Below are 72,089 nucleotides of genomic sequence, written 5' to 3'. Positions count from 1 at the left end.
AACGAAGCAGCGTGACATGATAGGTCAACCCACCGCACATTGTCTCCGCCGGTCAGGCACACCGCACACAGTGGACTGTGCTGCGGTGGTAAGTGGCTGAGTGCGGAGGAAGGTGCTGGGGGCAGAGGAAGGGGTGGGCGCTGAGGAAGATGAAGGGGGTTGAAGGCTGGGGAAGGTGAAGGGGGCTGAAGGCTGGGGCAGAGGAAGGGGGTGAGGGCTGGGGAAGGTGAAGGGGGCTGAAGGCTGGGGAAGGTGATGGGACTACGGGCTGAGGAAGGTGAAGGGGGTTGTGGGCTAAGAAAGGTGATGGTGGTCTGAGGCTGGCTACAGACGACATCCCCCTACCCCAGAGGCATCCACAGCACTGTGATCAAGAAGACCTGCCTGCAGCATCAGTGACAGCGTGGTAAGCCATAGTGTATTTTACTTTATTAAAAGGATTGCATATCTTTCAGTTAACATTATCAATCTTCACATATCATACATGCAGGGGCGTTATGTGTGGGTGCAAGGTCGGGGCTGGTGGTGAGAAGGTGGGGCCCCGGCCCCCCAGAGATATCAGTGTACTGGGCCCCGAGATTTCTGTTGCCGGCCCTGTTCCTTGCCCACCCTCATGGAGATACCTGGTAATCATCCATGCACTTATCTATGGTGTGATATTTAATTGTAAGACACCATAAAGGTTCCAGAGTGTGACAGAAAAGGGAAGAGATAGAACAGACAAGTAGCATATATAAAAACTGATACAGACAATTACACATCTTCATATAAATGAATGTGCAGCAACCATATTTATGTATAGAAAACAAAGCAGAGAGGGCATGCTCTCAAGAGCTTACAATATAAAGGAAGGCTGAATTAAATATAAAAATTTTAGTTCTACTTTGTGCTGAATTGTGCATACAATAATTGGAGGGAAACCGGCAAAGCTGGTAGATTATGCAGGATTGATACAGGCAAGTATGATGTGCTATATAACTGCTGGAAGGTTGACAACTGCCTCTAGATTGTGGTTTAGTAGTAGATCTGTGGGAAGTGGGTAGATAAAGAGGTCTAGTTACAGTGTAAAAAAACACCTATTATGGTGTTAACTTTTTTTTTTTAATCTTGCGGCACAATGGTCCACGTGTTACATACATGCAGTTTATATCACTGTCACTAGTTGTGCATATTTCTGCATTGCGAATGGTCCTGTGTCCAACTATAAATCATACTCTACAGGGCTGGTGCAGGGTTGGCAGTAAAACGAGTTAAACTTTCATTAAACAAAGCAAGGGCAAAAGTGGCATATTTTTCACACGTATGCAAATCTCTGAGATATGAACAATTCTACCTGGGCAAAATACAGAATGTGACACATTTATGCCAACTAAAAAACAGGAAATCTGCACATATACAGAGCTGCACATACAGCCACAAAGCAGTATTTGTAGCATATACAAGACTTTCCCGACAGATGTGTTTCCATCCCTGCTAAATCTAGGAGCAAATAAGCTCATATCCCCACTTATGCTTACACATTAGTATTAAACATTTTACATGAATACAGGGTTTATGGTGTATTCACACTTCCCCAGTACTATATTATGAGGTGATTAAACAACTTCATCTGCTTACTTTGGAAAACCCAATTATTAATGTTTTAAAATCAACATCTATACCTTAATCCTCTGTAACCACAAATATGGAAGCATTATTATCTATGAACACTACAGTAGTAGAATATGTGAAACTAATATGCTTAGATTTGTTTTATAAATACAGTGATAAAAAAATATATAATACGTGATTATTATATTACATCATACTTTCCTACTCTCCCGGAAGTTGCGGGAGGCTCAAGTTTTTTCAGGTAGTCCCCCGAACTCCCGGAAGAGTAGGCGAATCTCCCACATCCCACCCACTTCCTAGTGAAGTGGGCGGGGTCAGGCGATTATACAGGCACCTGTAAGAAGCAAAACATGACCATATTTTTTTTTTCATTTGAATATAATCAAATGCTATCTATCAGCAAAGTTTTAGATACTGGATGATGTTGCTCAGACTTCTGAGTGCAGGACTAGGAGGTAGACTCTCTGACAGTGTCTGTGGTAGAAATAATTAGAGCATATCATTCCAGCATTCATCATTATATAACAATAATATATCAGAGAATTACACACTATACATACCATTTCACAAAATGAGGATTACTTGATGGCCATGGCTTCTTTGTCACTTTTTTTTAAGTGTGCCATATGAGCCCAATTTTGCAACATGAACTTGTCTGTAAGCAAATACTTAAACACTGCATGAAGTCATATTCAACATAACTTGCCTTGCCCAACATGGTGTTACAAGTTGCCGGCACGACTTGCTACCCTCCAGCACTTCGCTGGTTACTCCTTCTACTTCCGCCTGTTGTACAGGAACTCCACCATCTGTTGCTATGCGATCTGGACGCTGGACAACATCACTTGTTACTGGGAACACAGAATGATCTTCCGTTGCTTTGATTGGTTCTTCATCTTTTAAATATGTGGCAGCGTCTTCACGGCCTTGCCGGCTATAGCGTCTCTGTACGTGCCCCTCCGGTTCCTGTAGCTAGACTCCATCATAGCATTGTTCCTTATCTCACCTCAGTCTCCAGACCGCATCTATTGTCGCTCCAAGGTTAACTAGCTGTATCTCGGTCTCCAGACCGCATTAATTCCTCCAGCTGCTATTGCCGCTCCACGGCTTACCAAGCCGTATCTCGGCCTCCAGGCCGCATCAATTCCTTCGGCTGCCATAGCCGCTCCACGGTGAACCAAGCCGCACCTTGGCATCCAGGCCACATCAGTTCCTCCACCTGCCATAGCCGTTCCATAGCGTACCAGGCTACACCTCAGCCTCCAGGCCACATCAATTCCTCCGGCTGCCATAGCCGCTCCACGGCATACCAAGCCGCACCTTGGCCTCCAGGCCACATCAGTTTCTCCTGCTGCAACAGCCGCTCTACTGCGTACCAGGCTGCATTAGTTCTCCTGTTGCAATAGCCGCTCCATGGCGTAACAAGCCGCACCTCGGCCCCCAGGCCGCACCAATTCCTCCGCTGCAATAGCCATTCCACGGCGTACCAAGCCGCACATCAACCTTCAGGTCGCATCAGCTACTCCGGCTTCAATAGCCGTTCCACAGCTAATTCAGCCACACCACAGTCTCCATATGCCGCATAAACTCCTTCAGCTAACCAGTTGCATCAATACACCGGCTGCATAGGCCACATCAATTTCTCATCAGCTATACCAGATGTATCAATACACCGGCTGCACGAGCCACATCAACTCTTTCAACTATACCAGCTGCATCAATACACCGGCTACACAAGCCGCATCAACTCCTTCAGCTATCCCAGCTGCATCTAATATCACCGGCTGTTCAACTCCTATTGTGTCACATAAAACTCTGGTCTTTCTAGATTGTCTGTGTTAACCCCTACTACTCCGAGATTAAGTCCAGGCGGCCACCTAAGTACCGGTGAACGTAAGTAGTTCTAAGGGAACAGCGGGTGGATGTTATTGGCAGAAGACCTTGCCATGTTTGAGTTCTAGGGGGTTTACGCAGTAAGGTCTAGGAAACCGTAACACATGGACTCATCTAAGCATTATAGTATTATCACTAAAGTAAAACAAGGACAGGAATAATAATAAGAGAAAATTACATATTTATTTACCTCCAGCAACATCTAAGAAATCTCCAGCATGTCCCACAGTGGCTCTTTGTCTGATGGGTTAGATTCCTCCTCCTCCTATTCCTCTTAGTCCTGTCTGCCCTATGCTCCTGTGAAATACACAGATGAGTAATTGTCGGCTTTGTTTTACTGCAAAACAAATATCGCCACAGCCATAAGCCAAAATGGTGTCCAAGGTTCCAAATTTTTTTTTTTTTACGTATACTATATGTGCGAGAGATCAATCTAACATCAGCACTGTTTAGTAAAAAAAAAATGTTATCCGCAATCCTCAACTAATTGAATCGACCCCATAAGAAAAAAAGTCTAATGGGTATATTTACTAAAGTGTGGGTTTTTTAGAAGTTGAGATGTTTCCTATGGCAACCAATCAGATTCTACTTAACATTTATATAGCACTTTCTTGAAGATAATAGCTAAAATCTGATTAGATGCTATGGGCATCATCTCAACTTCTAAAAAGCTGGATTTTAGTAAATATACCCCTTAGAATCCTATGATTCTCCATGTCCTGCCTCACCATAGTAATCCTCTTAGCCAGCAGCCTTGATCCTATTCCAAAAGTACCTCACTGCTAATACTGATGTTATGGAAAATGGCATGGTTATAATGGGTTAGCCAAAGTCTAAGAGCCAATTCCCAGAGTCGTCCCCTATAGGAAGCCCTGGAGCTGAAGTGACTATAATGATGAGGTAGACATCATTGATGATTCCAAAGACGCTGAGCTGGAGTAACCACCACGCCTCCTGCTAAGGTCATTTACAACTCCTGTCCCATCTGACAAGATTTGAAAAAGGACCATTAGATGGGTGGATTCTGTCCAAAGCTAAGAAAAATGACAGGTGATGAGAGTGCCACATGTGATGGCAAATGGGATGTGATGGGGATAAAAGAGACTAAACATCCTGGGGACAAAGGACTTATACCATTGGCTGCAAGCTTAAAAAGACATTCATTTTTTATAAGAAACCTTTACTTTTGCAGTATGATGTGAATTTTCAAAGTGGGATTGACCTTTGAATTTTCAAAGTGGGATGTCAAAGTGGGATTGAGGTGCTTATGTAAAGCTGCTGTCCAAAATCTCAGAGCATTGTGGATCAGTTCCATAAGTCATGTAACACCATCATGATTGATCCTGCTTGGTACAAAAATCCCAAAACTGGAGAGTATGATGGGAAGAAGACAGATGCAGAGGAAATCTTACTTCACCTTCAAGAAAACCCATCTCTGCACAATTTAGAACCTGGAATAAGCACAGTTTAGTAGATCATGGTCAGGTTAGTTCTGTGAGCTTCAATCATTCTCCTGGCAATCAGTCATCTGTACAAACTAGGTCTCACCGTGCTGGGCTTTGTGCTGACTCCTGATTGCTGTAGCTGGGGTTAAAGCCTTGCTTGGACCTTAGACTGGTGCTGATTGGATGTTCAGCCTTATAGGGAGCCTCCATGGGCATTCTGTTGAGGGTTGTAATCAGTCTGATTCTGTCTTGTCCTGATGTATACATAAATTCCTGCTCTGAGCTGCTCAGTGGAGTTAATTTGCCTGTGCCATTTGGAAAGCCTGTTACCTGCTGATATTTATCTATTGCTGGATTCTTCTAAAGATCTGCTAAGTATCTTCCTACAGTGCAAATTATTTGTGCCCATTGAAAAGAGCTGTTTAGCATTTTGTTACAGCGGAACTAAGCTGGAGTACTCTGAAGATCTACTCAGTAGCTTGCTGCTATGCAAAGTAATTGTTTTTTTCAGAAATCCATTATCTGTTAGCAGTTCACTGTGGAAAATACTCGCTATTTGAAAGAGCTGTTCAGTATTTCTCTACAAGACAATTACCTGTGCATTCAGGACACCTGTTAGTTGCCATCAATTTTCTACTGTGAAAAAGACTTGTGCTATTTGACAGAATTGTTCAGTATTGCTCTATAATGCATTTACCTGTGCATTAAAAAACCTGTTATTTACCATCATTTCACTACTGGGCAAAATACTTGTGCTATTGGAAAGAACTATGCATATTCTGAAAACCAATTTGTAATTAATTTTCTATTGTGAAAAAAACTGCTATATGAAAGAATTGTCCAGCAAAACATTTACTGGATGTTTGCAATTTGAAAACTGTCGAGCATACTCTTCAATGCAACATGCTAGTGGTATACTGAAAATCTGGCTTGCTGTTTTCTACATATAGTTTTAGTATTGTCACAGTGCGCCGGACATCGGCTACCACTTACTGGGTCCAGCAGCACTGGAATCTGCGGCGGGCAGTGGGCGGGGAGTTCCCGGCGCCTGCTGCCATAACATCTACTCCAGGTCCCCCGCATGCCGGCTGGAAGTGCAGGCAGCCGAGGCTCTCCTAGGAGTGTGCGCGCCGTCCTGCAAAGAAATTTAAAGGGACAGGCGCGCCAAATGTGAAGTCACGTTTGGCGTGAGATTTGAACTTCCTCTATAAGAAGAAGTCTCTGGCACCAGACAGGTGCCAGTGTATAGGCTCAATACCATACTTCAGCATTCCTAGTACTTACCTGTTATCCTGATCTTGACCTTGGCTTGTGACTCCGAATTCATCTGACCCCTTGTACTGCTCCTGATATCTGGTTCTGACCTCGGCTGCTCCCTGTGACCTGTTTATGTCTGCTCCCTGGTACCGTCTCATCTGTTTGGTTCTGACCCGGCCTGTCGGCTACATTTATTCTTTTGCACCTCATCCAGTGTCCACCAGTACCTGTATAGGGGAACCTAACCTGAGGGCCATGACCTCTGTGTCAGACGCAGCCAAGTCCATACCTTCTTGCGAGGATCCCTGGTGAATACTGCCGGCATATTAGACTCCGTACCTCAGGCATAGGTCTAGCCAATTCCCCAAATATGGGCCGCATCCACAATACATCCGAGAATTGTGACAGAATACTCTGGCCAACAACATGGATGCTACTGGTAATCCATCACCATGAGACCTGCTCGAGCACTTACTTGCTAGAGTCAAGAAGCAAGAACAAGACCAGGCTCAGATTATGCAGTGTTTGCAAACACTGATGCAGCAAGTCGGTGTCGCTCAAGCACCTCCGGTACAACCAGGTCCATCTACTATGGCACCAGCCACAGGGGTTTCCGCACCAATACGGAATCCGAATCCAACAAAATATGTTGGGGATCTGACAGGCTGTCGTGGATTCCTGAACCAGTGCTCAATCCAGTTCAAGGACCAGGCAGCAAGTTTCCCTTCAGACAGGAAATAAGTGGCTTATATAATCTCGCTATTTTCAGGTCAAGCATTGGCTTGGGCCTCTCCATTGTGGGAAAGGAATGATCCGCTTGTCAACAACAGTGCAGAGTTTCTGAGAGCCTTTTGGAAGGTCTTTGATGAGCCTGGGCAAGTATCCTCCTCAGGGTCGGCCATCTTGCAGCTGAAACAGGGGAACCAATCTGCGGGACAGTATGCTGTGCAGTTCCGAACCCTTGCTTCAGAATTGGGGTGCAACAATAAAGCCTTGCTTGCCGCATTTATGCAGGGACTGTCGGATCAAATTAAAGATGTCCTTGCACACAGGGAATTCCCAACTTCCTTGGACGACTTGATCTTGTGTATCTGAATAGACCTTCACCACAGAAAGAGAGCACGAGAAAAGGACCAGTCTCATCTCTTCACTTTTAAGATGGCACCACGATTCACGGCACCTACTGATTCTCCAGTAGAACCCATGCAGATTTGGAAATCTCGCCTTCCTGCCACAGATTGAGAAAGGAGGGTCAAAAATAAACTTTGTTTGTGCTGTGGCGAATCAGGCCACCTCCTCTCCGGCTGTCCAAAGCATCCGGGAAATGTGAAGGCCTAAATGATCGAGGGGTGGTCAGTTTAGGTGCGTTGAAATACACCCCAAAAAAACAAGTTACTTCCCAGTTTTCCATCAATGTAACCCTGGTCATGGGAAATTCCTTTGAAGAAGTTAAAGCCTTCTTAGATTCAGGTGCCGATGGCAATTTCATCACGGCTAAAAAGGTCCAAGAGTTAGGTATTCCTAGCATGCTGTTGCAAAAACCCCTTGGCATCATTGGCGGGGATGGAAATAAACTTTCCATGGCGCTACCATTCACTCATGGATGACAGAAATCACCATGCAAATAGGGGCTCTTCATCGGGAATCAATAACATTCTATATCCTCCCGTCAGCCGAAAGTCCTGTTATCCTGGGTCTTCCTTGGCTTCGCAAGCATGCCCCGTTCTGAACTGGAGAGAGCCTCAAATCCTGTCATGGGGTTCTCAATGCCGAGGGTCTTGTTTATTGTCTGTCAAACCACCTCATCACATCATTTGGACCTCCATTGTCTCTTCAGAAGATATGTTCAGCAAAAAGGCCGCAGAGACGGTTCCTGCCCATCAGGAGTGGGATTGCGCTATAGATTTATTGCCTGGTCCCACCTCGTGCGAGAATTTTTCCCCTCTCACTTCCTGAATCCCAGGCAGTTACTGAATACATTACAGAGAACCTGGAACATGGATTTATCAGAGAGTCTAAATCACCTGCTGGAGCTGGTCTCTTTTTTGTTAAAAAGAAGGATGGGGGTTTGAGAACATGCATCGATTACCGAGCCTGAATGCAATTACCATCAAGGATCGGTTCCCTCTACCTCTGATTTCAGAACTCTTTGATCGGATTAAGGGGGCAAAGATTTTTACTAAGCTAGATCTTCGCTGGGCCTACAATTTAATCAGAATCCGATCTAGAGACGAGTGGAAAACGGCCTTTAACACTCGAGATGGCCACTACGAATAGTTATGCCTTTCGGATTAAGCAACACCCCAGCTGTGTTTTAAAAATACATGAATCATATTTTCCGGGATCTGTTGTATAAATACGTAGTGGTGTATTTGGACGATATCCTAATATTTTCTGAAGATATAGCAAGTCATCGCCAATATGTATGTGAGGTGCTTTCTCGACTCCGAGCTAATCGGCTTTTCTGCAAACTTGAGAAATGCTCTTTTGAACAAAATGAACTGATGTTTCTGGGGTACATCATTTTGGTTTCCTGCCTTTGAATCGACCCAGAGAAGCTTGCCACTATTGTCAACTGGTCCCGCCCAGTTGGATTGAAAGCAATGCAACACTTCCTGGGTTTTTGCAACTTCTGCCGCCAATTCATCAGGAACTACTCTTCCATCGCTACTCCCATCACTGCTCTTACCACAAAGGGTCAGGACACTCGTGAGTGGTCAACTGAGGCAGAGGAAGCCTTTGTCCATTTAAAACAGCACTTCCTTTCAGCACCCATCCTGAGACAACCTAATTGTGACAAACCATTTTTTCTGGAGGTGGACGCTTCCACGGTTGGGGTTAGGGCAGTCGTGTCACAGAGAGACAAAGGAAATAAGTGGTACTCCTGTGGGTTCTTCTCCCGAAAGTTCTCTATATCAGAGAGGAATTTATGCTGTTGGTGATAAGGAACTACTTGCCATCAATCTGGCTCTACACGAATGGTGATACTTGTTAGAAGGAGCTAAATTCCCCGTAACAGTCTACACCGATTATAAGAATTTGACGTACCACAGGACAGCTCACTGTTTAAATTATCATCAGTCCAGATGGTCATTATTCTTCGATCGATTTAATCTAGTGATTACTTACCGGCCGGGTAATAAGAACATCAAGGCCGATGCCCTGTCTTGAGCATCTAGTTCTGCTGAAATGGAAGAAGTAAGGGAGGATAAGGCCATTCTAAACTCTGTCTGTTTCTTAACAGCCACCAAGAGGGTCAAGAATCCACTGGGCAAAACATTCATAGCCTCAGAACTTTGGGCTAAACTACTTCAGTGGGTGCATTCATCACGTTTCAGTGGGCATGCAGGTGTCAAAAAAACCTTGGAACTGATCCTCAGGTGGTACTGGTGGCCAACGATCCATCAGGATGTAAAGGACTTCGTGGCAGCCTGTCATATTTGTGCTCACCACAAGATCCCACCGCACTCTCCATCGGGTTCCCTGTTGTCACTACCAGTGCCTGATTGCCCTTGGACTCACATTTCCATGTACTTTGTGACTGATCTGCCTTCATGCCAAGGGTTCAACACAATTCTGGTGGTGGTGGTGGATAGGTTCTCCAAGGCCGCTCACATTATTCCTTTGAAAGGTCAATCCTCAGCACCATAGTTGGCAGAGATTTTTGTAAGAGAAATCTTTAGGTTACACGGGTTTTCTAAGGACATTGCTTTCGACAGAGGGGTACAGTTTACCTCTAAGTTCTGGAGAGCATTATGCAGGTGCTTTGGCATCAATCTGAGCTTTTCTTCGGCCTATCATCCCCAGAGTAATGGCCAGACTGAACTAGTAAACCAAGAATTGGAAAAATTCATTAGGATGTATGTTTCAGCCAATCAAGATAACTGGGTCTCTCTGCTACCTTGGGCTGAATTTGCCCACAATAACCTGTACCATGAGGCATCGGGACATTCTCCATTCTTTGTTCAGTATGGTCTGCATCCAGTGCTACCCGAGTTACCAGGCCTTCAGCCAGTATCACTCCCAGCCATACGTGGTACAGTGAATCGATTCTTTAGGGTCTGGAAGATGGTAAAGAGGAATTTGTGTAGAACTTCTTCAAGGTACAAGCTGTTTGCAGATAGGAGAAGGAGGAGGGGTCTGGTGCTGGCTCCTGGTGATAAAGTCTAGCTGTCAACCAAACATCTGAGATTAAGGGTTCCGACAATGAAATTCACTCCCAGATTCATTGGTCCTTTTCAGATCTTACAGGTGATCAACCCAGTGGCTTATCGTTTGAAACTTCCAAACACTCTAAGAATACCCAATGTGTTTCACGTTTCTCTTCTCAAGCCCTTGGTGCTCAATTGTTTCTCAACTCATTGCTGCCCTCCTCCTGCGATTCCGGTAGACCATCAATAGGAATATGAAGTGAAACAGATTCTGGACTCTAGGGTTTCTAGAGAAGCTGTTCAGTTTCTAGTAGATTGGAGGGGCTATGGTCCTGAGGTCAAGGCTTTTGACATTCATGTGCCCCAGCTTCTTCAGAAATTCCACCGGAAGTTTCCCAACAAACCATTTGTGGGGTGTTCGGTGCCCACCCCTAGAAGGGGGGGTAACTTTACAGTGCGCCGGACACTGGCTACCACTTATCGGGTCCGGCAGCACTGGAATCTGCGGCGGGCAGCGGGCGGGGAGTCCCCGGCACCTGCTGCCATGATGCATGCTCTGAGTCCCCCGCATGCCGGCTGGAAGTACAGGCGGCCATTGCTCTCCTAGGAGCGCACGCGCCAGCCTGCAAAGAAATTTAAAGGGACAGGCGCACCAAAATGTGAAGTCATGTTTAGAGCGAGATTTGACCTCCTCTATATGAGGAAGTCTCTGGCACCAGAGAGGTGCCAGAGTATAGGCCCCATACAATACTCCAGCATTCCTAGTACTTACCTGTTATCCTGGTCTTGACCTTGGCTTGTTGTGACTCCGAATTCGCCTGACCCCTTGTACTGCTCCTGATATCTGGTTCTGACCATGGCTGCTTCCTGTGACCTGTTTACGTCTGCTCCCTGGTACCGTCACGTCTGTTTGGTTCTGACCCGGCCTGTCGACTACGTTTATTCTTCTACACCTCAACCAGTGTCCACCAGTACCTGTATAGGGGAACCTAACCTGAGGGCCGCGACCTGTGTGTCGGACGCAGCCAAGTCCATACCTTCTTGCGAGGGTCCCTGGTGAATACCGCTGACACATTAGACTCCATGCCTCAGGCGTAGGTGTAGCCAATTCTCTAAATACGGGCCGCATCCACAATATGTCCGAGAGTTGTGACAAGTATTCTCTGATGTGTCCTGTTCCCTTTAAATTTATTTGTCTGTGATCTTGAGCTTACACTACTTAGAGTTGAAGTCCTGGTAGCCGCCGAGTACCAGTAAACTATGGTAGTTCTGGGAAAGGGGGCTGTTACGAGCAAAGCACTCGGCAAGTGGGTTCTGTAAGCTCAAGATCACGGCAGGCACTCATAACAGCATGCTAGCCTAACATATTGACACTCTGATTGACCAAACTGGTGAAAAGCTGAAACTTGCTTGAAGATGTAAACCCAACTGTCAACCTACTCAAAAAGATTGTGAACCCTGGGGAAAACAAGCCAGGAGACTGGGATGAGAGAATTCCAGATCTTGATGAAACAGATGAGTAGGAAGAGGATGCACCAGCTAAGATCCCAGATGAAAATGTAGTGAAAGACACTTTCTGCCTGGATGATCAACCAGAGTACAGTGCTAAGCCTGATACCAAAAGCCTGAAGACTAAGATGACGATATGGATGGAGGGGTGCATTGCATTAAGCCTGTACTTTGATCAATGGAAATGTTTTTTATTCCTGAAAATAACAAATATTTTTTCAGTGATGTCAGGGCAATATGGTTATCCCTATGAAGTGTGGAAATCCAATAATATGTTGAATATGCTGCTTCCAATGGCAGATGAATAAAATGTAAAATGGTTCATACAGGAATGCCCACTTGAGTGATCACTTGAAAGGGGGATGTAGCTAGCAGACTGGCGAACGGCATGCCGACGGTCTGAATCATGGCGCTGGAAGTCCGACACGGGACTTAAGATAGATGATGAAATACCGATGCCTCTCTTAATCCTGACGCCGGAACACAGACACCAGCACAAACCAGGTAAGTTGTGGGCATTTTAGCTTTTTAGCTGCTAGCCGCAGGGGGAGGAGGGTTAGGTTTAGGTACCATAGCGGGGTTAGTGTTAGTTTTTTGGGGGGGAGATTAGGCACCCTTAGGGGGGGGTTAGGTACCACTGGGGGGGGGATAGGGTTAGGCACCCATAGGATGCCGCTGTTGGTATTTTGACAGGCATCCCGACAGCCGGCATTATATACCGATTCCCTTGAAAGTGGTCTAAGACATTACTGCTGCAACACAGTCACTATGTCCTGGAAAACTTCAGATGCACAAAAATGTAACACAGTCAACAGTGGTAGTATTACTGTGCAGATGCCAATCAATGGCTCTAGGTCATTCTTCACAATGCACAGAGGGCCTGATTCAGAGATGAACGCAATGGCGAATACAGACACAGAACGAGCGATTGTTTGCCAGTGCACATGCATATAAGTTGCACTGCGCGTGAGCAGTAGTCGTATTGCAATTACGGATGCACAGAGGATCCACTCGCAAAGTGTGACAGGTAGTCAGCATTTGGGGCTGGTAACGAGGGGGTGGTCAGAAAAATTCAGGCGTGTCTGACCGTTTAAACGCTGTTTCACGGGCGTGCATAAATTAGCATTTGTGATCTCCTATGCAGCATGAAAGCTCTCTGTGTGTCAGGAAAGCTGTGAAGTCTGCGGCTGGTCAGACCTGCCACAAGGACAAAATGGCGGCTTGATGTGCATTGATGTTACCAATATTTACGCAGGTAAACGACGCTGCACACATCTGAGAAGGCAGCAGTGGATGTCCTTATGCTCGGGTGATTTTTGGAACCATTGCCAATTTTTTGCAGCTGCGTTGCATATGAAATCGCAGCTGCAATGGCATTAGCGTCCTTCTCAGAATCAAGCCCAGAGTGTCCATGATGAAATGAGATGTCAGGTGAAAAAGCCATACAACCTTTACATTTGTCATCCCAAAGAAGGCTATACATGACCTATAGATACACTTCTGGAGCTGGCTGTTAGTTATTGTAGATGCTGGTGTTGGAGGTGACAAAGTCTTTGCCTGATTCCTATGCACACATCTGGTCCTTTAAGTAAATATAATAAAATAAATAAGACAGTTTATAAAAAATTGTCAAATAAAAAGATGTTTTTACAAACACCTGCAAAATAGTGTGTTGTGACAAACATATGATTAGAATTATGACACATACGCAGAGCCGTAACTAGACTTTTTGGTGTCCTGTGCCAGAAAGAGCATTGGCGCCCCCCTCAATTTTCAAAGGGACATAATGCACCCAAAAAAGGGCCATGGCCTCATGGGGAAGGGCCAGGTAAGAGATAGGAGAGGCCAGGAGATGCTGGGGATATAATACGAGGAAGCTACAAGTGAGAATGATAATAAACAGAAATTTGACAGGCCCAAACAGTGCCCCCTGACCTGTGGTGCCCTGTGCGATGGCACCGGCCGTACTACCCTAGCTACGGCCCTGCACATACGTGTTAGGTAATACTCCAGCTATAAGACAAACTATGCTTTTTAAACAAACTCTGTTAAGTCTGATTATATTTATTTGAAAAAGGGACAATAAATGATTTAGCAAATATGACCTACAAAAGATCAATATCGTAAAATGAGAATAAAATTGGTTAAACATTACTGTTTGCAGACAATAATACCGCTTTTACACCGAAATTCCGGGTCTGACCTGGAGTAGGAACAGAGTTATATTCCTGAGTTAGGGCCGTTCACACCGGAGCCGGGTCTGCATTCACCAGGCTTTTCCGACGTTGAAGTGGATGCTTGGAGATTACGTCATTTCCAAGCGCCACTGAAGCCGGACCAATCAGCCGGCATACCGCGCGCTCCAGGTCATCGTGACCCAGAGTGCGCCATTCACACTGCAGGGTTAAACTGGTTATTCCCGTGTTAAACCCTGCAATTTACCTGGGTTGAATTGCCGGGTCAATCGACCCGGCAATCCAACCCTTTACCGTTTTAGACCAAGGAGCTACCCAAGTTAACCCTGCAATAACCCGGGTTTTAGCTCTGGTGTAAAAGGGGTATTACTCAGCTAGAAATACACATGTATAGGCGAATGTATGAAAAGAAAGGAAAAACAATGATTAGCTTACCTGCCTAAAAGCTGTCTTTGTTCTGTTAAATGCTACATACTTGGGTTCAGTTAATCAGCTGATTTAGGTGTGCTTAATGAAAGCACTGTTGTGAGCTGTGCCAGTGATTCGGCAACATCAATGAGAATCGGTGAGGTCATATTGCCACGTTTCATCATCATCTCTCTGTATTTGCACCTGCCCTAGGGCTGATTGCATATACACCTGCAAAAATGATGAACAGCATGGACCTCATAAGCCTGTGCATGCTCTTACTATACTGTACCTATTTGAGAACATCCTTTTGCACAGATTGGGTACAGTATCCCGACGGTCTGGATGCCGATGGTCGGAATACCGACAGTCAGTATCCCGACAGATTTCTGTATTATAACCCTAACACTCCCCTCCCACAGCCTAACCTTTCCGTCCCACATCTTAAACCTAACCCTCCCCCTAGTGGCTAACCCTACCCCCCTAACCCTTATACTAACCTCCGCAATCAGTCAGTATTCTGACAGTTGGGATGCCGCTATCAGTATTGTGACTGCCGGCATGCTGACTACATCCACTTTGCACACCCACTCTGTTCATTTGGACTGAAACATGTATAATACATTTGACTCTTCAATACAAAAATTGTATGTACAGTATTCATTTACTGGACATGTGCATTGTGAAAATTTGCAAAATTCAATATACTGTACAAACTGGTGTAGTGGTCAGTCTGCATCACCCCCTATATGTGCATTTCAAGCTAATTGTGTGGGTGATAACTTTCTATTTACAACTTAAAGTACCTGTTCAATTTATAGCATCAGACAAAAAGATGACATCAGTTTTGTTTTGTATATACATTGGGTAGAGGCACATAATGGCATACATTTTAAATACCCATTACAGTCTGCTTACGTATAGCAGCAGTGTCTTAAGTTAAATCACTGACTGTACACTCACTCATGCTGGCCATACACGCTACAATTATCGGGACGATCCGCCCGATATCGGAGGATCGCCGCGATAATTGTAGCAAGGGGGGGGGGGCGACCGAGGGTTAAATATTGCTCAGTCGGGCATGCTGGATTGTCCAGCATGCCCGTCCGATGCGATATTTAGCGGGTAAACTGTCGGCCGCATCGGGCAGTGTATGCCCAGCGCAGCCGACAGACAGACATTTCCTGTGTTCCTTCCTACGGAAGGAACAGGGAAATGTCTCCGCCCCTGGGGGCGGAGCGCGGATGTCGGGCTATACACTGTGAGATTTCTCTCACAGTGTATGCCGGCGACTTCTGCGGCTGACAGGCTGCCAGATAAAATGTCTGTCGGTCTGACAGGCATTTTATCTGGTAGTGTATGCCCAGCATTAGAAAGGAATGTATGCAATCTCAGCTTGCCAAGCAGGGACTCATTGTGCAAGATTAGCAATTAGTAACATAAATGTTATGTTCTTTTGATGATGTCTTAAAGGAAAATGGCATTAGTTATCGTCAAAAACCTATGCTTTCACAACTTGCTAAATAGAGTCAGGCCTCCGCCTCAATATGTCAGGCCATGTATAAGGGCAATCATATTTTTGTCTGTTTAGACTGTTCACTGTTGTGCATTGTATTTATAAGGTGTACTTTAGGGGTTTTTATGTTACCTCGTGGACGGCACATCATACTCCTTATGGTGCCTAACAAATGATAATAAAAAAGTTGGAATTAACAGTAGGGCTACATTATAAAAGGAAAATCTGTGATGTTTTGGTGCGTACACACGGTACGATAAAAATGAACGATAACGATATCGTTCATATTGTTATCGTTCAGGTCGTTCATTTTTTTGTGCCTTCCAACTGGGGGCAACTCGCAACCATCACTTTTAACTGAATTGCCACCATAAAGCAATACAATTGTAGGCAAGTACAGTAACAGTCTATCAAAATGATCACGATTGAGACTGCAACATTGTATTGCAGTAACATTTGATTATTCATACTGTATTCTACAAAAATAGAATGTCTGGAAGGTCTAACCACACCCCTTAAGATGGCACAGCCATCCTACATTTCCCAGCAGTGCATAGCTAATTCATATGGCATCTGATAGGGGGTGACTGCGCTCTACAGGAATGAGTCCACTCGATTTCTCAGTGACCTCGATTATATGTATTTTTAACATCAACTCCACAGCAGTCCTAGGTTTTGGAAATGTTTGTCCCAGGCTATTATTCAACAAAAAATAAAATCAATATTTGTTTGCATCTTAGGTGTCCTACCATCCATTTCTATCTCTTCTAGGTTTTATAACTATTTAATAACAAACAGTATGTATAATACAAAAATATATATAATAAAATAAAGATTTCATGATATGATGGGGATTGTAGTATTCCAATGCCTACTGAACAGTTTTATGTGTGACAAGCAAATTGAAAATAGTTCAGGAAAAGAAGAGTATAATATTATTAGAGGTCATGTCCACAGGTTTTACATTACTTGAAGCTTCCAGTATATATAAGGAAGTTGGTAACATATGCCAATTTCATGTGTTTACAGATTTACCTGCAGAAATCCTATTACCCATATTTATTTCCGACAACTCTGAAATGACTGCTTTAGTCATATGTCACCACCTTTAATTTAATGACCGTCACAAAATACATTGAAGAGTATTAGGTAGGTTGAATCACTAGAAAAGCTGGAATCCATCCAGAAGCCTTGCCCTGAGACTGAATGTGTGTACAATGCAGCCGCGCACAGCCGCAGCCTCTCCTGAACTGACTCTGCCTGACACTGGCTGCTGCCGCTGCTAAGTATATATAGGGCTATATTTAAACTGCGTCCTGATTGGCTCACTGCCCCAGTGTCGTCATTTGTGCTTTGACGGCGAAGTCCAAGGTTCGGATACGGAATGCCGGTGTGATGATGTGTACGTGAGTGTAGTGTGAGACGGTGGCTCATGACGTATTGTACTGAATGTTACGTGGATGAGAGATACTATGTAAATTAGACGTACTGTAGCTGCAGCTTAGTACACTACACTCTTCATCGTCCATTCACATTTCCTGAGCCAAAAAACTTACCTGACAAAAGTTAAATACATGAAATGAAAGTTGGTCCGGTTTTCACTAATCCCTTTCTAGAAGTGTATGCCAGATGTGGGCATTACGGAGCAGTTCATCTTTTGGTCTTGTGGGCATTTTTCTCATCAGCAATGTATTTCAGGTGTGTGGTTATAGATTGGAATCAGTGTTGCTGATGAATGAAGGCATGGCATAGGATGGCGACAGCACATTATTTCACATTTTGGGCGGAATTCAATTGTTTGCAGCCACCTACATGCCCGACGGAGCTATTCAATTGTCACTCCTGTCGGGCACGATCAGCTGCCTGCGCCGACATTTCAGCTCTGAAATGCGAGAAAAGTGACCAAATAGTACTTTCCACAATCGCCCCCAGCACTTTGGTCGGGTGTAGCCATTTTACATTGCTATACCCGACCTCATTAGGCGCGGTTGGCGCTATATTCTAATCAATTGAATCTCGCCGCACAATCTCACTTTAGACGGGAGATGGAGCGAGAGAAAACAATTGAATTCCGCCCTTTGAATGTATTATATTGTGTTAATTAAAATTTGGATCCTTATTGCTAAATAATCAGTTTCATAGACTTGGATGCTTGTATTTTCGAAACTGTTGTTCATAGTGAATACTATCCCCCAATGCCCGGTTTACCCGCACCTATGTTGTCTCGGATGTTTTGCAAGTGAAAAATAAACTCAAGTGTTTTTGAACTTAAAATAAATATATAAGTAGGAATTTAATTCTGTGTCAATGATTATATGCATTAATTATTATACACTAAAAATTTAAATTAACCATTCTCTCTTAAGCTGGGTACACACTAAATGACGTGTGTACCCAGCGATGCGACCGACGACTCTTCTGCCGACGGGCCGACATATGGAGCTGCTGGCATGCACAAGACGATCTGGTGCCTGTCCGCCCGATTTGTCGACCCCTGCCGCATTCCGCTGCATGGGGTCATAGGACCGACCTGATGATGCGGCTGATGATGGCCCCACGGGAGCGCGTACCATACAACATAGTGGGTACACACTAGACGATTTTGAGGATTTGTTGTTGGAATTGGACATATCGCTCAAAAAATCATCTAGTGTGTACTCAGCTTAACTTTTTAGGGAAATGACTTAGCTCGTCTCCTGGCAAGAGCATAATAGTAAACTCACGAGAAAATGTTCTTTTTCACAACGCAAATTTAGTAAAAAAATATATATTATTTTTAAGAGCCTGTCCCAGCGAATATCCGGAAGCAGAGTGATAGCGTACAACCTAACCCCCCCAAAACCTAACCGTAACCCCGTTATGCTCCCTAAACCTAACCCTTCCCCCGTGGCTAATGCTAAGGGCGCCCCCGGACTTACCTCGTTCAGGCTGGCATCCTTTAGGCTTTCCGGCGTCGTGATTAAAATAGGCGTGGGTATTTCGACGCCTATCTTAAGTCCCTTGTCGGGATTCAGCTGACGATATTGAGACTGGCGGCATCGCGGCCACCGGTGTCATAACTACATCCCGTGCAGCACACACCCATGCTGAATACAAGCCTGTGTTTAGAAGCCCTTAGGCGGACATTTTAGAACATCTATATTACAGGGACTGGACTTACAAACAGATAAAAGGACACCTTGAATTGGCGAATTGGTGGAGACATTAGTATACTTTTTATTAAAAAAACCTTCCCTACTGCCCACTTATTATTATTAGTTTTAATATTATTATATTAATATAATATATTATTTTTACATTATTTTTGGGGAATAAATAAAATGGCCGCCTAAGGGCTTCTCCACCCAGGTTTGTATTCATCATGAGAGAGAGAGAGAGAGAGAGAGAGAGAGAGAGATGGACGGACGGACAGGGAGAGATGGACGGACACCCCCTCTCTGTCATCCTGGCTCCTCTCTCCCAGAGGTAACCCACGGGTATATACAACTGTTCTCTCTTGGTGTAGCCCCGGTGTCACGACCCTGTCTAGTTGTCACCTTTTGCCTTGAGACTTACCCCTGTCAGCTGTATCATGGATCTGTGTTTGTAGTTCTCCTGGGGGATCTGCTCTGACTTCTCTATGCATTCCTGTCACAGTAATTACTGCACCTGGTCTCTCCTGTCTGTGAGCACTGCTAGCCCTGATTGGAGTCGCAGGTGTGGTTCTGATTCTCTGAGCTGCAGAGATGAATACTCCCTCTGCATGTTGTGCCTTCCACCACACCATGCTACTGCCAGACCACCTGTCCATATCCACCAATTGCTGCCAGACCCAGGGTATATGTTTCCTCCCCTGATAGCATTCTGGGCCTGAACATCTCGTCTTCCCGTGGTGTATGGTTCATGCTGTTTCTGCATTTCAAGTGTATCCCTGAAACCTGCTACAGCAACCCCCGGTGCTTCCAGAAAACCTGCTACAGTAATACCTGGCATCCAGTCATCCTGTTACAGCAATACCTGGCCTGTGGTCTGCTGCTAGTCCTACTCCTGGTTAGTCCCTGGCACTCTGTAAACCTGCATCGTGTCACCCTGCCTTGATTCCTGCTGTGGATCAACTCCTGCTCCTTTTACCTACCTACTCCCTCCCTGAACCTAAAATTCCCAAACCTACCCATGCCTTCCTGAAACCTGTTATTCCCAATTGTCCAATCCAGCCTGCACCTGAGTTCCAACCTTGTCAAAGCATTTCTGGATCACCCATTATTCCAGTCCAGAGTCAAGTACCAAGCTCATCAGTTCTATCCACGTAGCCACCCAGCTACCAGCGTCTACCCACAGATATCCAGCAGCTCCACGTAGCTACCCAGCTACCAACGTCTACCCTCGGCTATCCAGCCGCTCCACGTAGCCACCCAGCTACCAGCGTCTACCCACGGCTAACTGGCCGCTCCACGTAGCCACCCAGATACCAGCGTCCACCCACGGCTATCCTGCCGCTCCACGTAGCTACCCAGATACCAGCGTTTACCCACGGCTATCCAGCCGCTCCACGTAGCCACCCAGCTGCCAACGTCTACCCACGGCTTCCCAAGCCACAACAAGTAGCTTCCACACTACCAGCCGTCTGCAAGCCCATCTACTAGTAACCCGACCAGCTCAGTCAGCCTACCTGCCGGTCCCAGTCCGGTCCCTCCAAGTTCCTTCTGGTCACATTCCAACGTCTCAAGTTTCCAGTTCCAGTCACTCATCACCAAAGGCAGTTCTCACTGCTACCCACTTCTTATAATAAAAGAGCTATTCATCTACATCATCTGTGGTTCCAGTCATGCCGGCCTCCGTTGAAACCCGATCACCACCTGAGACAGGTAACTCGCAGACACCAATTGTGACACCCGGCACATATACTGCAGCTCTCTCCTGGTGCTACACAGGCGCATATACTACTGTTCTCTCCTGGTGTAACCCAGGCACATATACTACTGTTCTCTCCTGGTGTAACCCAGGCACATATACTACTGTTCTCTCCTGGTGTAACCCAAGCACATATACTACTGTTCTCTCCTGGTGTAGCCCAGACACATACTGTATACTACTGTTCTCTAATGGTGTAACCCAGGCACATATACTACTGTTCTCTCCTGGTATAACCCAGGCACATATACTACTGTTCTCTCCTGGTATAACCCAGGCACATATACTACTGTTCTTTCCTGGTGTAACCCAGGCACATATACTACTGTTCTCTCCTAGTGTAACCCAGGCACATATACTACTGTTCTCTCCTGGTGTAACCCAGGCACATATACTACTGTTCTCTCCTGGTGTAACCCAGGCACATATACTACTGTTCTCTCCTGGTGTAACCCAGGCACATATACTACTGTTCTCTCCTGGTGTAACCCAGGCACATATACTACTGTTCTCTCCTGGTGTAACCCAGGCACATATACTACTGTTCTCTCTTGGTGTAACCCAGGCACATATACTACTGTTCTCTCCTGGTGTAACCCAAGCACATATACTACTGTTCTCTCCTGGTGTAACCCAGGCACATATACTACTGTTCTTTCCTGGTGTAACCCAGGCACATATACGACTATTCTCTCCTGGTGTAACCCAGGCACATATACGACTATTCTCTCCTGGTGTAACCCAGGAACATATACTACTGTTCTCCCTTGGTGTAACCTTAGACACATACAGTATACTACTGTTCTCTCCTGGTGTTACCTAATCCAGGCGCATATAGTATTATTCTGTCCTGGTGTAATCCAGGTACATACACTACTTATACTTTACAGCTTTACTATATTGTTTGGAGCTTGAAGTAGAAAGCAGAAAATTTAACTTTAAAAATTTGCGAGGCAGAGCTACACTATTCTGGCCGCCATCTTAAATTCCCAAAGCCACACTGCTGCCCCATATAATCTTCTTTTAAAGTATATCTAAACATAGATAGTATTTATTATTATTTGCCTTATGACACAAGGTACTAAGGGCCCTGTTCATCAAGAGAAAATGTTGCCTTGTTATATTTAAGGATCGAACTACGAGTTCAATCCAAGTATTGGAGGCATTCATCATGCCTCCTATACTTAATTATCACAAGGGCATTTTTCTCACATTGCCTGCACTCTTCGCAGCCTGTCTTGAAGCTGCACATGTGCAGCTTCAAGACAGGGGAGAAGCCGGAGGAGTCCAACCAAATAGGTCAGTCCACTATGTAAATTACAGAAAGATTTGGCATATTTCATAAAGACAATCTGCTAGTGTGTACGGAGTAAAATATAAATTGGCCAATGTCCTCACAACAGATATACCTTTAGGGGGTATTCAATTAGGCAGCGAAAAGTCGGAATCAGTGATAATTTATCGCCAATGACGTAATTTTCGCCTATTTTAATTATCCCCGTATTCAATTTCAAAGACTTTTCGCAGGTTCGAAAAGTCTTTGAAAAAAAAACGGGGATAACTTTTCACCACTGAAATAGGTGGCGAAAAAAAGTGCAGAATTGGGGTTTAGGGGTGAAAAAAAAATAGCCTGCACCCCTGGGAATATCATTTAAAAATAAACTGTGTCAAAAAAAGTAAAAAAACAAACAAATTGGGATACCCCAAAAAATGTACTTTAATTTTGGGGGTAAAGAGTAAATAAATAGGGAACACACTTCAAAAATAGCCAAATTAAATTCAGAGGGGCTCCCAAGTATGCGGCAGGTGTTTTCTTCATTGCGGGTGGTAGTGGAAGGTGCATTTTTGCAGAATTTTTTAAAATAACTTTAGGGAATTCAAAATATGCTTACCCCTATTTCCATGTACCCCAAATTTGATAGATTTTTTTTTTTTTAAATAACTAGTCCTAAGTGCTATTCTTCACTACTTCTTTATAGCCGCAAATATGCACCTGCCGCGGCTATTACAAACCCTGACTTCCTTCAGCAGGCAAAAATGCTGGACATCTTTAGGGGGGTCACAGGCACATTTCCCATAAATTCACGTTTTTTTTCCGTAGATCCAAATTCGGCGCGTCCCGTTTGTGCTCATTTTAAATTGATTACGGGGATAAGCGGGCGCGCGCCCGTTACTTTATCCCCAGAAAGGCTCTGAAAAGCACGGACTTTTTGCTCCGTAATTGAATATGGCCCTTAGATGGCATCCTTTAGGCTTTGACGGTTGGTCAGTGTGTATGAATAATCATCATCTGCAGATATATCTTTCAGGTTTGTACCCAGTTTAAGAAGCTCAGAAAATTCAAGTGCTTTTTAGTCTTTTTAGTCTAAACAGACTAAAAAGACTGTGGGCCTGATTCAGAGGCACTCGCTGTTTGCGAGCACTCGCTCTGAATCAGGGCATTTTTTTTTCTTTTGTTTCAGCCTCCAGGCCGCTCGCAAAGCTGTGGGTGAGCACCCACAGCTAGTGCGAGTGGCCTGACAATGGTCTCGGCTCCTGCAAGCCCGAGTGGACTTCCTGCTCTAATAGAGCAGGACGTCCACTACTGACATCATGAGTGATGTCAGCATGGCCGCCCACAAACGGCAAGTGTTCCTAAGGGAACGCCTGTGTTTGTGCAGCCACCCCCTCCCTCCCCGCCTACAAAACGGGGCGAGCTGTCAATCAACATTGACAGCCACCCCATCTTGTAGTGAGTCCTGGAACGACGGAGCTGCCGTTGCTTGCTGGAGCTCACGCATGCGCACTCCGAAGGCGGCGCGTGCACAGTGGGGGAACATCGACCCGCTTGCGAGCGCTGGGCACTCGTGAGCCGGTCTGAATCAGGCCTAGTATCCACACTGTATCCAGAAGCCTCAATCCCCAGACGTGGAGATGAATTCAAAGATAACAATTCCTGGTTACTGTCTGCAGATCAACATCAGACAAAGGCTGATGAATTTGTTCTGTCTTGAACTCATATACTAGCCTGCCATTGAGCTCCAGACACCACTTACAAATATGGGTATAATAAATCTGTTTCAAACTACACTATTGGTTAAATACTGATAAGAAAGCTTTAACAAAGAAACGCATGCGTGGATAATAAAGACAATGTCTAGGTATTATATGCATACTTGCCAACTCTCCCTGATTGTCAGGGAGACTCCCTGAAATAGTAGCAATCTCCCTGACTACCTGAAGAGTCTAGAAATCTCCCTGATTGCACCTTATGCCCATTATATAGCTGTTATTTATATAAAAAATAACAGAGAAATATTAATTCAAATGAGATCATTAGTATCATTCCCTATATTGTTATAAGGCACAATGATCCCTATGGCTACATTAGTTTTCTAAAAAGTATCAGCGTGTTTTCATTAACAAATAGATCTTACTAACTGCTTTGGGGCTCGTTTACATTTGGATGTAAATTGGTGTATGACACACCTCTCAGATATAGCACTACACATCCACTTTACCGCCACGCTCATAGGTGGTGCTTTCACAATCTCCCTGAAATGCTTTTTCAAAAGTAGCAAGTGTGGTTATATGACATGTCTACTTTTCACATTCTTTTGTACCACGTTGTGCCTGACCACTTAATGCCTGATACATTCAGAAAAACACAGAATAAAACATGGCTTCTCTGCACCCTTCAGTTTAATGAACCACAACATGGGTGTAGCTCCTGTATCTATACTTTGCATTGACATGATTATGCAGCTTCAGTGCTCTGTGAGACTGTGCTGGAGACACTCTGTTTGCATGTGTCTAATGCATACTTGCCGACTATCTGGCTGCTCGGCAGGTCAGGGGGCGTGGCCGGCAAAAGGGGGCATGGTCGGGCGGGCAGATGTCATTTGGGGATGTGACAGGGGGTGGGACCATGCAATTGCATCATTTTGGCCCCGCCCCCACAACACAATGCCGATAAAACAGGCATTGTGAAGCAGGGGGCGAGGCCAAAATGACGCGATTCAGCGTGAATCACGTCACCGCCCCCCCCCCCCGCTGTGGAGGTTTAACAGATATTCGCGTTGGAGGGGGGGTGGGAGGGATCGGCGGCAGTCGGGAGGCTTGCCTGCCTTTCCGGGGGGCTAGGAGCTGCATCCGTTTATCGGGAGGCTCCCGGCCGAATCGGAGGGGAAGGCAACCCTGGTCTAATGGCATCTGTGTGCTGCTGGGGATTCTAATTGCTTGGGAACTGTAATACTGGAGCTCGTGTGCTTTGGGTCCATAACTTGTTGAAAAATCTGTGTGTACTGTTCAGTGGCGTAACTAGGGTATTTGGAGCCCAGGGCAAATTTGAAAAGGGAGGCCCACCCCCCGATGTGCGCGCGCCGATGGGCAAAAGAGTGGGCGTGGTCACTTAAAAATGGGGCATGTCAACAAGACATTCCCTTTTATTTTCACGTTGAACATTCCTATCCATATGCACCTTAACCCCAGTAGTACCCCCTTATACAGTACCCCCAGTATGCAGTTGTGGTCCCTCTTATGCAGGCCCATAGTAGTGCCCCTTATACAGTATCCCCAGTAGTGGTCCCTCTTACACAGCCCCCAATTAGTTCGCCTTACTCAGTACCCCCAGCAGTGCCCCCCCAAATGCAGTGCCCCATGTAGTGTTCCCCCTTATGCAGTTCCCCCAGTAGCAGTCCCCACAAGGCAGTGCGCCCAGTAGCTGTATCCCCTTATGCAGTGCCCTTTATATAGTGCCCCCACTAGTAGTCCCCCCCTATGCAGTGCCCTTTATATAGTGCCCCCAGCAGTAGTCCCCCCCATGCAGTTTTACCAGTAGTGGTCCCCCTTATGCAGGCACCCAGTAGTGATCCCCTCTATCCAGTGCCCCCTGTAGTGGGCGTTCCTATTATTGTCCCCAGTAGTGGTCCCCCCAGTGCAGTGCCTCTAGTAGTAGGCCCCTTTTATAATGCCCCCAGTGGTAGTCCCCCCCCCCAAGTAGTAGTCCCCAGTAGAGGTTCCCCCTCCCGATTAAGTGCCCCCAGTAGTAGCCCCCCCCCCAGTAGAGGTCCTCCCAATAATGGTGCCCCCAGTAGTAGCCACCCCTCCCCCGTTGTGCCCCCACCCCCAGTAGAGGTCTACCCCAGTAGTAGCCACCCCCCTCCCCCATTGTGCCCCCAGTAGTGCAGACAGGTTTAAAAAAAAAATATATAAAAATATACTTACCTGAATCCACGCTGCTGCTCCGGACCGCGACACCGCTGCGGCCCGCCAGTCCTCCCGGGCTGGCGCGCTCAGCATTATGGGAGAGACGTCATGATGTCATGACATCTGTCCCATTACACACTGCAGGAGCCGGACGGAAGCCCGGCTCTTGCAGTGGGTGCTGCAGCAGTCAATGAGAGTCTATCTGACTCTCATTGGCTGCTGTTTAATACACGCATCGCCGCCAGCGCTGGTGGCGATGCGTGTGTTATGTACAGCCTGAACCCGCCTCCTAGCGCTATTAGGCAAGCACTCAGGGGGAGGGAACGGGCTCAGCTGTGCAGCACAGGACCGGCGCTGGAAGCCTAGCGCCAGTCCTGTGTAAATGTGTAGCGCTGACCACATTCACTGCGGTCAGCGCTACACTGGTAGCTAACTAGGGCGGGCCGGACCGTGACCGGTGGCGCCCCCCCACACCGCCGGTCCCACGGCGCCCAGGGCACGCACCCTGCCCGACCCCCCCTTGTTAGGCCACTGGTACTGTTGCAGATGTTATAGCAGAGTAAATGTTCATACCAGCGAAGCCCAGTACTTAACCAGTGGTGTGGTTTATTTAGTAACTTGAATGTACAGTTATACTCACAGTTATGTATGTAATAGACTCTCAGCATGGAGTGGAGCTTTAGTGGAGCATACAGACCACCAGCTGGTGAATGTATTTTGGAAGCTTTGTAGGATGCAAGTGGTGAACAATGCTGAGGATGCAGAATATTACACAGATGTCTGTTTTCCATTGCAGTGCTCTAACACAAGTTGGCATTGTTCATGCGCAAACATACAGACAGCAGTCATCTTGATTAGGGAATGATGCATCTATGATGCAGTTGTATTGAGCTTAGCAGCCATGTTAACAAGGAGAACTTGCACTGCCATAGGGCTTGCGCAGCCACCGATGGTGCATCCAATGGTACATCTTAATGGGCAGTGGCATATTAGCGCCACAGCCGGTGGGCATCTCTGTATGAATTCCATTGACTTTGGCATTAGAATGAAGATGCGTTGTAGCAAAATAAAGCAGACACGGTTGTAATAGCCTGCAAATCAGGCCCTCTTTCTTATAATAGAATGTGGAATCTATCTGTACCATATTCATGTTTTGGGTTTTCAGATCTGAGTCTGGACCCTTGGACTGGGCTGGCAAGTCATAGTGGAATTGTGGTTGTTGTATCAGGAGTCTACTCATGAGGGTGACTCATATTGTAAATGCCTGGTGCCTTAAGAGAGGTTAGTGAAACCTGAAAGGCTCCCATTCTGCCGCTGGAACCAATTGAGTGGAACTCAACCCTTCACCCTGAATACAGGAATAAGGGGCAGGAGACAGTGTTTGAAAAGTCAGGAGACAGAACAGCAAGTAATAAAGGTAATCGGTAGCCTGTCTGAAATATGCTAGCAGATGCTGCAAACTGATTACCATAGCTGGCTGAAGCCTACAGTCCCAGCAGTATGAGCAATGAAGCAGAAACTCAACACAAACCCTAACACTCAAAGAGATGACACTCTGAGCATCAACCATCTTCGATAATGGTACTGGTGGTATGGTGAGTGGAAGTTCCAAAACCAGGTTAGGAGCTGCGATGCTGAGAATGAGTAATACACCTGCTAAGCAGCAAAGTAATCTGAAGTGCAATACCTGTACAGGTAAATTCCATTTGAACCTGCAATAAGCAAGAGAGTTGTACTCAGGGGTTCACTGTAGGCAGAAGTTCTTGGCACTTGAAGCACTCAGGATAACTGAAACCAGAATGGAAGTCACAGTCAAAGTAATGCAGGCTGAACCAGATTGGGATCTGAGGTAACAGCGATAGAACCGGACAGGGATCAGAGGTCACACCAATAGAACTAGCCTGGAAACGGAGACTTGAACCAGATTGGGACTGGAGGTAACAGCAATAGAACCGGAATGGAACTGAAAGCTTGAACTGGATTGGGACCGGATGAGAGCAGCAGCTTGAATATTAAAGGTGCAGAGACTGGAAACTGGTCACAGTGGATTAGTGCAGAGTGCATGAGGCAGCAGCTGCTTGCAGAGATCCACCAGACAGCAGCACAGGTTCAGGCAGTGGATCTTAGGTAGCATATACACACTGGTGAGTGAGCACAAAGAGGAGTATTGAACCACATTGTTCTGACAATGTGCTAATGGCAGGTGCAGCCTTATATAGGGCGCTTTTGTAAGGGATAGGAGGAACCAGTCATGTGGGCACAGCAGACAGGTAGCGACTGGATACTAGCAGTCACCTGATCAGAATCAAAATGGCTGCGCCCACCTTAATAAAGCACGACCCAACAGGGTAAGTATGACTAAGTCCCAGTTTTGGACAACCATTAAGTAGTGATTTAGCATTGACCTTGCCTTCTGAGAGAATGACTGCACTCATACCATAGCAATAAGTTGTTTCTCCAGCACTAACTAGGGTATTTTAAAACCACAATAAAATTTTATACCACAAAGGCTGCGCAGGCCATGTTTTTATAAGAGGCGTATGAACCTGAACGCATTGGCCAATGGCGAGGTCACACAGATGTTCCTGCTGAACCGTAACAACATATTCCATCTGTATGACCAAGTTAAACTGGACCTAGACCCTGACACAACACGTTCCCACTCTGTCTCAGGCCTGCATAAGCTTCTGTCTGTGCTGCACTTTCTGGCTACTGGGAAATTTCAGTCTGTCGCTGGTAGAGTTCTCAGGAATGTCCTAGTCCACATTCTCCCACTACCTTACCCAGGTTTTGGTGGCATTTCAGCCACTAATGGATTCCTGCATCTGCTTCCCTAGCCAGGAGACACAGTGGCATGTAGGCATGGTAGCTTTTTATAGCATGACAGGCATGCCAAATGTCTTGGGTGCTATTGATTGCACACATTGAGCTGAGACCACCTAGGCAGGGCGCACATCTACCTTAATAGGCATCATGCCCATTCCTCAAATGTGCAGGGGGTTATGATGCAAAAATGAAAATCATGAGTGTTGTAGTCGGCTATCCTGGCTCATGCCATGATGCCTTTATCCTCAGTCACTCATCCCTTCACGAATGTTTTGAGGCCAGACAAATTCCGGAGGGATGGTTGCTGGGTAAGTATCTTTGACAGTGACACTTTACTCTGTATCTGAATACTTATATGTTTATACATTTTTTTACCTTGTTTTATGTTCAGGTGATGCCAGGTATGGGTGTCTTAGTTGGCTTCTGACTCCGTTGTCACTTCTGGACTCTCCTGCTGAGCATAATTATAATCGTGAACATAAGTCCACTTGATCTGTGATAGAGCGTATATTTGGCCTAGTAAAATCTTGGTTCCGATGTCTTGATAAATCGGGTGATCTTTTGCTATATTTTTGTTTCAAAGTGTCTGACATTGTGCTCAGCTGTTGTCTTTTGCATAATTTGTGTTTGCAGCAGCTGATCCCGGCTGATTATGCTTTAGACAGTGAGCAGGCAGGGGACTCTGTTGTATCTGGTGACAATTTGACAACAGAGAGTGGGCGGCAGATGAGGCTCATCAGTCAACATTTCACCAGTATCATCTCCTTTTCTATTTTTTTTTTAACCTAACCCAGTTTTTTTTCTCAAGAATGTAATATCACCTTGTATTTGTGTTTTAATAATTTGCAATAGTGTACAAATGAGTATTTGGACAAGTCATGCATCACAAATGTTATGCGTTCGCCATGTATGCCACATTATATTTGCCAACATATGCTTTTTTTGGTGTTGCTTGCTTGCCTAGGCCACCTGGAAATAAGAAAGTTTCACTAAAATAACAGCATTGTTAGACACTTCTGCTATGGGACAATAGGTAGGGCTACAAACATTTTGGTGTGTCTTTGAACAAGGTTTGTGTGCATTGAAATCTATGTAGATCAAGTACTATGCATTCTGGTCCCCAATATATCCCCCAAAAAATGTACTTGAGCCAAACCAAAACAACACTTTGGTCATTGTTCTTTATTGCAAATGTGTCTTTGTAAACTTTTTCATACAATAACCAAAAGTTCATTTTTAGTCAAGTGCTGCAAATGTTAAAGGACCTATATGGCGAAAGATTCTGACATTATTGGCAATATTGATCACTACCTTATTGGCCCCCTAGTGAGACTGTGGAGTACTTGGACTGAATAAATCATCAATATTTCAGCCTGCCACAATTAAGCGCTGTGTACCTCTCATTCCTGTATTCAGGTGTCACCTGCAATTAAAACCTTTTAATTGGATGTGACTACAGGCACCATTATAATATACAAGTTTCATTCAGTGACTGGTCATTTCACAATCAATTGAAGTTGTGGAGTCCCAAAAGTGCTCCCCGATTATTTGTCCACTCACACTGCAGACCTGAGTGGATCACAAATATACATAGAAGACTCTCCGAATTGTTGTGCCTAAAAAATCCCCAGCTAAAACCATATGAAGAAATCAGCAACTTTGTTTCTAATTTGTTCTAATTTGTTTCAGTTCTACATATATTGTGACATTAGGTGATATAGATTTGCCATTTTGTTGAACAGTCTGATTATTAACTGTGGTATTTGTTTGCAGATACCATACAATATTTTGTTGTGATCCCATACCAGTGTATTTTTATATGCATCAATTTTTGGTGTTTTTTATACATAAGATATTGATCGATTCAGGGTATTTATTAATAAATTGAAACAATCTTTTATGGCATAATGATTTTCTCTTTACTATTTATACACATTTGTTAGTTGTTTTGTATTATGGTCCACAGCGCTGTTATTTCTTTCTTTATTTGTCTGATCTTGTGTATGTTTAGTTGACAAGGATGGAGTCACAGGTAGCCATTATCAGAGTAACCATATCATCATCTGCCTCTGCAGGGTACACATTGCTGACAAAGAAAGAAAAATAGCAGGTGGCACTTCTTACACACAACAGTGGAGTATTTAATTATCACTTTATTAGTGCAATATAAATATAAATACGATAACATGCATATAAAACTCCCGGGAGTGGGGTCATCAGTATACACAGTCAATCAATAATAAAACATAAGCACACAATATAATCAATTAGTATAAATAAAACTAAAATATAGTAAAATAGTTAGTGGCAAGCAGATATATATAAAATGTCTTTCAATGCAAGAACCCACTGTCCCATGGAGATTTTATGAGCTTTCACTGTCCCACTGGCACACCACTTTCCACTGCCAGATTGTATCTCCACACAATTCACATGAATATCTTGTATTCAATAGTGGCAATAAAAGTGCAAATTTATAGCATTATGCAGTGGCATAAGGTATGAGCAGGGTGTGTTGACAGAAACACCGGGCTCTCATCGATACGGTGTCCAGGTGGTCAGCGTGACCAATACTTTGCTCCAAATACTGGTATACAGCAAGTCAGTTTAATCATTCGGACTGTATAGAAAAGATTCCTCCACCTACGGCAATTTAAAAGGCTCCACGGACGTCTCCTACTGGAGTCAAACAGTATAAGCTCTGTGGCTATTCAGCAATATACTGCAGGCGCTCATCGATGCCGTGTGGGGGTCTCAGTTATCAAGATAGTAAGTCCACATTTAAGGTAAGTCACTAGCTCTGAGTACTCCGTATCCTCAACGTGTTTCCCCGCAACCAGGCGGCTTTTTCAAGAGGTGGAAGTAACCACTGATCAACCAGGACCATAATATACAGTACCCATATTGTTTGTCATCAGGTGCAATCAATCCAAATTAATTAACTTGATGCTCATTCAAATTAACACATAGAATCATTAAATCATCATATGAATAACAAATAATAACATACATTAAACAAACACCTATATAGGAAAGGTTCCTGGACTGCACACCCTGAATATATATAATGGGAGGTGCTACCTGATGAGACTAATTGCAGACACAGACAAATCTCAGGTGCACAACTCCAAATTACTGATAATATATAAATACAATAAAAGTTTGCAATCAATAGAGGTTTTTAGCATAATCATGGCCAAAGTTATGGGCCTACCCACCATATCCAGGTAACCTCTTTAGGGTAGGGCCCTAACATACTAAGGTTCAAATCCAGAGTGCGTAACACCCCCAAACTAGCACGCCATAGTAAGAAAAGTGCAGTGTAAAAGAGATACTTAAGAGCAGCCACAGCTGCATATATAGAATGTAAATAAAAAAGTGAAGTACATGCATAATAAACAAACAGTGAAGGGTTAAAATGTGTTACAAAAGAAAAATGTGTTATATGCGGTGCCCTGAAACAGATCAACCAAAGCAATCCAGGGGGACCCACGCCCCAAAAATGAACCATAGTTGCACTACAGTATATAACTTGTAGGACTTACCTAGAATTGTGCCTAATACTAGAGTGCATATACATTACCAGACTCCATGCTTTTAAACCAATAAGGAAAGGGGTGCTAATCCAGACTGTCTCATTTCCCTCAGGTGTGCAATAAAGCACATTAAATGGAGTATATAGGAAAGGTTCCTGGACTGCACACCCTGAATATAAACAAACACATGTATTGCACATATATTCTTTAATGAAACTTGACATACTACAACGGGCGGCAATCCTATATAGATAGACTCAAATCCACTTTCTTATCATCAAACCTAGGGCCTGATTCAGAGTTGGGAATAGAGAGAGATATCTCTCTCAACTGCGAACCTGAACAAAACAATGCAAGGGGTGTAAATACATACATTTTTTTTACATGTGGGGTAAATACTGGCTGCTTTTACATGTAGCCCGCAAATACTGCACAGCTTTATTATTACTCTACAATTTAGATGTCAGTTTGGAAACACTCGTAAATCTCTCTGCACATTTTAAATCTCCCCCATCTGCAGTGCAGCATGGTTTCACCAAGATGATCAGTTGAGAGAGCTATCTCACTCTATTCCCAAGTGTGAATCAGGCCCTTAGACCATACCAATAACTCTTTTTCTTATTAAATATAGAGAAGGAAAATAAAGTAACACTTTGTCTACTTATAGACACCTCTAAGTCAAGATCCAATACACAAAGCAGTAACACATTATAAAACATCAAGAGAGAATGTGTGATGATATCACACTATATAAATTTGAGATCAATAGTCTCATTTAACCTTTGTGGTTTAAGATATTAAGGGGCCTATTCATCATACCTAAAAAATCGATGGAGGTAATTAGCTTTAGAACTCGCATGGAGTTCTACCTAATTTCAGGAGGAAGTAATCATTCCTCCTCCCCATAACTATCTATTTCGAAAAGCTGTCATTTTCGCGATGACAGCTGTTTGGGAAATAGATAGTTTTCCCTCTCTACACTACCTTACCGCAGCTGGAATCTGTGCTGCCATGCGCTGTTACAACTGTAAAAGCAGCGCATGTACAGCACTGCCTACAGCTGCAGTAATTTTGTGTCCCCCCCTCCACCCTCTGCATACGTCCCCCCCATCCCCGACTTACCTGCCCGCTGCAGCTTCTCCGGCTCCGTTGGCTGCTCTGACATGTGTTCTCCCAGCAGAACACAGTAAAGTTTTTTTTTTCTAAACTTTATTGTGTTCTGCTGGGAGAACATGTGTCAGAGTAGCCACCGGAGCCAGAGGACGGAGCAGAGCGCCGGAGGGAGACGCCGGGGGACCTGCACATGCTGACACAGGTAAGTTTTACCTTCTATTCTCCACCTCACAGTGGCGGATAGCAACTCCATCAAATTCCAAATGTACATCATTTTTGATTTTTGATGAATCCCATAATTTCCAAATGTATGGGGAGTGTGGAAATTAACACAGGGGGATTTAACCAGGAGATATCAGTGATATCAGCCTTTTTTAAGATTATTTTCATTCGGAAGGTTTATTAATAATAATAATAATTTTATTTATATAGCGCTTTTCTCCTAAAGGACTCAAAGTGCTTTACATTTACAGTACAAAATACAAAATAAGCTTAAACAAGGGACATTAGTGAAATTCTTGGGTGAATAGGTGAGTCTTGAGTCTATTTTTGAAGGATTGTAGAGTGGAGGCCTCTCGAACTGTGCGGGGAAGTGAGTTCCATAAGGTTGGAGCCACAAGACTGAAAGCTCGACCCCCAGACGAATTCCGTGAGATTCTAGGTACTGTTAATAGTTCTTCGTCAATGGATCGCAGTAATCGAGTGGGACAGTAGGGAATCAGAAGCTGCTTCAGGTACCCTGGGCCATGGTCATGAAGGGCTTTGTAAGTTATTAATCCAATCTTGAAAGCAATTCGCCATCTGACAGGCAGCTAGTGAAGGGAGCAGAGGATGGGTGTTATGTGGCTGGAACGGGGCTGGTTGGTTAATAGCCTGGCAGCTGCGTTTTGTACCATCTGCAAGCGGTGTAATTCTTTTGCTGGGAGACCGAGGTAGAGGGCGTTGCAGTAGTCTAGGCGTGATGATATAAATGCATGTATGACTTTAGGCAGATCTTCTGAGGGAATTAAGTGCTTGATTCTGGCTATGTTCCTCAGATGAAAGAATGAGGATTTGATTGTGGCTGATACCTGATGTTTGAGTGTCAAGCCACTATCCAGGACAACACCAAGATTCAGCACATGTTTAGTGTTTTGTAATTCTGAACCCCCAAGCGTAAGTCCTGTTGGTTGGCTATGCTGTAGCCCTGTCCTGTGACCTATCATAAGAACCTCTGTTTTATCAGGGTTCAGTCGCAGCCAACTGGCACTCATCCACTCCTGAAGCTCAGCTAGGCAGCCATTTAGGGTTGTTATTGGGTCCTTTGTACCTGGAGCAAAGGACAGGTACAGTTGTGTATCATCTGCATAGCAGTGGTAAACCAGGCCATAACATCTGATTATTTCACCCAGTGGCAGCATGTATACTGCAAAAAGCATGGGAGATAGTATAGAACCCTGTGGGACACCGCATGGAAGTGGCACTGGTGATGAAGAGTTTACTCCAGAAGAAACTCTCTGTGACCTGTCAGTGAGAAATGATTTGAACCATCTAAGGACTGTGTCATCCAGTCCACAGAAATTTTTCAGGCGCTCAATTAGAATCCCATGGTCCACAGTATCAAATGCTGCTGAGAGATCCAGAAGGATTAAGATTGAACAATCACCTCTGTCTCTTGCCATCAGAAGATCATTAAGCACACATACCAGGGCTGTTTCAGTGCTATGTCTTCTCCTGAATCCTGACTGGAATGGATCATAAATATCATGGGTAGACAGGTGGGTTTCCAGTTGCATTGCCACCACTTTCTCAATGACCTTTCCTAGAAAAGGAAGGTTTGACACTGGTCTATAGTTGGTCATGCAGTCGGGGTCTAAATTAGGTTTTTTAAGAAGTGGTCTAACAATTGCTTCCTTTAGTGGTTCTGGAAAAATGGCTGTTTGCAAAGAGCATTGAACTATTTTTGCAATTACAGGGCCAATAATGTCTATACACACTATGAGAAGCTTGGTTGAGGCAGGGTCCAGATCACAGGTGGTGGGTCGCAACATTCTGATAATTTTAGCAATGTCTTTTGCAACCATTATGTCAAAGCTGTTCCAGGGTGACAGGTGGCTTACCTTGGCAGGCTTGGTAGTTTGGCACTCCTTTGATGGCACTGTGGGGATTCCAGCCCGGATGGAGGATACTTTATCTGCAGAGAATTTTGCAAACTCATTGCATCTTGACTGGGAGAGGGTTTCATCTTGCTGCAGGCATGCTGGTTTGCAAAGCATCTCCACTGTACGGAAAAGCTGAGCCGGCCTATTGTTTGCTGCCTTGATCTCATTTGAAAGGAACTCTATTTTCTTACGGGTGATTGTTGATTGATATTCTCTTATATGTTTGATTAGTGTTAACTTATCCTCTACCAGGTTCGTCTTCCTCCATCGTCTTTCAAGTCTACGCCCATCGTGTTTCAAGTCTTCCTCCATCGTCTTTCAAGTCTACGCCCCCTATTACTATTGGAGTATTAATTAAAGAGTGTTTATATGAAGATTCTTTATCAACTGAGGTGTATATGCTTCTGCATTCTGACTGATTTCTGTGTCACGTGTTGTGTCATGTGACGCGGAGGCTGGTCAGAGCGTGGAGCATGAGGTAAATATATTCTCATTTATAGATTTTTACTATGTGACATGTAGATCGGATTAGACATATTTTCATTTATTTATATATTAAACATTGGACAGTTGATTGTATGTATTTTTATGTATTACGAATGTGGTCATGATTGATTAATTTATCTCCACATGTGCCACTTGTTTTCTGATTGAGAACCATATATATATGTCACTATGGATCACTTATGGATATGCTCCTGAGGAAGCTGGATGTAATGCTAACCAGTGAAACGCGTGGAGCCTACAGACCCATTTATACTCCCTCCTATTTGCTGACAGCATTCATCTATTGGACTTATTAATCCCTGTTTACTTTGGCGTCACAACCATTCCCTGGTGGAACACTACAGCCCTGAAAAATACTGCAATGGCCGCTGCATGCCGCTGAGGACTGTGATCAATTCGTGACCTATACCGGTAATATCATCGCCTAAGGGACACTTTAAGTCATACACCTTGATTCACCCAGCACATGAATGTGTAATCTTTGGAGGGAGTACTTATTAAGGAACTTACTTCATGGTTCATTTATGCTTACATTTGTGGCAATTTTTTATATTTTTATGTATTATGCCTCTTTGATGCCCTTGAGGATAGTTATAATTTATTAAATTACCTTTAATGTGATATCAACTGTCCATTGATAATTGTGGTAACAGCTTTGCACTTATTGATTAGCGCTGGTATACTTTTTCTTTTGTTTTGTCCATTTACATTAGGGTCTTACATCCCCTATATACCAGCAGCTCTCTGACAGCGCTCAGGTTTTTTTGTGTTTTTACTGTATATCCAGATTATCTAGTGTTCTCAAAGCTTTACCCCTACTGTTACCTTTATGACTATACTTTTTCTGTTAACTTTTATTATTATCATCAAAAAATTCAGACCTCTTAAGAGTACGAGAGTATTCTAATGCTTAATCAAGAATAACATGTGGATAGTCCTTGTCCCTAATCATCTCTCAAGCTTGTTCCTCAAACACTTCGTTAGATGTACAGTTTCTCCTAATACGATACAGTTGACTCTTGCTTATATTGCTGATATCTTCCTCTGGATCAGCAGCTGTGCCATGCAAGCCTTCAACAGAGAATTGGGTAAGTATCAGGGGCGTGTCTATAATGGATGCAGGGTGTGTGGGCACACGGGCCCCTGGTTCAGGGGGGTCCACACCGCACACCCTGCATCCATAGTCTTATACTTACCTCTCTGCAGTGCTGCTTTGCAGTACTAATGTCCCCGTGAAAATGGCGCAGGTGCCATTTTCTCTGAGACCCACGCATGCGCAGTAGATTCTGGCACTAAGCCAGAATCTACAGGGCACCGCGGGACCGCAGAAGAGAGGAGGGAGCTCGCACTGAGTCTGCACGTGGCTCCCTCCTCTCTTAAAACGCCCCTGGTAAGTATTGTTTGCTTCAAACACAATTGTTAGAAATACACACCTCTTTAACATTTTGTGTGTAATTTCCTAATTAAATGTCTAAGCTTATTTAAATCAGCACTGTGGTGACAATGTTCTTTACAGCCATGCATTTATTTAAATTCAAACCTAAATCTATAGTCAAGGGGTGTGCATTAACTGGAATACCACAGTGAATGAACATTCACAAGCTTTCCCACACTTTGGGCCTGATTCAGAGCCGGACGATCTTTAAGAACACTCGCTCTGAATCAGGGCATTTTTTTTTTTTTTTTTGCGGCCTCCTGGCAGCTCGCTAAGCTGTGGGTGACCACCCACAACTTTTGCGGGCGGTTAGGTGATGGTTGCGATGGTCGCGACCATCGGGACTTGCGACGAGACCCTTGTGGTAGGGTCTCATCCGTCACAAGCCCCAGAGAGCTTCCTGCTCTAACAGAGCAGGAAGCCCTCCACTGACATCACTGGTGATGTCAGTGGTGCCTCTCACAAACGGTAGGCGTTCCTTCGGGAATGCCTCCGTTTGTGTAGTCACCCCCCTGCCCCGCCTACAAAACGGGGCAAGCTGTCGATCAACATCGACAGCCGCCACTTTTGTAGTGAGTCCCGGAGTGAGAGAATTTCTCTCTCGCTCCGGGGCTTGCACATGCGCACGGCACGCTATGTGCTCGCGAGCGGATCTGAATCAGGCCCTTTTTGTATGAGCCCATATCCAAAGATGTAAGATGATGCTGTGCATTGATTGAGAAAATGACCAAATAAAGTATTAACAAGTGCAGCTACATGTATTTTGCCTTGTTTACTGTGCTAGCGAGACTAAGTTTTTTTTCAATTACTCCCCTCTCATGAAGTCATGAAATCACTTACAAGTCGCCTTACCAGCAGTAGGTTACATGCTAATATCACTAGGCCAGATGTACATAAATGAGGGATAATGTTTTTAATGTTAATTTAGACCCTAACAAGCAAACATGTTACCTGTCATGCATTACTTTTTTCTTCAAGCTGTGTCTATCATCGTATTCTAACATTTTATTTGGGTATGAAGTGTAAATCTTAAGGCTCGCCTTTCTTAACATATGTTGCTTACAATTTTCAAAATGTCAAGCAATGTATTATATTAAGGGTGTATCCTTTAATTATGACTTAATTACAGAAAGTACACACATAAATGTATGTATTTTGGCTTCTAAATGTTGCTATGCTGTTTTGATGTGAGCTGAGTAAAGCTGGGTTAATGCTGTAAAAACTCTTTACAAGACGATGTGTATCCATGCTGGTATGTGTACGCACACACATGAAGTGTACCTTATTCCACAACACCGTTATCAACACATAAAACTCATTAATCTAAATATGGCTGCTTAAAATATTGTCACTGGCCACACTCAAGTCCAACCCATTAAATATAATTTTAAAGTATGGTCCAATTATGCTTTTATTTTGTCTTCCCTAAATGTACTAGTGTGTAATGTTAATGTGTGTGAACTCATTTCAGAGACTCATCTTCCATAAGTGGAGGTCATGGACCAGCAGATTGAGTAAGGACATCGTTGGACCTGTGCCTTTGTCTTGGTGTGTTGTGGGATGCATTTGTGCTTGAGCCAAGGAGGGGCCTATAAGCAAAACATTTAATAAATATGTGTTGTACTGTTTCTTCTTGTATGCAAGGAGAAGACTATTGTTGCATTTAATTACCTTCATCATCCAAATCATAAGCTTCCACTTGGCTGAATTTGCATTTGTGCAGGGCTGGTTGCTGTGGCCTGGATGGTCCCTAAAGCAAAACATTACCTTTTTTACATTAGTACTTCTTGTATGCACAGCCAACAATATCAGACATTAGTTACCTGCAGCATCAGACCCAGATGCCAGCACTGGGCTGCGGAGCCTTCTTCCTGTTGCTGGTTGCTGTGGCCTGGATGGACCTTAAAGCAAAACATTACCTATTTTACTCTGAGTAACTATTTATCGGGCCTCTTCCTAATCAGAATCCTCCTGATGCCTGCACTTTCACTTTTTGCCTGCAGAGTCTTTTGCTGTTGATAGATTATTGTAAAAAGTACATTATTAAGTGTGTTTTGGAAATATGTGTAATCAGGGATATTATTGTTTTTTTAAATCTGATTTTTGTTTATTAGATGTCCTTTCTTAATTAAAGTATTTAAAGAAACGTACAATAGTATAGATTACTGTGGATAAAATAGGAAATTAGAACACATGAATGTACAGTATGCTTTCTGACGTTTCTAAAGTACACATGAACGTAGCTTAAAAATGATCCTGCTCACCACAAGCACAGAAGCTTGACATAAGTCACAAATCCTTACAAAATGAGATATGTATAATAATTGTACCTTCAGCTGTTGTTGCACAACATATTGCAGCATGTCTGAACCAAATTTCCACATGCTTCCACTGGAAGTCTATGTAAGGCCATGGTGGGATGTGTAGTGACAAAGCACGTTGAGTGTCATTTGCTTTATAAGCCTAGGTTAATGTGTTTGACTAATGAATGTACACACATGCGAAACCTGGGCTAAAAATAATGTGTAATAAATACTGTATGCAAAATGTTTGACACACACAGGAATAAAAAAAAAAGGAAAATGCTCAAAGTAACCTGACACAAGATATTAGAATGAAACAAGCAACAGGATTAACCACAAACTCCCTATGATGACAATTTACCAACACAATGGGGTGGGCAATAAGACGGTCTCCAGCTGTTGTGGAACTACAAATCCCAGCATGGTCTGCCACAGTATTACTATAAGGGCACTCAAAAATTGTGGCAGTCCATGCAGCCTTTGTTATATCAAAACTAGTACAACATACTGTACATCTTTGTATGGGTAAAGAATAAACCATTCAAATGTGAAAAACACAACATTGTATAAGGCAGTAACCAACAAAAGCAATGAATACGCTAAAACAAGTCAATTAACTATTTTGCAAATATATATTACATTGCAAACATAATGGTGCAAAGAAAAATCAAAGTGTGCATTGAAGGCCTACCTAGGAACAGCAAAACAAACTATTTACAGTACTTTGCCTTCAATTAGTGTATACATAAGTACAAATAGGGCCCACAAATAAAACATTATTTTAAAGATACACATGTCCACTTACCAGGGCCCCTGGGGGCATCGGTATCCCAGACATTGAGGCGGCTTACAAACTCAGGACTGCTTCCTCATAATCAAGGTAGACTGTCTGGTATGGTGAACCCCTGCCAGTTTCTCTTGCTGCCTTGGCCTTCCGACGCCATCTTGTCTTTCACACAACGTTTTATGTCTGAAAACCTCTTTTTACAGTTATCCAGAGTGTGGCAAATGCTCCCCTCTGTGTTGACTGCACTCGCAACCGACGCCCAGATGGCATTCTTGTGATGGGTCGATGTACTGGCAGCCTTATGTCCAAATAGCGGGTGGTGGGATTTCATGACCTCCTGAACAAGGGCCATGTTTTTATCCCAAGTAAACTTTACATTGCTCCCTGTCTTTGTCTTGCCCCTCTGCCTGGGCGCCCCATCAGTGCTGCCTGAACTCAATAGGGCCGCTTGAGCCGCAACATCTTCCATTCTCTCCCTGCCTCTCCTCTGCACTGGATATATTCCTATCCACCTCTCTACAGAAACACAAAATACCCACACACACACAAAACACTGACAGGACCAAAAAAAGACACAATGGAGCCAGAAAATTTAGACCAACAGATAACTAACAAGACAACAAATAAGCACAAAGCAACTTCCACACAGCAAGCAGCAATCGAATTCACTAGCACCAAACTATCCTACACCACTAAACACATTCCTCCTACCAACAAAACCCTCAAATGTGTGTCTGTTTGGGCCTTTTTATATGCTTGGCCATTATGTATATAACTTGTGACTGATTCAATCAATCACAATACTTTTCTAGGATAATGCATGCATTCTTGTATGTGTTTTTAAAAAATAATTTCTGTTCTCATATGTATTTTGCGTCCCACGTGTTTTAAAATTACATGGACATTTGCACTCGAGATTGGACTCGTGCGAGTTTGGACAAAAGTTACACGACCAAAGTTGATTACAGTCACCACCGGAAAACACGATTTTAGAAAACTTGCTTCTAGGTACATTTTCTAATTCGGTCTGTGAAAACTCCTGCGTGTTCGCACGAACCTGTTCGAGATTAATCTCGACCAAACACGATCCTTAGTATATTTACCCCCTAGAATGGACACACAATGAATCCAATTTTAAATCACAAATCACAGAATATAAGAATAAAATGTCATAATATTCAATATATAAAGTAGTATACTTGTAAATCTAAAAACATTAGGAACAGACATAAAAAAGCATAAAATAAAATAGTCTGACTATGGTTTAGAGAAATAGAAAACCTAGAAAATAGCCTCAGGTGCTGGATGAAGTCACAGAACAATTATCCCCCTGCAGCTGTTATGGTAGCAAACCAAAAGAAAGGGAAACAAACTAAATCAATGAACAGCGCTGATGAGATAGAAAGTATTCTGGAAAAATGCCCATATGTACAAATTTATAACACTTATTATACGAATAATTAAATTCTGACACAATATAACAAAGTAAATACACAGATGTCATATACATAATCATAAACATGATTTACATGCTTATTTACATAAAATATAGAAATGAAAAAGTAATAAAAATGAAATAAATTAAAATGTCCACTTTAATGTTACTCCATTGTTGTTCCTGCAGCCACAAGAAAAAAAAATTGTACACTGTCAATCACGAAAACAACACTAAAAAGTCTGAACTTTAGTATTAGAGATATATCCACTTTAATCTCATCAGTGCTGTTCATTGATTTCGTTTATTTGACTAATGGTTTAATTGCAACACATTTCACAGACAGGTCTACTTCCTCAAGCCCATTTTTTCTTCTTGGCTGAAAAGTAATTTTTTCCATTACATTGGTGCCAGTCACTAAACTTTCTATGTTCCTTGCCCTCATACCATGGCAGAAAGATATGACCCACAGTATTGCAGAACCAGATACAGGGCTTCAGAGTTGTTTAGGTCAGGACTACACAAACATTTATTGAACAGAGTGACTGATATATAATCTGACTATATTACCTTTCATGCACTGCCTCGTAGTCCACTTCCAGTACTCTTGCACCACTGAAATTGCTAACCAGTGGTTCATGCCGTACAGTGTGACTAGACTATAATGCTCTGTTTAGTTATCACTGAACCATTTTTAATACTATGGTCTGCTTGTACTACAGGTTGGAAATTGGAAGTCAGATGATCTGCAGTTTTGCATTGCATTTGGAATGATAGGAATCCTGTATCATGTGCTTCCGGCCCCTGTGACTCTTTCATGTTATTCCCTCTGAGTTCCTAACATCACCTTAGATACCATTGCTCTTAAAACATTAGCAAATTGAGCTTAGTCACTGAAGTTCAATGTGTCCCAACAATGGCACCTCTTTTAAAATCACAGGCTTCCTCTGGTAGCAATGCTAGACTAATACTTTCTCTTGACACAACACCTTCTTATTAGACTTTCATAGGTGAGAATATTCAGATGACAAGCAAATAATAATCCTTTTGGTGACACACCTGCCTTGATAAAGAGATTCAAAGGAATATTCCACATCCTGCGGTTACATTGTAAATAGATCTCAGAAGTACTATACAACTACTCACAAGGCAAACATATAAATATTAACCTCAAGAGGAAAGATATAATTCTTTATAATAGTTGCTTAATGCTTAGTTGAATGCTGCTAGTCTGCTTCAGATTGATGCATTTGAAGACCTGCATTTCCATGCAGCTTTCCTACATCCGTACTGCACTGTAATGTGCTATATTTCATGGTGCACTGTAATAGAACCTTTCACTACAATATACAATCACATATTGCACAATACATTATTTCAAGGCAGGCGAGCTGCATGCATCTCTATAAATCTTGCATATTATTTCCATGCAAGCAGCATGGTGCACACTATTCAAAAATGGTCTGAAATTTATGGCAGGTTAAATATATGGGGATAGAGTGATAAGTGGTGTAGCAACAAGGGTTGCAGGGGTAATATGTTCCCTAATGGTGTCAAACTGCTTCTGACAGGCATGTTTGCCAATACCTCCAGTGTTATAGTATACTGTCAGCTCCTATATCCCTCTCCCTACATTTGGACTGAGGGACAATGGTTCTTGTTCTGACTGTGCAATATCTCATCTTCTGCTCATTCAGGACTTTCTGATCATAGAGAAATAATGGTGATGACAGAGATACTTATAGCATTGCATAGCCCCAACTCTCTGGACATTAAGTTATTGTGGTTCAGGGCAGAAGTCATATACCACTTAAATAAGGTGGGTAGGAAGGGTGATCTCTGTAAAAGTATAGGGGTCTTGGATGAAGGAGAATCCCTGCGAATAAGCCCACATGCCTACTGTACATATATGCCATTGGTGGAGGGATGAGTTATGATTTACTTAGCTAGAGGATCCCTTTAATGAAAATCTAGTTTTTGGTGAACAATATACTGTGGCACTAAAATGGTAATGGCTGCAAATTGCTGATAATGTAAAATTATTAAAACCTTTTATTTACATGACTCTATCACTGTATTGAAATAAAAAATAAACTTAGAAAGATAGTTTTTTTAATGTGCTAACAGGAACAGAATAAAACAGGCTTATAAAATTTGATATCCATGATGTTTACTCCTAAACTAAAGATTATCACAAATATTGTTGTAATAAAGTAAAAACTAACATGATACTTTGGTTCCTTACCAAGTTCTCATCTAGCAAGTAGAGAATGTAGGTTATATTTTGATAGAGTTGCTGAAACAGAGAAGCTGATACATAGTTACTGATACAGAGAGGCTGATACAGAGTTGCTGATACATAGTTACTGATATAGAGAGTCTGATACAGAGTTGCTGATACAGAGAGAATGATAGAGAGTTGCTGATACAGAGAGAATGATAGAGAGTTGCTGATACAGAAAGGCTGATACAGAGTTGCTGATACATAGTTACTGATATAGAGAGTCTTATACAGAGTTGCTGATACAGAGAGAATGATAGAGAGTTGCTGATACAGAGAGAATGATAGAGAGTTGCTGATACAGAAAGGCTGATACAGAGTTGCACACAGCTTTGTTTGGTGAAAGGATCTTGCAATTTCTAGCCTGTGAATGGCCGAGTGTTTGCAACTACAGGTAACTATGAACAACTATGGGCGATTCAGTTGTTCGCATCTCAGTGTCATCTCTAAAGTACAAATACAACTGCGCATCTATTTTTTCGGAAGTGTGCCTAGATTTATGCTGGAAGGGATGCCAAGCAAGATGGTCACATATGGAGAGTATTCGGAATTTGCACAGGCAGAGTGAATGTGTTCCTACTTACACATCAAGAATACATTGTTGTTGTGGGATAAAGTATGGGATAATGTATGAGATAAAGGAAAATTAACACTTTCAAGATGACGCTCACAAAGTAATTCTCTTATAATATATTTTATTATTTTATTAACAGCAATTTAAATAGCGCATACATAATCCACAGTGCTTTACAGAAAATATTTAGGCATTCACATCACATCAATCCATGCCCCAGTGGAGTTCACAGTCTATATTCCAGGGGTGGGCAAAATACGGCCAATCCTGCCCGGCCCACTGCCTCCCACAATTGCACAATGACAAGTGGCCTGGCTAGCTGCTTGTCATTGTGCTACAGTACCTCTGAACTGCATCTGCCACTGAGAACAGCTGTGTGCAGCTGTATGCTCCCAGCTATACAGTCACTCTCACAGCAAGTTCCATGGTACACTGCAGTGTGACTGTCTCCTGCCTCTCCTTATCAGAGAAGTGGTATGAGTGCATGCCCTGAAAGTTCACTAGAGGAGCAGCAGTACAGCACTGACTCAGTGACGGAGGCAACAGAAAAAAATGTCATCGTGTCCCAGCTGTTAAATCCTCTATAATAGTAAATAGTAAGGCAACATTATGTATAACTGTTACATTATATTGGATGGTGTTTCTTTGTGTTACTGAATTGCAGTGTTTTTTTGCCTATTCTGTTAATTTTTAGGCATTTATATTTATTGTTATCTACCTCCATTATCACTTGTATGTGAATCTATATAATAAGCGAGAAAGTGTGTGTCTGTCTGTCCTTTATGCACGGTCAGAGTTTTGTACATAGCTCCACCAAATTTGGCATGGTGGTGTAGTTTGACCAGGATTAGGTTACACTGTCACACAATCCCATAAAACCAGGACACTCTTAAATTACACAGGTTCGGGGGCTGAGGGGCTGGCTTCATACATACGCTGTCAAACTCTGGCATGGCTCATAAGCAGTTCACCACTCAATACATTCCACTCAATACATTCAGACTGTGGTAGACAGTATAAACAGTCCACAATCTTTGATCCTGGCAAAGCTTAGCATATGGAGATTACAAACAGCAGGGGAGATTGATTGCAGGCAGCCACATAGTGCCACTGCAGGCGGGCCCCTTTTCTGTCAAGGAACAGGACTCCAGTCCCGGCATTCCCCCGATTGCAGCCTTACTAGACATGGTCTTCAAGGTTGACCTGCAAAGTGATTTCAGGGGGTGATTTACCTCCAGACCAGTGACAGGGATCATGCAGATTCCCGATTATCAGGACGCATGTGACTGAACCATGTGCAGTATGGTTCTGCGATCCTACATGCAGTCCGGCAGCAGACTGTCAGTGACTCACAGTCTGCTGCCATTTCTGACCAGGGAACTGTGTATCCCAAAATGAAGCCGTGTCACTGCCATTGGGGGGAAGTGGAGAGGCCAAAATCTCTGTCATTGGCCACAGCTCAGATCAGTAATGCATGCAGGAGGCCGTGTCACTGCCATTGGGGGGAAGTGGAGAGCCCAAAATCTCTGTCATTGGCCACAGCTCAGATCAGTAATGCATGCAGGAGGCGTAAGACCATTTTAGTGCTACCACAGCCACAACCATGTTAGCAGCTGCGACTGCAAATGCGTCCAATGCTGAATCACCCCCTATATCACCATTATCTTTCCACACAATTGCTGTTACTCTCAACATTGTCAATGTCTTCCACACTTGTGAAACTTGATTTAAGCAGTCTCTTTGCCTATTCTGGACTTCCACTCACACCAGTCAGCTATTGACTTTAGTTCCTCATCTTGCTGGTTCTCTGTTAGCAGCTGCAATAGCATATCTATCCGCAGCTGAATCACCCTCTCTGTTCTGCAGTGATTTCTGAAACTCAAATGATTTTGGAAGCTATACTGATTTCTGTTCTGTAAATCAGTCTGCTCCTGATTTACCCCATTCCAAATGGTATGAGAATACGCTGCCTGCACTGTCATTTACTCTTAATTTGCATAGTTATCCAGGTTATAGGTAAGGATAATTTAAAAAATGAAGGCTGCAGGTGTACTTCTGTGTCCAATCTTCAACTCGGGCAATGCCGGGTATCCCAGCTAGTAAGTAAATAAAAATATAATGAATATGGGAAAATACATGTATAGGGTTGGATAAGGGGATGGGGTGTTTGGTGTTACAGCAGAAACACACTAGTATATAAAATATAAAAGGACTGATTCTGTGTTGGCTGCATTTGTGTATAGCATGGCTGCTTGCTTACTACATTATGGTAAATGGAGAATCTGCCAGTGTGTACTAAATATTATATGGGAGCCTATCACACCCACTTTTCTTACATCTGCAGCCATCATCATTAGTATCAGGACTTACACCCGCTCTATGCTGGGTGCAAAATCTCCTTCCGCACCCTGTGAATTAGCACTAAAATCAGTTAAACACTGCCATGAGATCAGTCCCTTGCAATTGCATGGTCACACCCTAATTACCACCCAATAAAGCCCATTTCATGGATTGTGTAGTCCATACTTTTACTGTATTTTGTATGATAGGTATTGTAAATACAAGATATTTAGCATGCAGCCCTTGAGTGCTCATTGAAACTGTTAAGTGATCCTCCAGATGAAATAATTGCCCATTCCCTATCACATGTACACACTAGGGATCATTTTTGCTAGGAACCAATTTTTGGATTGTGGGAGGAAACCAGAGTACCTGGAGGAAACCCATGCAAGCATGGGGAGAATATGCAAACTCCACACAGCTAGGGTCATGGTGGGAATCAAACCTCAGTGCTGTGAGGCAGTAAAGCTAATCATTACACCATCCGGGCTGCTGAATTATAATAACAGTTAGCTTTATTTGTCAGGAAAAGCAATCAATTTGTCGATCCCTATCAATAACTCCTCTATTAAATTGGTCATCTTATCACCCAGCCTAGAAGAAAAGAGCAGCTTTATACGTTTGTGACTGGTTTGTGTCTCTATTTAGTTCTTATAGTCTGCAATCTTGTTCATCACTGCACTCTTTTCTTTGATGAAGTAAATGTGTGTAATTTTTATGTAATCATTGATGAGTGTTATGAAGTATCTGTATCCACTTATTGACTTAACTTCCATTGGACCACACACATCCGTATGCACCAGTTCCAAGGGTGCCTGAGCTAAGCTTGCTGATTTTGGAAATTAACAATGGCTTTGCTTGCCTGTAATACAGCTTTCACCCATGGGCTTTACTGTTTCAGGTACTGGTATTCCTGTAACCGTCTCTAGGAGTTTCCGGGCACTGTCATTTTCAAGGTGACCTAACCTTCTGTGCTAGAATTCCATTGGCTGTGCCAGAGTTCCATAGATTGTAGGTCGGATATCATTGCATAACACTGTTGTGTGTCAAGGACATGTAATTGATGGCACCGGGTACCTGCAGCTATCACAGGGCCTGATTCAGAGATGGACGGTAATGCATATGCAACTGCATACTCCCACAGATAGCAGTAGCTAAAATATGCTAATGCAAAGGCAGGGCCAAATTATAGGAGGGGCAGATGGGGCGGTCACCCAGGGGCTCCCACACTGCCGCAAATAGTGATCAGAACCTGGCCACTCACCCTGGCCGGCAGTATCACACAGACACACCACACTCTCACTGACACTGATTGATGGACCCGACAGTAGCTGCCTGATGCCGTGTGGTGCTCACCCCCATCAGAAGGCTGATGGCTGCTGCAGCTGCAACAGGTTTGTGTGTTTGCTTTCTCCCCCTCCCTTCTCTCACTCTCCCCCTCTGTCCCCTCCTGCCTGTCTCTACCTCTCTCTTCCTCTATCTTGCTGTCTCCCACCCATTCCTCTCTGTCTCCCTCCCTCCCCATCTCTCTGTCCCTTTCTCCTCCCCTTACTCCCTCCCTGTCCATTCCTCAGTGGCTTTTTAATAGCAGCAGACACTGGGCCTGATTCAGAGCCGCTCGTAAGCAGCTGCTCGTTCGCTCCGAGCCATGTTCGCACAACTGCGCATGCATACGGGTTTTAGAACGCATGCGTGAACCAGTCAGTGCGGTCGAAAATCGTGTGCTCGCAAAATAGCGAATGCCTGCTAATTTGAGTGACAGAGAGAGGTGTTTGTGGGTGGTAACAGGGGAAGGTGCTTGAAAACGGGGAGTGGAGATCCGAACGCAGGCATGCCAAATGGTCAAAACGGGCGGTTTAAGGGTGTGCATAATTAACAAAGCAGTGTCATCGACCACGTCAGTTGTGTGTCTTTTAGCCAGAACTGCTCGCATTATTGCGGTAGGAAAATGCAACCACAAGAATAGCGAGCAGTTCATACGCTGTTCGATGTACTCGATTAATCAAATAAATAGCAGAGATGACGTTTGATGCGAGCGGCCAGGGGGCGTTTTTTTTCAAAATAACGTCCGCATGTTTTGTTCGCTCGTTCAGACTTAGAGGCGTCAACAGACCGCAAAGAGTGAATGGTCAATTTAAATAGCCAGCCCCTTTTTCTAAACGAGCGAGCGCAAATAGCGTCCGGCTCTGAATCAGACCCACTGCACCTTAACATACGTGAGTTTAGGCCTGAACACATACAGGCACATAACATAAAATAAACAAACAAACATAAAAGTCTCAGCACTCCTTGTGCTAATGTCTGTGGACTCTCCAGGTCATGGCTCCCTAATGCTAACCACCCCCCACAGCCTATTGCCTGGCTAGCTTATACAGCATCAGGAGCCATGGGTAACAGGTGTGTGAGAGTTTTAAACCTTTCCTGTGCTGCTGACTTCCTGCTGGCTCTGGGTGACCTGGAAACAAGTAGTTACATATCTCCACTTTGAGCTGTGCAGCCCAGAAAACTTGGAATTCCAAACTTCTATTGTAACTGCAGAATGTGCTGGTCTTGTTTTCTTCCCTCTTGGAGGGAACTTATCTCACCAGAATATGGGCAATTCAGGTGAGGGACAACCCCTCTCTCCATAATATATATATATATATATATATATATATATATATATACCCCCACTCTAAATCCTGTGTTTTCCCCTGGCAGTGGACATTTTTTTATGGGACCCCCACAGATTAGTTGCCCCGGGCCCCCACAAGCCTTAATCCGGCCCTGGCAACAGGCAGCAGATTTTGTATTGAGATGCCCACCAGAGCCCTCGTAGTTGCCTGCAACTGCGTATACAAATGTAGCATTATGTGCAGATCTTCAAAACGTTGACAGCTCGAGTAAGTCTTTGGTCATTCAGAATAGCTGTGGTAATAGAGACACTGGAGGTTCGTTCTGTGCATGCGCGATCTCAGACGCTGGCTAGTACACATCCAGGAAACGGCTCAACATACCTGCATTTTGGCCATAACTCCCCATAACCACCCACATAACGGTCTCTTCCTGTCAATCAATTTCAAGTGAATTATTATTATTATCATTTATTTATATGGTGCTACAAGTGTTTTGCAGCGCCTTACAAAGTACAAATACAAATAAGTGACCAGTGACTTACAATACAGTACAATACAATGCAGGAAGGAAATGGATAATATACATTGCTACATTGGTGATCATAACACCCAAATAAGCAAACTACATAAGCAACCAAGTGTTAGGTGCCCTAGTGGGGAGTAAGAAGTAGATGAAAGTAAAGTAAGGAGAAGCACAAGAGGGCAGAGGGCCCTGCTCATAAGAGCTTACATTCTAAAGGGGAGGGGCAGACATACAGGCGTGACACAGATGGGGTAGACAAGGAGGAAGGAGAAGCATGTAGCAGCAAGTTAGGATGAGAGCTGGAAGGCTTTGATGAATAAGTGGGTCTTGAGAGTCCGTGGATTGTAGAAAGGTGGAGAGTCTGATGGGGAGAGGGAGAGAGTTCCAAAGGTGGGGAGCAGCACGGGCAAAATCTTGGAGGCGGGAGAGGGAGGAAGTAATCAGTTGGCATGAGAGGTGGTGTGCATTTGCTGAACGAAGAGGGTGGGCAGGAGAGTGAAGGGAGATGAGGTCAGAGATGTAAATGGGAGATGAATGGGTGTGGGGCTTTGTAAGCAAGTGTGAGAACCTTCAATTGGGTTCTGAAGGGGAAGGGGAGCCAGTGGAGGGCTTGTAGGAGAGGGGAGGCGGATGTAGAATGTATGGCGAGGAAGATGAGTCAAGCAGCATCATTGAGGATGGACTGGAGAGGAGAGAGATGTGAGTTTGGGAGACCAGATAGGAGGAGGCTCCAGTAGTCCATTCTGGAGATGACCAGTGAGTGGATGAGGGTTTTAGTAGCATCCTGGGTGAGAAAGGGTCTGATCTTGGAAATATTTTTGAGATGGAAACGACAGGACTGCGAGAGGTATTGGATATGTGGTTTGAATCTACACAATGTGCACGATTGCAATTCATTCACAATGCGTGCGTAATACGGCTGGGACGCATGTGCAGACTACCAATAATCACTCAACTGCGTGAACATCAGAATAGCGTTCAGCTCTGAATCAGGCCCATAGTCTCTTTTCTATACAAATCACTTTCCCTGACATGCACTACTGTAAAGCATATTCTAAGGTCAATATTAAGTACTTCAACCCCTTGGCTAATGATTCTATCACTACAAAAATGACCTTTTTTAAGAACACACACTTAAAAAACTCCACTAATTTTGTTTAAAAATTCACTCTTTAAAAAGAAATTGCTTCAGGGCCCCTCCGGGCCCTGAAGTTTAAGCTTCATTAGTTTCACAGTAGATCCGCCTCTGTTCCATGTACAAGCTATGCACTAAAAACAGTTATGCGGTCTCCCTGATTTGCTTTAGTAATACTCTGTGCTGACACTTTGTGCTGACATTTAGGTGCCTGGCTTTTGTGTGCCTGGGCCCATAAACTGTTGATATGTGTGTGCTCTTTGCCGGTGGTATGCACAGTTAAATAGCAACACCAGCAGAATTCCAGATACACTTAACAGTCCAGATGCCTAACTAGGTGTCAGATTTATTGAAGTGTAGTAGTAGTTACTGGTACAGCCATACTCACAGTTACACACTTGTTAATCTGGATGGAGTGGAGCTCACCAGCCGGTGATGTATGAAGGTATAGGTGCAGGTATACACAGGTTATGCAGGTCATATACAGGATAATGTGGCAGGGTCTCTGGAGCTAAGTGGGACACGTCCGTGTCCCACTGTGGTGCTAAATCACAGTGACAAAATTACGCCGCGCAGGGGCAGAAGACAAAACAGCAGCCATTTTGATATTTCAACAATTACCTCATCTTTAATGACATTTTTAAGATTTTCTGCTGCAATACTGATCAATTTAGTCTTATTTATGGCTTAAATTAATCATGAGTACAGAATACTTGGCTCACTGGTGCACCTACTTTGAGCCTGTCTATTCTATGGGATATAGTTATCAGACCGGCGGACAGCATGCCACCGTTCTGAATCCCAATGCTGAAAGTCTGAAACGGGATTGAAGATAGGCTTTGAAATACTGATGCCTATCTTAATCCCGACACCGGAATCCAGAAGGATGCCAGCCCGAATGAGGTAAGTCTGGAGTGTCCTCAGCTGTTAGGGTGTAGAAGGGGGCCCCCCCCTGGTTACGTTTAGGCAGCATAGCGGGGTTGGGTTTTGGTGGAGAGGTTAGGGTTAGGCACCCCTAGGGGGGGGTTAGGGTTAGGCACTAAGAGGGGAGAGTTAGGTTTAGGCACAAAGGGGGGAAACTTAGGTTTAGTCACTAATGGGGAGGGTTAGGGATAGTGGGGTAAGGGGGAAGGGTAAGTATACTTACACGACCCCTGTCTGAATACCAACCATCGGGATGCTACTGTCGGTATTTTGTCAGGAGGCATCCCGAGAGCCGCCATTACATACCGATTCCCTATTCTATACCCATCTTCTCCTATCAGCAAACTTGCCATCATGCTCTGAAAACCAATGAGCTAAGTGGATATCTTGGTATACTGGGCAATGTTGAGGTATATGGCACCTCCCATAGATCTTCCCACATAAGGCCATATGAAAGCATCAGGTTTGTGTACTCAACTACTATTCATATATTCATGACAAAGCATCAGCATTCTATCACTAGCAACCAGTGCTTAATTAATATAACTCAGTGCCTCAGTGATGTCACTGGTTCCCAGAAAGCAATAGGTGGCATAATGGTTCAGCCCACAAAATACATTATTCCACTAAATTTGGATGACAGGTCTTCTTTAAGCCCACCCATATTTAATATTTTATGCCAGGAGTTGCACTTATGTCTGCTTAATTAGTACATGTAGACCTTGCGTGTGAAACTGTGAATTACAGGAAATGACCATGTTTTATTTAGCTTCTTTATAAACACTATTTAAAATATTAACATAATTTATTTTTCATTAGAATTTGGCCCACAGGCATATATGTATAATACATGTGGAAAGTGCTATTATAACACATAGAATTGGCTTATATTGTTTTTGAATAGAGCCAGACACTTTAGTAATGTTAGTTAGTGCTTTTAGCACTGTGCATTGACAAATAACAAAACAACGCTGTCTGGGATAGAGCATTGAAGACGCTGCATACTTTATGTCAAATGCCCTATAATGTATCCTACTTCACAGCTTTGCATGCCTTGTGATTTGTGATTGCAAGGCAAAGGAAATATGAGAATGAAAGCTTTCAGGGACTGCGTCTACTACAGTGGTCGGGGCCTTTACTTTCAGTGCACTCTGGTTGTATTTGTTTTCTCATAGGCAGAGTAGCATAGGAAAACTGTTTATTCATTAGTTTCTCATAGTGCAAATATCATTATATAAAATGTGATTCATTGAAGTCTGCAGATGTTCATTGGTGTTGGTGGCTGCATTTTATCTGGAAATAATCCTACCTGAAGTCCACCAAGTTGCCAGTTAGCGTTTGAAGTTCTCAAACAACAATATAGGCAGGAGCCACTTCCAGGATCACAAGAAGTCAGAAGAGCCATCACTGGCCAAGCCAGAAGTTGCAGTACTCAAGGCTATTTCATCTGCTAATTAAAAAGGCTCCAAGTAGGCCAAGATTTATTTTTGGGGGGGAGTTCACTTCCACTGCCCACCCTCCCCCTAGCTATGCCATTTTATGGATTACTCACATTTACAGTCTGTTACATTGCTTGAAATAACTGAAAATAACCTTGTTACTGCAGTACATTCCAAATATCACCTCACCGAAGTGTCCTTGGTGAGTTGACAGTTTACCCATCAACTATATGTAACACCTATATTTAGTAAAGGCAAATTTCTCCTTGTTTGGAGCAATGAAAGAGTCTGCCTACTTTTCAGAATGTAATGGAAATTTGAAATTGTTCAGTACCAGCGTGAAAATACTATGAACTGTTATACAGTATAAGTGAGTTGTGTGATATGGGTCATCTCAGCATGAGAATGTCGACATGGTGATTATGTTGACGTTGACCATGTCGACATAGTGATGAATTGTCGACGTGTTAGAATGTCGACATATCATCCCTGGTGGCCCAGCGGTGACTTACCTGCCCCTGATGGCTGCAGTGGGTAAAGCGGCATCTTCTGGGGTCCTGCCAGTCATGTGACTGTGACTTCCAGGTCAGATCTCTGATGTTGCAGCGTTCTGGTGAGTATATTGACAGCTCTTAGAATATCAACTCGTTGCCTCAAACATTTTGACAATGATAATAGCATCATAACTGTCAACATTGTGGTGTCGCAATTGTCAACCTTTTTACTACATCTCGTGTAATATTAGTGTGACCTGTGTAAAGTGATCAGTGTGTATCAGGTATGTGATATCAGTGTGACCTGTGTATAGTGATCAGTGTGTATCAGGTATATGATACCAGTGTGACCTGTGTATAGTGATCAGTGTGTATCAGACAGGGCTGTAACTAGGGTGGTGCGACCAGTATAATGGCACAGGGCACAGCAGGGCAGGGGGCGCTGTTTAGGTCTGTCAGTTTTCCTGTTTATTATCATTCTCACTTACAGCTTCCTCTTCTTTTATCCCCAGCATCTCCTGGCTTCCCCTGTCTCTTACCTGGCCCTTCCCATGAGGCCATGGCCATTTTTCAGGTGCCCTATCTTATGTCCCTATTTAAAAAATGGGGGGGGGCACCAATGCTCTCTCTGGCACAGGGCACCAAAAAGTCTAGTTACAGCTCTGGTATCAGGTAAGTGATATCAGTGTGACCTGTGTATAGTGATCAGTGTACAGCAGGAATGTGATATCAGTGTGACCTGTGTATAGTGATCAGTGTATAGCAGGTATGTGATATCAGTGTGACCTGTGTATAGTGATCAGTGTGTAGCAGGTATGTGATATCACAGTGTGACCTGTGTATAGTGATCAGTGTGTAGCAGGTATGTGATATCAGTGTGACCTGTGTATAGTGATCAGTGTGTAGCAGGTATGTGATATCACAGTGTGACCTGTGTATAATGATCAGTGTGTAGCAGGTATGTGATATCACAGTGTGACCTGTGTATAGTGATCAGTGTATAACAGGTATGTGATATTAGTGTGAGCTGTGTATAGTGATCAGTGTGTATCAGGTTTGTGATATAGGATATACAGTAGGTGTAACATGTATATAGTAGAGATGAGCAATTCAGTTTCCCTGGAAACTGAACACACCCGAACTTGGGAGAAAAGAGTGATTCCGAGTCCCGGTTCAGCCAGTCTTCCCAGCAAGTTCGGTTCCCAAAACAAGGCAAAATGTAATTTTCCCGGCATCAGTTCTCACATGTTTTAGATTGCATAAAAGTCCCTCCCTCGCTTTAGCAAGCCATCATTAGGGTGCCATTAGCATTAGATTAGGATCAGTAAGTTAGGTTTAGGAGTTTAATAGGTAGATCTGGAGACAGGAGTAGGATCTGGGAAGTGTTAAGGTGGGTACACACTATACAGATATATCTGCAGATCGAGTGATCTGCAGATATATCTGAAGATGATGGTCGTTCATACACTGTGTCTGGCTGCGGGTCCCGGCGACGAGGGGGCGTTTTGGGGGCGTGTCCCAGCAGGCGGGAGGTGTGTCCCGCCCCCCTCCCCGTGGCTGCCGCTGTCTGTGTATGGGCGGTCTGCAGAACGCCCGTACACACCTGCCGATGGACAGATATGTCTGCAGATATCTGTCCATCGGCTGTGCAGTACAGCCAATGCGATATGTCAGTGAACGACGACGTTCACCGACATATAGTGGGTACACACTGGCCGACGGGCAGCAGATGTATTGGCTGATCAATTGATCGGCCAATATATCTGTCAGTGTGTAACCAGCATTACTGCAGGCATCATTGTCACTTGTCAGTGTACAGCATGTGTGTTTGTCACACACACTGCACACTCACGCACTGCAGTGCAAACAAACAGGCTAGCTACTGTCTGTGTTGCTGCTGTTTTTTCTTACAGTGTACCTGCACTTTTTTCCTGCAGAATCTTATATTGTTTATCTAATATATATTCTACTGTGTTTGACGCTGCTGCACCCCAAGAAGACCTCTTTGTTTTAATTTTTTTCCCAGTTATAATTAAAACAAAATAGCTAAAAAAATATATATTTTTTTCCTGTTTAAAACAAAAAAAAACTGCAGTCTTTTCTAATTGAATTGAAATATTATATTGTGTATTTCAACTTTTCAAGGAGTGTGTGTTAAGTTTAGACGAGTGACGCAGTGCATATTACTGTTCTGTGTGTGGTGGTGTCCTACCCTTGATCTGCACCCCAAAACAATTCTCACAAATACCTGCTCTTCCAAGTGCGCGAACACAATTGCCTATGTTGTCTAAAAACAAAGCCGTTAGTACAAAATATTTGCATAGTGTTTATGCTTCCAGTGTAAGCAATGATGTGCGGTGGTGTCCTACCCTCAATCTGCACCCAGGACCATCAGCGCTGCAGACCCCCTGACTGATACACAGCCAGGACCATCAGCATTGTAGACCCCCTGACTGACATGCTGTCGGGACCATTAGTGCTGCAAACCCCCTGACTGACACACTGCCGGGACCATCAGAGCTGCAGACAAGTGGTAGAACTAGAGAGTGGTGGGCCCAGGTGCAAGAATATGCTTTGGGCCCCCTATGCAATGCCCCCAGTAGTGGTCCCCCTATGCAGTGCCCCCAGTAGTGCCCCTTATATAGTGCCTCCTGTAGTGCCCCTTATACAGTGCTCCCAGTAGTTCCCCTTATACAGTGCCCCCAGAAGTGGTCCCCCCTATGCAGTGCCCCCAGTAGTACCCCTTATACAGTCCCACCAGTAGTTGTCCCCCATATGCAGTGCCCCCAGTAATGGTCCCCCTATGCAGTGCTCCCAGTAGTGCCCCTTATAAGGTACTGCCAGTAGTGCCCCATATACAGTGCCCCCAGTAGTGGTCACCCTATGCAGTGCCCCTTATACAGTTCCCCCAGTAGTAGTCCCCCCATGCAGTGCCCCCAGTAGGGGTCCCCGCTAAACAGTACTCATAGTAGAGCCCCATATACAGTGCCCCCAGTAGTGGTCCCCCCTATGCAGTGCCTCCAGTAGTGCCCCTTATACAGTGCCCCCCCTACATATATAAGACAAACACACATACAAAAAAACACACTTACCTGAATCCCCACTCCTGCGCCCACCGCTGTCGGCTCCTCTGTCCTCCCGCTCTGCACGATGGGAGAGACGTCATGACGTCTCTCCCATAACCCATTGTGGGAGCTGGAAGGCAGAGCTCATGAGTGAGCTCCAGCCCGGCTCCCTCCGTGGACGCAGCAGCCAATGAGAGTCTGTCTGACTCTCATTGGCTGCTAAAACAAACACACAGCCGTCGCTGGTGGCGGTGTATTTGTTACTGTGTAGTGCAGACTGCTCTCACTGCATTCCGCACTACACTTAATTACCGTGGGGCCCGGAGGACACTGGCGGTGGGTGCAGAGGCACTTTTGGATGTAGGCGGCTATGGGCCCCTGCACTACAGCGGGACCAGGTGCAAGGCACCGACTGCACCACCGCTAGTTCTGCCACTGCTGCAGACCCCCTGACTGAAATGTTGCCTGGACCATCAGTGCTGCAGACCTCCTGACTAACATGCTGCCCAGACCATCAACGCTGCAGACTCACTGACTGACTCTCTGCAAGGACCATCAGCACTGCAGACCCACTGACTGACACTCTGCCGAGACCATCAGTGCTGCAGACCCACTGACTGACACTCTGCCAGGACCATCAGCGCTGCAGACCCACTGACTGACACTCTGCCGAGACCATCAGTGCTGCAGACCCACTGACTGACTCTCTGCAAGGACCATCAGCACTGCAGACCCACTGACTGACACTCTGCCGAGACCATCAGTGCTACAGACCCACTGACTGACACTCTGCCGGGACCATCAGCGCTGCAGACCCACTGACTGACACTCTGTCGGGACCATCAGCGCTGCAGATCCCTGCCTGACACTGTGATGCTGTCAGTTTAGACTACAGAACCTGTTTTAGGGGCATGTAAGTTATTTTCCCCTCTCATAGGAGGCTTCACTGTAGAGACCACAACTACTGCTAGGCTCATTAGTTTTAGTTAGTTAGGTTTCGGATTTCTTAAAAAAATCATTAAGAACAGATAAAACCATGTAAATTGCACCTGTTTTGGTTCCTATAGTACTCAATAACATACATTTTTAGTAATTTCCAGTAAATTTTTTACCAATTTTGGCACCTTAAATCACGAGGGAGGGACTTACATGCAACCAAAACACACATTATCCGTTTTTTAGATCCGAGATTCGGGACTCAGTTCTACTGGAAACCACTCAAAGTTTCCTGACCCGGGACTCTGTTCAACTTAAAACCCCAGGTGTGTTTGGTTTTTAGCAGAACCAAACCACTCATCTTTAATAGTTACTATGTCGGTATTCAGAATATCACTAAAATGTTGAATAGTTCAGAAAACTGACATTCAGAATGTCTACATATTCTGTCAGAATGTCAGGACCCCCAAACTGTATTTAATAAATTCCAGCAGAAGGACAATAGAGACCTAGATCACATCACAAATGAATTTGAGGAACTAAGGCCCTCATTCAGAGCCGCTCGTTAGCGGCAGTACGCTCGTTCCGAGCGATGTTTGCACATCTGCGCATGCGTACGCTTTTTAGTACGCATGCGCGAACCAGTCAGTGCGGCCGAAAATCCTTTGTACGCTATATAGCGAGTGCCTGCTATTTTGAGTGACAGAATGAGGGGTATGTGGGTGGTAACAGGGGAAGGTGCTTGAAAATGGGGAGTGGAGATCCGAACGCAGGCGTGCTTAAAGGTCAAAACGGGCGTTTTATGGGTGTGTATATTTAAAACAGCAGCGTCATTGACCACGTCACTGGGTTATTTTATAGCCAGAACTGCACGCAAATTTGTGGTAGCAAACACCAACCACAAGAATAGCGAGCAGTTCATACGCTGGTCGATGTACTCGATTAATCTAATAAATAGCGGACATGACGTAGGATGCGAGCGGCCAGGGGGCGTTTTTAAGAAATAAACGAGCGTATGTTTTGCACGCTCGTTCAGACTTAGAGGTGTGAACAGACAGCAATGTGCGTACGGATCATTTGAATAGCCACCCCTTGTTTTTAAACGAACGACCGCAAATAGCGAACGGCTCTGAATGAGGGCCTTAGACCCAAAAACAAAAACCTGCATAATCAAGATAGGTGTAACAATATACGCATCCATAACCTTCCAAAATCGATTGTCCAAGATTAGTTTGAACCCTACTTGTGAGATTTGTTTGCCCATCTTCTCCCAGACCTCAACTCTCGTCACATACCACTTGAAAGAGCTCACCATGCACTAAGGGTTAAAATCCCTGCAATGTTATCGTCCAGTTTCTGAGGTTCAAGGACAAGGAACAACTCTTCTGTCATGCATGGTAAACCCCATGCGCTACATAACAATGGCAAGCTCAAGTTTTTCCAGAACTTATCCCTCATCACTATTGCCAAAAAGTTAGGATCTTTGTGAGCTCAATTGTGACCTTCATGACCATGTGATTTGCTTCAAGTGTAGGCTTCCCCTTCAGATCTTGGTGGCAAGATTATTATCAGGCGTGACCCGTGAGAAGGTATAGATTTACTATCCCACATTGAAAAACTGTCCCCGCCCCCTTAGCCTGAACTGGATTGTCTTGCTTCATACATGACTGCCTTTCCTCTTTAATGTCCTACCCTTAATACTATTTGCCTCCATTTTCGGGACTATACCATTAGCAACCTGTATCATGCCATTGATACCATGTCTCCTGCAGTTTTCACTCTGGGTCTAATTTATTTTGTTTATGTTTTTAATTGCCTGTTGCTTTGTATGCCAATAGACTCCTTGGATCTTTATGTGTTAATATTTATGGCTCTTGGGATGGGGGAGTTGTTTCTGCCTCGTCAGGGCCACCTGTCACTCCTCAGGCAGTCCTTCCTATCTCTTTGGTTACATTGGCTATGTTCTCAGATTTTTATGGTTAATGGTTTTTAAGTTTTCATGTCATATTTACAATTTTGTATGGTTTCTGATATGCTATCTTCTGCTATCACCTTCATCTGCAACTTTTGTATAAATATTTCAGTTTAACTGTTAACTTTGCCCCCCACTGCCCACCTTTATGCGTTCGGCATCCCCACGGTCTGGATGCTGATGCTCCTATTACCGGTGATGAAATCCAGTACCAGCAACCCGACCATTAGGAAACTGAAGGTAAGTATCGGGGTGTTAGGGGGGGTTAGGTTTGGGGTTAGGCACTAGAGGGAGGGTTAGGCACTAAGTGGGGAGGGGGCGGTTAGGGTTAGGCACTAGGGGGGGAGGGTTAGGGTTAGGCACCAAAGAGAAGGGGTCAGGGTTAGGGTCGGGAGAAAGGGGAGGGTTAGCATACCGACCAAGAAGTGTCGGTATGTTAACCCTTTTGGGATACTGGCGTCGATATTCTAACAGCCGGGATCCCGAGCGCTGGCATCTCATACCGATTCCCTGCCCACCATCACTCTCCATTCAATGGGACATCCACCATTCATTCCCCCCATCACCCCCTTGGGGTCCTAAACCTTCGATCTCACACCTGTTACCTGTTTGTAGGTGGAATATTCCCTCCTTACCGGACTTTCACACTCCACACTCTCATTTTCTTCACCCTCTTTCCATTCTTATTTTCACCCCCTTTGCCACCTCTTACCTTGAAGTGAGCCAGAGTCGAAGGGCACCTTCTCCCAAGCCATATTTTACCTTTGATCACCATGCCTAGTTTGGTAGTTACTCTAGATGTCAAAGATCTCAAAACGCTCCCTTTGACCTCAATGCCAGGATTCTGTTTCTACAGGAGACCCACCTTCAAATTGCAGATCATCCATTCATTGCCTCTATATGTTTCACCAATATATACTACTTTGCAGTTCCTCAAAACACAAGGGGTTCCTACCTTGCTGCACATATCTCACCCTATCACCTCCACCACTTTTCCTGACAGAGGAGGCTGCTATATCATTCAAACAGCCAATTAGTTCATCTAGAAGTCACCCTTGCTGCTCCCTATGTGCTAAACATAAACCACATTGACTTTTTGTGAAATTTCATTCCTCCTTACATAAAGCTTTCTGCAGTTTACTACTGGTGTATGGATAAATTTAATGCAGTGCTTGATCCAACCTGGCAATACAGCTTGGCACCTCTATAGATACCTTCAGAAAGCTAGTCTTCTCAACTCCTGGCACACTCTGAACCTGACCACGTGGGACTATGCTTACAGACCTACCTCTCCACAAGTACTCGAAGTCAACCTAGTCTGGGAAGCCCACAAAGCAGTAATGAGGGGATGTGTCATCAGTTTTGCCTCCAAACGCAATAAACTCTGCAAGCCAACTAGCAGATCTCTCTCAGGAACTTCAACACATGAAACTGGTCCATCAAACCTGACAGTAGCCTTCAACTATGTCTGTAAAATGCGATCTCAATCTTCTCCTAGCAGAGAAGACAGAACGATCCCTCCACTGGCTTAACCAGTGCTTTTATGAAAAAAGCAAGAAGGCGGATTCCACGCTTGAAATTAAACACATTTAATGCCTGTATGGCCTCCTTTATTATCCCCATGATTAAAAATGCTCAAGATGTCCCACAATATAACCCTATATAACTGAAATTAATAATATTTTTAAAACCTACTACCAGACACTCTATAATCTACACCACCAGGACCCACCAGACTCGGTTCACCTCCCTGCAGTGCTGGACTTTATCTCCTCTAGCCCTCTTACCTCTGAGGAATCATCCTCCCTCTGCTAATGATTTTGATAAGTGTATTTGTCAATGTTTGCTATGTATGGCATTTATACCGTTACTCTTACCATATTTCTAAGAACTAGAAAGTGGACTAGTAATGTTTTTATGCAGCTAATTTTAATGTTTTTACAGTTGCAATCTAACCTGTGCAGTTAAAGTGCACGTGATGTTCATAAGCAAAATATTACATTCATTTAATAAAAATATGAGTACCTATATCTGTAGCATCGGAATCGATATGAAATACCGCCGTCCCTCTGGCTGGCAGTTCGAATCCCGTCCGCGTAAGGCCGACAGAAGCAGAGATCCCAGCAGCAGAAGCCAGACAGCGCTGGAAATCCCGATCGTCCGTAGGTAAGTAAAAACTAACCTAACCTCCTAACCCTAACCCTCCTTAGGGGTGCTTAACCCTAACCTCCCCCCCAAGTGCCTAAACCTAATCCCCCCTGTAAGTGCCTAACCCCCCCTTCCCCTCTGTCAAAACATAAGTCCCCCGGGGGGGTGCCTAACCCTAACCTCCCCCTGGGGGTGCCTAACCCTAACCCTCCCTCCCCCTAGCCTGATCCTACCCCTCCCGGGGGGGGTGCCTGACCCTAAGTCCCCCCCGGATGCCCTAAACCTAACCCTCCCTCCCGTAGCTGTCTGCTCGCGGCGCCCGGCATCCTTTCGATTGGGATGCCGGGCGCCTGTCTCCCGGCGTCGGGAAAATGACAGGCGTTTAGATATAGACGCCTTTCATTTAACCCTCGCCGGGATAAAGCAGTCGGGAAGCCGGCTGTCAGGATTAACACAGCCGGTTTCCCGATTGTATCCCGGAGTATCAGTAGTACGTATGTTTTACGGGCATAAGATATTTGCAGAGCCTGATTTGCATGAAGAAAGAAGCTTCCTGCCACAGCCTGCATCATGGAGATGAGAAAATAATGTAGGACTACAATAACACTTCATTTTTGGAAATTTTCTCAAAACTGTGCAAATTTAACAGAATAAAAGTTCAGACACCTAAATAAATGTATGATAAAACCTTATTTACTTTTGATTCTGTTTCATCTCAATCCATATTACTCTGAAATAACTGACTTTTAGTAAGCCCGCAAATGAATGCATTCTCAATGAGTTATATGCTAAATTTTACTTCATACTCGTGCCTCAGGTAACACTGTATGTTTAAAGAGGTTGGCATGTTTAGCCAGGAGATGGTAACTAACAATACTGTTCTGCCTAGGGTTGCCTCTCGGGAGGTGAGTCATATTTAATTACTACTCAACTAGTATGAATAAGAACAAACTGGGTGTGTCACTTTTAAAGTATAGCAAAAATCAATTTCATTTAGGTTACCACAGACTATTTTGTCTGAACGAAAATCACAATATCCTTGTTTCTTCTGCTAAAATGTATATGTTTGGTGATTCACTCATTTCATGACCTGCCTTCCTTCATTCTGTGGGGCCTATTTATCAACACTAAAATAACGGTTTTAAGGACATTTTCCTTAATTACCGTTTTTTATGTATTCATTAACACACTTAACACAGGAGATATCACTGATATCTCCTGGTTAAGTCCATCTGAGTTAATTTCCACACTCCATTAGATGGCATTACTATACGCCATTCTCAGATGGCGTATAGCGGGTTATACTTACCTGCTTTCAGCGTGCGCAGGTTCTCCTCGACTCCCTCCATCGCTCCCTGGTCGCTCCTCCGGCTCCGCCTGCTACTCTGTGTGTGCTACCGGCAGAACACAGTAAAGTTAAAAAAAATGTAATAAATCTTCTGCCCCCTCTGCCTGGCCGTACTGTTCTCTGCAGACCGGGGCCGGGCGGGAGGTCGGGTCCACGGCTGCAGCCTTTGACTGGCGGCCAGGTAGGGGGGGGGGCAGACGGACACAGAATTACTGCAGCTGTAATCAGTGCTGCGCTTTCGCCACTTTTGTGAACGTAACGGCGCATGCGCAGCACTGATTACAGCTGCGGTAAGTTAGAGTAGTTAGGGAAAAGTATCCAATGTCTGAAAAGCTGTCATCACAAAAATGACAGCTTTTCGGAATAGATACTGATGGAGAGGAGGAATTGTGAATTCCTTTGGTAATTAGTTAGAACTATATGCGAGTTTTAAACCTAATTACCTCCATCAATTTTTTTGTAATGATGAATAGGCCCCTGTGTCATGATTAGGTACAGATCTGTTCAGCCTCACTCATATTACTGTATTCTCTTACTACTGCATATTTACAGTAGTAAGACTGTAAATATGCAGTAGTAATATGACTTTTACAATATCTGTTATATTTCCTTTCCAGTTATCCCTATTCCATATACAGTGATTGACTTCCCACAGCCAGGCACAGCTGCTCTCCTACTGGTTGATGTACGCATTGCTGCTTGTGTTACAGACTCTAAAGGAGCGTACACACTAGACGATATGCTCCCTGAGCGATATCGTCTAGTGTGTCCCCGGCAGGCTGTGCTCAATGTCATTCATGACATTGAGCACACCCGCTGAACGATATCATTAACAATATCGTTCAGCGCCGGGCTCTCTCCCCCATTCCATAACATGCAGCAACCTGACGACTTCGTCAGGTTGGCCTGCATGTTAACCCGATGAACAATAATGACGAACGACCCGCGGGAACGTTATCGTTCATCGTTTTTTTGTTAAAAATGGACGATAAAGTGGATGACTGAACGATAACGATATTGTTATCGTTCAGTCGTCCACTTTAATCGCCCAGTGTGTACGCACCTTAACTTTAACTTTAAAATTCTACAGATCTGGAAAGACCCCATCTCTAATTAGTCTCTCTGTTCATATGATTTAGATATTGAATTAATGAAATCATAAAAAGAAATATATATTTATATTTTGGATTAATCCTACTTAATATGCGAAAAAAGTATCTAACAATAAAATGTAGCCTGCTGCCTTGTGTGACAGGAAACAACTGAAAGAACAACTTCTGTTGCTGGTATGTTTTTTAATTGTATAGGATTTTCACAAATATTATGTAATAACAGTTTTATAATAAATTTGATAAGACGAACAAGTGTTAAAGATAGGCCATTGCTATAAAGACACTGAATGGAAAAATAAGAATATCTTTATATACATATATATAATTCAGGGCAGTGCCTCACAGCTTGGGCCCTGTCTTACACATGTGCAGCTAATCCGCTTAGCAGCCTCTCTGAAGACTCTGCTTCTTTCAGTTTCTCTTCAGACTCTTCTGAGGCCTCCTTCCTGACACACAATTACTTCACTGTCCCTTCTCACCTCCTCTCTGTGCTGCTGGCCTGTCACATGCAGGTCTGTACAGTGGGCCTGATTCACTACAGATCGTTTTTGCTGCTGCGAAAATATGCTAATGAATGCAATCGCAAAGTTGTCGCACAGCCAGCATAGAGACGCCCGCTACCGCTATCTCACATCCGTAATACCTTGCAGTCCTGTGTATACTGTACATCGGGAACAACAAGTAACATATGCCCCTCGTGAAGAATTACAGCAGGTCTGCCCTTACTCAGAAATTGCTAACCTCATCGCACGCAGTAAGTACACAAGCTGCGTATGCCGTCGCAGTGGCTAATTTATGCACTCCCATGCAATGGCGTTCAAATGGACAGGCACACCTGCGTTTCTCCGACCAATACCCTGTCACGACCCCCAAACGCTGACCTCCCGTAACTCACTCTATGATGGCTTTTCTTCTGCGTGAGTGATCGCAGAGCGATCGCAATGCTAACTCAAGCACGCGCACTGCGATGTATACGCATGTGCTGTACCCACCATCGACCGATCTGAGCTCTTTTGAAGAAGCACAAAGAAATGGGCAAAGTTGAGGACCGTAGACGCAGTGGTCGACCAAGGAAACTTAGTGTATTAGATAAAAGACACATGCTTATTTCCCTTCGAAATCGGAGGATGTCCAGCAGTGCCATCACCTCAGAACTGGCAGAAACCAGTGGGACCCAGGTGCACCCATCTATTGTTCAGAGACATCTGGCCAGAAATGGTCTTCATGGAAGAATTGTGACCAAAAGCCATACATTCGACATGGAAACAAGGCCAAGCGGCTCAACTATGCATGAAAACATAGGAACTGGGGTGCAGAAAAATTGCAGTCGAAATGCCGACCGCCGGCTTCCTGACAGCGTAATCCCGGCAAGGGATTTAACATAGGCGTCGAAATACCGACGCCTATGTTAATCCCAATGCCGGAACACAGATCCCGCCATCCCAATCGTCCGCGACGGGTCAGTAGAACACTTAGCCTGGGGATGGGAGTTAGGTTTAGGGACCCCTGGGAGGACTTAGGGTTAGGCACCCCCCGGGGAAGGTTAGGGTTAGGTTTAGGGTGCGGGAAGGGGGGGTTAGGTTTAGGCACCCCTGGGGGAGGTTAGGGTTAGACTCTAGTGGGGAGGTTTGGAATAGGCACCCCTAAAGGAGGGTTAGGGGGGAAAGGGTTAGGAATAATTAAAATACTCACCTTGTCGGGATCTTCACTCTTCTGTCTTCCGGCGTCGGTATTACATCCGCCGGGCTTAGGTCCGGCGGCATGTCATACCGATTCCACTCTGGACTGATGAGTCAAAATGTTAAATATTTGGCTGTAACAGAAGGCAGTTTGCTTTCCGAAGGGCTGGAGAGCGGTACAATAATGAATGTCTGCAGGCAACAGTGAAGCATGGTGGAGGTTCCTTGCAAGTTTGGGTCTGCATTTCAGTAAATGGAGTTGGGGATTTGGTCAGGATTAATGGTGTCCTCAATGCTGAGAAATACAGGCAGGTACTTATCCATCATGCAATACCATCACATAAGAAATGTGTGCCGACCGCTGTGTTTTGGTTTCGGTTCTAATTCGTCATCGGGTTTTTGGTTTTGCCAAAACTGCCCTCACGTGTTTTGGTTCTGTATTTATCTAAAAAATTTCTCAAAAATTGATAAAAACAGCTACAATCACATTTGTGCCTGTGTTTTGTTCCTACAGTATTATTAACCTTAAAAATATTAATTTTCAGTCAATTTTGACAACCTCACAGCGTGTTTGCAGAAGCCTGCACAGATCAGTGTGATCTGCGCAGTGCTTCTGTGTCTGTAAAAGTAAATAAAGGATTAAAAACTGGAATAAAAATGCATTAACGGCCCGCTGTTGCCTGTAGTCCCCTGGTAAAAGAAATAGTCAGAAAAAGACAGGACACACACACCCAGGGGCGCCGAGAGGGGGGAGAGCGGGTACAGATTACCTGGGCCCAGGCTTCCTCAGGGGCCCGGCGGGGGACCGGGTCTGGCGCCGTCCCCCCCTCCCTCACAGCAGCCCAGCACACAGTGTGTGCTGAGCTGCAGTGGGTGACTGCTCGTGGCTGCTGAGCAGCAGCCACAGCAGTCTCCTATGCCTGTGGGGGGGGAGCGATCACACTGATTGCGCCCCCCCTGGCTTTGAGCAGGGCTGAGGGGACTCAGAGCTCCTCCCCTCCCCAGCGCGCAGCGCGGCTTTGCAGCGCTGCAAAGCTTTTTTTTTTCGAGAAGGGGGCGTTGCCACACCTCTGGCGATTCGGCCATGCCCCCTGTTACCCGGGCTCGCCACGCCTGTTGGCGGGCCTGCACACACCGAATACTGTATTATTTTATTACACATTCATACACACATACAATCACTCACAACAATACTTACCTTGACTCCCTGTAGCCATTCTGTCCTCTTGTCCAGTAGCATCCACAAAGTAATAAAAAAATCCATACTCACCTACCCCTTGTGTCATGTCCTCTTCAGTCCACGTAGACATCCAGGATCTCAGTAGCCCACATGTAAAACACGGGGGACCCCTACATATTTTTTTCCCTGTAATTTCACCACCAGGACCAGCTCAGGAACCTGGTGCTGATTGTGTAAAATACAAGGGAACCCTTAAGTTTCCCCCCCCGTATTTTCACAACTAGGGGGTGGGAGAGAGGAACCCACAACATTTTTTTTTTTTTATTATCTTTTTTATACTTGTCTGAACCAACCAGTGGCCGCTACCATGGTAACAGGTCGTTGGTTGGCTGAGAATGGCTGTCACTCAGCTTTAGACTTTCGCGCCTGAAATTGGTCGGAACAGGTGTGGGAGGCTGAAGAGGAGACTTGGGAGCCATGCTTGAGCTAGTACTTCCTCATGTATTAATGTGAGGAAGAAGAGGAACTGTAGAGGAGCAGGTTGGAACGAGAACTGGAGATGCTGATATCGGACTGAGATTGATGATGAGCGGAGGAGAATATAACTGGAGTTGATGATACTGGATAGATGAGCAGAATCAGATTGGGACTCATGGTGCCGACTTGATGAGCTGAGTCAGTTTCTGACCGATGTCGATGAATTGCAGAACTGGACCGGTCTGAAACTGATATTGAAGAATTGAAGAACTGGGTTGGTTTGAGACCGATGTTTGAATATTTCAGATGGGACCAATGGATTGGAGATATCAGATGTGCCATCATGCTGGGGAAACACACTGTGAGCAAGGGACTGTGAAGAGCCATCTCCATGCTCAATGACAAGACACTGAGCGGACTGGCAGGAGCAGCACAGACACTTCAGTACCAGCGGGAGCGATGTGCAGCGTGAGTGGATCTCTGTACTATCCGGGAGTGACGCACAGTGCGAGCAGACCTCAGTGCTAGCTTGGACAGACACCAGAGAGGTAAGAAGGTGATTTTTAGGGTCCGGAGCATGACATAGACATGAATGGGCCCATTGAAATCTATGGGGATGCATTGATTGGCTGAGAGATTTTCAGCCAACCAGCAGCCAGGTACCATGGTAGCGGCCGCTGGTTGGATCCAAAAGTCTGCACTCCGGATCCAAAACACAGGTGATCTGACACCGCAAGGGTAGTGTTTTGCCCTGTTTTTGGATCCAGAGCTGGTGAGAAGATCCAAGCTGGGACACGGATCTACTCAGAACAGGTAAGTTTGGGTGGGTTTGGTTTGCAGGAAACTGGACCCACTCATCTCTATATAGAGACTGGACCTTGAAGTACACCTGCAGCCTCCTTTTCTTTACATTGCCCTCACCTATAACCTAGATAACTATGCAAATTAGAAGTAAATGACAGTGCAGGCAGGCGTATTCTCATACCATTTATAATGGGGTTCATCGGGAGACTGGGACTGACTTACAGAACAGAAATCAGTATAGCTTCCAAAATCACTTGAGTTTCAGAAATCACTGCAGAACAGAGGGGTAATTCAGCTGCGTACGTATATGCTATCGAAGCTGCTAACATTACTGCAATAGCTGTAATATGGTAATGCAGTAAGAATCGTCATGCATCTTGCATGCATTACTAGCTGACCTGCATCTAAGGACGCAACATCGGATCATCTGCGACCCCTTCAGCCAGCTGGGTGACCATGGGTTTAGGCAAGCTGTCTGCTGCAGATGAGTAATAAAGGCTCGAAAATCTCCATCAGTCCACGGAGATCCTGGCCTCTCCACTCCCTCCCAACGGCAACACATGCCTCCATTTTGGAAAATGGAGTCCATCGGCACCCCCTCCTCGCCCAGAATTGGCAGCAGACTATCAATCACTGACAGTCTGCTGCCAGACTGTGTGCAGGATCGCAGACGTGTCCTGCACATGCGCAGTATGGGTCAGGTGCTTGCGTAGATTCCTGACAAGCTGGAAACTGTGTAATCCCTGTCACTGCATACACAGCTGAATCACCCCCTAAAATCACTCTGCAGACCAACATTGATGGCCATGTCTAGCAGGGCTGCCATTAAGGACTGGGACTGGAGTCCCATTCCTGGACAGAAAGGGGCCCACCCACAATGGCACTGTGTGGCTGCAATCAATCTTCCCTGCTGTAATCTCTGTATGCTAAGCTTTGCCAGGATCAAAGATTGTGGATTGATTATGGTGTCTGCTACAGTCTGAATGTATCGAGTGCTGAGCTGCTCATGAGCCTGCCAGGCACACTGCTAAGACCCCCGGGGCGGCTGATGTAAGATAAGACAGTGAGTGAAATGCTAAAAAATACACACTGCTTAATGTCAAAGTTTATCATGCAAATTCAGAGGGCTGAGTTGGGGTGTAACTAGGTATTTGAAGGCCCCATACCAAAAGTTTGTAAGGGCCGCTATGTACAAACCCAATGGTGAAACAAGTATATAACACATACTGTATAACTATGACAAGGTATATGAGCCTCTCTCAACTCTGGGCCCATAGCAGCTGCACCTGTTGCACCTATTGGAGTTATGCCCATGTCTGACTAATGTTGGACATACACTATTCAATTATCTGTCAGACTTCTGTCCAATTTGGCTGGTGGAATAAAAACCAGGAAATGTATGTGAGCCAATTACATACGGCCATATGGTCCCAAACACTAGAAAAATGACAAAAACTACTGTTTAAATTAATTACATTTGTTTGATATAACCAATTTGTCTGAACGACTATTTTTGTCTACTTTCCAGTGTTTGTGAGCAAATGGTCAATTGTTATTTGCTCTCATACACTACCAGCTAGATTGGACAAATGTTTGACAGATAATTGTATAGTCTATGCCAGCATTACTCCATATTTCATGTATGCGGCTGTTAAAAAAGTGATATAACACAGCACAGATGAGAGTGTGACAGTGTGTATGAAGCCAGCCTAGCGGCCTGGAGTCCCCTACTGAGGGGCTGGAAGTGGTTCTCCCGGGTCAATGAAGGAGTCAGGAGCGAGGGGCCTGGATGTTCAGTCTCCTCGTCCACAAGCATCGGATGTTGGCAAGATCTGACCTAGGGTGCGGAATCTAACCTCTCGGGAGGTGTTCACCAGTGACCCCTCCGGGATATGGGTTTCAGCTGCATCGGCAAGCAGGTCGCGGTCCCCAGGTCAGGGATCCGATGCGAGTGGGAATAGAGAAAGACACACCGCTTTTGCCCACTGGAAATATAATCTCTGTACCACTAGTACAGAGAAGCACAATAGAGATGTTTCCTGAAGAGATGCTGTGGCAAACCAGAGGGAGAGAATCCATTGAGGAGAAAGTTGTGCAGCTAGCACTGGAGGAAAGTGAGGATAAGCTGCAGGCACTGAAGGAGAGTGGTGATTGCACCAGTTTGGATGACGTGGTGTCTGTACACTGATGCACAAGAATATGACACTGGTAAATAGCACACACAGGCAAGGATGTTCTGTAGCACTGCCGTACAATGATATGGCACTGGTAAATGGCACACACAGGCAGGACATTCTGTAGCACTGCTGTACTAAGATATGACACTGGTAAATAGCACTCACAGGCACAGGCAAAGGCACTTGAATTAGCACACACAGGCAAGGTGTTCTGTAGCACTGTAGTGATTGACAGCTCGCCCCGTTTTGGTCAGTAGGTGGACTTCCTGCTCTATTAGAGCAGGAAGTCCACTGGGGCTTGCGATGGACGAGACCCTACCACAAAGGTCTCATCGCAAGCCCGATGGTCGCGTTGGTCGCGACCATTGCGACCATCACCTGGCTGCTCGCAAAGCTGTGGGTGGTCACCCACAGCTTAGCGAGCGGCCAGGAGGCCGGCACTAAAAAAAATGCCGCCCTGATTCAGAGCGAGCTCTCTGAAAGAGCGTCCGGCTCTGAATCAGGGCCTCGGTACATGGGAGATGTACAGAGCATATACTGGAAATACCACTGGGAAGAATCTCTGGAAGATTGCATGTGAAGCCTGGATGAAGCAAACAGCAACCATCTGGGAATAACGAAGTTGATCAGGCAATTTCCTGTTCACCTGGAGTCTTGTTTATAGCTGTCCATTGGATGAGAAAATTAGCTGAGAACTGACACAGCTACCACTGGACAAGAT

The sequence above is a fragment of the Taudactylus pleione genome, unplaced genomic scaffold (genome assembly GCF_031769625.1).
Source record: "Taudactylus pleione unplaced genomic scaffold, aTauple2 ptg000006l, whole genome shotgun sequence".
NCBI lineage: Eukaryota > Metazoa > Chordata > Amphibia > Anura > Myobatrachidae > Taudactylus > Taudactylus pleione.
The sequence above is the reverse complement of the archived record's forward strand: the minus strand, read 5'-3'. Positions refer to the sequence as shown.